The sequence below is a fragment of the Poecile atricapillus genome, chromosome 35, assembly GCF_030490865.1.
Source record: "Poecile atricapillus isolate bPoeAtr1 chromosome 35, bPoeAtr1.hap1, whole genome shotgun sequence".
Taxonomy (NCBI): domain Eukaryota; kingdom Metazoa; phylum Chordata; class Aves; order Passeriformes; family Paridae; genus Poecile; species Poecile atricapillus.
This window is the reverse complement of record NC_081283.1, coordinates 2,932,724-2,998,387: the sequence shown is the minus strand read 5'-3', so window position 1 is coordinate 2,998,387 and position 65,664 is coordinate 2,932,724. Positions and strand designations below refer to the sequence as shown.

The window sequence follows — 65,664 nt, the reverse complement described above, 5'->3', positions numbered from 1 at the left end:
TCTGTCCCTGTGTCCCCGTGTCCCTCTGTCCCTGTGTCCCTGTGTCCCTCTGTCCCCATGTCCCTGTGTCCCTCTGTCCTGTGTCCCCGTGTCCCTGTGTCCCCGTGTCCCCGTGTCCCTGTGTCCCTGTGTCCCTCTGTCCCCGTGTCCCTGTGTCCCTCTGTCCCCGTGTCCCTCTGTCCCTGTGTCCCTGTGTCCTCTGTCCCTGTGTCACCCTGTCCCCGTGTCCCTGTGTCCCTCTGTCCCCGTGTCCCCATGTCCCTGTGTCCCTGTGTCCTCTGTCCCCGTGTCCCTCTGTCCCTGTGTCCCTGTGTCCTCTGTCCCCGTGTCCCTCTGTCCCTGTGTCCCTGTGTCCCTCTGTCCCTGTGTCACCCTGTCCCCGTGTCCCTGTGTCCCCATGTCCCTGTGTCCCTCTGTCCCTGTGTCCCTGTGTCACCCTGTCCCCGTGTCCCTGTGTCCCCATGTCCCTGTGTCCCTCTGTCCCTGTGTCCCTGTGTCACCCTGTCCCCGTGTCCCTGTGTCCCTGTGTCCCTGTGTCCCTCTGTCCTGTGTCCCCATGTTCCCGTGTCCCCGTGTCCCTGTGTCCCCATGTCCCTGTGTCCCTCTGTCCCCGTGTCCTGTGTCCCTCTGTCCTCCTGTCCTCCTGTCCTCCTGTCCCCGTGTCCCCGTGTCCCTGTGTCACCCTGTCCCCGTGTCCCCGTGTCCCTCTGTCCCCGTGTCCCTCTGTCCCTCTGTCCCTGTGTCCCTGTGTCCCTCTGTCCCTCTGTCTCCGTGTCCTCCTGTCCCCGTGTCCCCGTGTCCCTCTGTCCCTGTGTCCCTGTGTCCTCCTGTCCCCGTGTCCCCGTGTCCCTCTGTCCCTCTGTCCTGTGTCCCCATGTTCCCGTGTCCCCGTGTCCCTGTGTTCCCCTGTCCTCCTGTCCTGTCCCGTGTCTCTGTGTCCCCGTGTCCCTGTGTCCCCCTGTCCTCCTGTCCCTCTGTCCTCCTGTCTTGTGTCCCCCTCTCCTGTGTCCCCGTGTCCCCGTGTCCCCCTGTCCTGTGTCCTCCTGTCCCTGTGTCCCCGTGTCCCTGTGTCCCTCTGTCCTGTGTCCCCATGTCCCCATGTCCCCGTGTCCCTGTGTCCCCCTGTCCTCCTGTCCCTCTGTCCTCCTGTCCTGTGTCCCACTCTCCTGTGTCCCCGTGTCCCCTGTCCCGTGTCCCAGCTGTTGTCACTGTCCCATCCTCGCAGCAGGGGGACACCGGCGCTGTCACCGAGGGAGGTGGCACTGCGGACACTCAGCGTTGTCCCCAGCTGTGCCCCTGTGTCCCCAAGCTCCCCGAATCCTCCATTTCCCCACTTTTAATCACCCCCAAGCCGTGTCCCCAATGTCCCCGATGTCCCCTCGGTGTCCCCAGGCCACAACAACAACCTGCACTGCCTGGCCAAGGCCATCGTGCAGGTGTCGGCCGCGCTCTTCACCCTCCACAACAAAAACATCGAGACGCACCTGAAGGAGTTCCTGCTGGTGAGCCTGTCCCTGTCCCCTCCCCGGGACTGTCCCCTCCCCGGGACTGTCCCCTCCCCGGGACTGGCCCTGTCCCCTCCCTGGCCCTGTCCCCTCCCCGGGACTGTCCCTGTCCCCTCCCTGGCCCTGTCCCCTCCCTGGGACTGTCCCTGTCCCCTCCCTGTCCCTGTCCCCTCCCTGGCCCTGTCCCCTCCCCGGGACTGGCCCTGTCCCCTCCCTGTCCCTGTCCCCTCCCCGGGACTGTCCCTGTCCCCTCCCTGTCCCTGTCCCCTCCCCGGGACTGGCCCTGTCACCTCCCTGGCCCTGTCCCCACCCTGTCCCCGTCTGTCCCTGTCCCCATCCCTGTCCCCGTCTGTCCTTGTCCCCATCCCTGTCCCCGTGTGTCCCCATCGCTGTCCCGTGTGTCCCCATCGCTGTCCCCATGTGTCGCTGTCCCCGTGTGTCCCCATTGTGTCCCCGTCTGTCCCTGTCCCCATCGCTGTCCCCGTGTGTCCCCATCGCTGTCCCCGTGTGTCCCTGTCCCCATCGCTGTCCCCGTGTGTCCCCATCCCTGTCCCGTGTGTCGCTGTCCCCATCGCTGTCCCTGACTGTCCCCATCCCTGTCCCTGTCCTGTGTGTCGCTGTCCCCATCGCTGTCCCCATCGCTGTCCCCGTGTGTCCCTGTCCCTGTCCCGTGTGTCGCTGTCCCCGTGTGTCCCCATCGCTGTCCCCGTGTGTCCCCATCGTGTCCCCGTGTGTCGCTGTCCCCATGTGTCCCTGTCCCCATCCCTGTCCCGTGTGTCGCTGTCCCCAGCTGGCCTCGGGCAGTCTCCTGCAGCTGGCGCAGGAGCCGGACCGGGCTCGTGTTCGGAACCAGGACTCGCTGCTGCTGCTGCTGCAGCTGGTGAGGGCACCTGGGGGGGTCTGGGGGGGCCACAGCCCCCGAGGGGTCCCCGTGGGTGGCCCTGGGGTGAGCCCACCCTTGGGAGGCTCTGGGGTGTCCCCTGGGCGGGTCCTGATGTCCCCAGGGCGGGTCCTGATGTCCCCTGGGCGGGTCCTGATGTCCCCGGGCAGTTTCTGATGTCCCCGGGGCAGTTCCCGATGTCCCCGGGTGGTTCCCGATGTCCCCAGGAGGTTCCTGATGTCCCTGGGTGGTTCCTGATGTCCCCAGGGCAGTTCCCGATGTCCCCCAGTGGTTCCCGATGTCCCTGGGGCAGTTCCCGATGTCCCCTGGGCGGGTCCTGATGTCCCCCAGTGGTTCCCGATGTCCCCAGGGTGGTTCCCGATGTCCCTGGGGCAGTTCCCGATGTCCCCGGGTGGTTCCCGATGTCCCCAGGGTGGTTCCTGATGTCCCTGGGGCAGTTCCCGATGTCCCCGGGGCAGTTCCTGATGTCCCCAGGGTGGTTCCTGATGTCCCCAGGGCAGTTCCCGATGTCCCCTGGGCGGTTCCTGATGTCCCCCAGTGGTTCCCGATGTCCCCAGGAGGTTCCCGATGTCCCCAGGGTGGGCTCCAGCCCCCCCGCCCCATCCCAGCGGCTCCAGCTGTGTCCGGGGGGGGTCTCACCCATCCCTGACCCCTCTGGAAGCGTCTGGAATGCCGGGGGGGGGGTCTCACCCATCCCTGACCCCTCTGGAAGTGTCTGGAATGCCGGGGGGGGGTCTCACCCATCCCTGACCCCTCTGGAAGTGTCTGAAATGCCGGGGGAGGGGGGGTCGCACCTCTGATCCCCCCCAGCCCCGGGATTGTCATTCCAGGAGCGCCCGGCCCTGCTGGAAGCAATTTAAATGCAAATATTTCAATTTGGAGCCGGGGAGCCGCGGTGGGGGGTGTGTGGGGGGGGGGTCGGGAGGAGGGGAGGGGGCTCTGATGGGAGCCCCCCGCCCCCCAGATCGTGTCCGAATCGTCCTTCCTGACTCTGGACATGCTGGAGAGCTGCTTCCCCTACGTGCTGCTGCGCAACGCCTTCCGCCAGCTGTGCCGGGACCCCCCCGGCCGCGCCCCCCAGGCCTGACCGCACCCCCAGACCCCTGCCCGGACCCCCCGGCACTGACCGGACCCCCCGGACCCCCCGGAACCCCGGCCGCGCCCCCCAGACCTGATCGGACCCCCGGACCCCATCCCGGACCCCCCGGAGCTGGCCGGACCCCCAGGACCCCCGACCGGACCCCCCGGCACTGACCGGACCCCCAGACCCCATCCCGGACCCCCCGGAGCTGATCGGACCCCCCGGACCCCTGCCCGGACCCCCCGGCACTGATCGGACCCCCAGACCCCCGACCGGACCCCCCGGAACCCCGGCCGCGCCCCCCAGACCTGACCGGACCCCCAGACCCCTGCCCGGACCCCCCGGCACTGATCGGACCCCCCAGACCCCCGACCGGACCCCCCGGAACCCCGGCCGCGCCCCCCAGACCTGACCGCACCCCCGGACCCCATCCCGGACCCCCCGGAGCTGACCAGACCCCCGGACCCCGCCTGGACCCCCCGGACCCCCGACCGGACCCCCCAGAACTGACCGCACCCCCGGACCCCATCCCGGACCCCCCGGAGCTGACCAGACCCCCGGACCCCATCCCGGACCCCCCGGACCCCGCCCGGACCCCCCAGAACTGACCGGACCCCCGGCCGCGCCCCCCAGACCTGACCGGACCCCCGGACCCCATCCCGGACCCCCCTTCACCCCGTCTGGACACCCCGGACCCCCGCCCAGAACCCCCGGACCCCCACCCGGACCCCCCCGGCACTGACTGGACCCCCCCTCACCCCGCCCGGACCCCCCAGAAGTGACCGCACCCCCCAGACCCCCTCCCGGACCCCCCAGAACCCCGCCCGGACCCCCCGGACCTGACCGGACCCCCCGCACCCCATCCCGGACCCTCCGGCACTGACCGCACCCCCGGACCCCCACCCCAAGCTCTCCGGGACCCCCGTGTTCCACCCCCGAGACCCCCGCCGCGACCCCCGTGCCCCTCCCCAAATCCCCCAACCCCATCCCGCAGGAGCCCCGCGCCCCCCGCCCCTAAATCCCCCTCCCTGTCCCCCCCAGGACCCCCAAATCCCCCTCCCTGTCCCCCCAGAACCCCCAAATCCCCCTCCCTGTCCCCCCCCGACCCCCAAATCCCCCTCCCTGTCCCCCAGAACCCCCAAATTCCCCTCCCTGTCCCCCCCAGGACCCCCAAATCCCCCTCCCTGTCCCCCCAGAACCCCCAAATCCCCCTCCCTGTCCCCCCAGAACCCCCAAATCCCCCTCCCTGCCCCCCCCAGGACCCCCAAATTCCCCCACCCGCCCCTCCGGGACCCCCCGCTGCCCCCTCACCTCGGGGGTGCCACCACCGTGTCCCCAAGTGTCCCCCCCGCTGTCACCGCTGTCACTAAAATCGCCTCTTTTCTCCCCAAACTCTCGGACTCATCTTGGGACCACCCCCAGAGACCTTCCCGGGGGGTCCGGAGGGTCCGGGGGTGTCCGGTGGCGTCTGGGGGTGTCCGGTGGTGTCCAGAGATGTCCGGGGGCGGTCTGGGGGTGTCCAGGGGTGTCCGGAGATGTCCGGTGAAGGTCTGGGGGTGTCCGGGGAGGTTCTGGGGTGACCAGGGGTGTCCGGGGGTGTCCAGGGGGTGTCCAGAGATGTCCGGGGGCGGTCTGGGGGTGTCCGGGGGTGTCCGGGGGTGTCCGGGGGTGTCCGGTGAAGGTCTGGGGGTGTCCGGGGAGGTTCTGGGGGTGTCTGGGGGTGTCCGGGGGTGTCCAGAGATGTCCAGAGAGGGTCCGGAGGTGTCCAGGGGGTGTCCAGGGGGTGTCCGGAGGTGTCTGGAGGTGTCCAGAGATGTCCGGGGGTGTCCGGGGGTGTCCGGAGGTGTCCAGGGGGTGTCCAGGGGGTGTCCAGGGCTGTCCAGGGGTGTCCGGAGAAGGTCTGGGGGTGTCCAGAGGTGTCCAGGGGGTGTCCAGAGATGTCCGGAGGTGTCCAGGGGGTGTCCAGAGATGTCCGGAGGTGTCTGGAGGTGTCCGGAGGTGTCTGGAGGTGTCCAGAGGTGTCCAGGGGGTGTCCAGGGGGTGTCCGGAGGTGTCCAGAGATGTCCGGGGGTGTCCGGGGCTGTCCGGGGGTGTCCGGGGGTGTCCGGGGGTGTCCCAGCGAGATCCCCCCCCCCCCCCCCCCCATTCCCCATCCTCTCCACCCCGCTGGGGCCGTGCCTCAGTTTCCCTTCACCCTCTTTCCCCCGGGGCCTCTTCCAGTCACGTTCCCCCTCTCCCCCCGCCCCAATAAAACCCCCCCACGCCCCCTCCCCTCCCCGGGTTTGGTTTTTTTTCCCCATCTCCGCGTGTTTTTATTTCCCTCTCGTGCGGAATCTTGGGGGAAGATGAACGGGGCGGCCGCGGCCGTTGCGATTCCGAGCACGGCGGCTGCTCCGGGATGAGTCACCGGCAGCGGCGACAGCGCCCGCCGAGCCCTCGGTACCCCCCCGGTAACCGAGACCCCCCCCCCCAGGACCGGCCTCGGGGGGGGACCCCCAAAAATCCCCATCAAAATTAAAAAAAAAAATGAAAAAAATTGAGGAAAAAATGAGAAAAAATTGAGGAAAAAATGAGAAAAAATTGAGGAAAAAATGAGAAAAAAAATGAGAAAAAAATTGAGAAAAATTGAGAAAAATTGGAAAAAATTGGAAATATTTAACCGAAGCTCGGGAGGTGCGGAACGACCCCCCCCAACCTCCCCCCGCCGCCCCCGCCGCGCTCCCGGGGGGCTCGGCCGCCCCCTCCCCGCTCCCGGCACGGATTTATTTCGGAGCTCGTCAATCACGAGCCCGAATCGTTCCCCCCCTCCCCTCCCCTCCCTCCCCTCCCCTCCCCTTCCCGCTTTTGTCTCGCGCGCGCCCACCCGGCCCTGCCCACGGACCCCCCCCCCCAACCCCCACCCCTGCCCCTCCCCCCCCTCCGCGCCCCCCGAAAGTTTCAGGACCCAAAACTGAGGTTTTTTGGGTTTTTTTCCTTTTTTTTTCCCGTTTTTTTGGGGGTTTTTTTGGTTTTTTTTGAACCCCGAAATCGCTCCGAGGAGCCTCAAAATGAGCGGGTTGAAAATTCCCCCCCCCCGGAGATTTTTGAGGAGCCCCAAATTGGGGTGAACCAGCCCAAAATGAGCCGTGCGAGGGTCCCAAAAGCACTTTGGGGGCCCTAAAATTGCTCTGAGTGCCCCCAAAAATGAGCTTGAGACCCCCAAAAATGAGCTTGAGATCCCCAAAATGACCTTGAGGCCCCCAAAAAGGAGCTTGAGGCCCCCAAAATTGAGCTTGAGACCCCCAAAAATCAAATCGAGGATCCCCAAATCAGCTTGAAAAACCCAAAAATGAGTTCGAGGACCCCCCAAAAATCACTTTGAGGACCCCCGAAGTTTGTTTGAAGACCCCAAAAGGAGTCGGAGGAGCCCAAATTCGGGGTTTTAGGCCCCCCAAAATCTCCCCGGTGACCTCCGGGACCCCCAAGCCGTGTCCGGACAGGGACCCCTCCCCAAAATCACCCTCGGGGGAGCGGCCGGAGGTGACGGGGGGGGACCCTCGGGGGGATTGGGGGGGGTCTCACCTGTCCCCCCCCCCCCCCCGGCGGTGCCGAGGTGGGCGCTGCTCCCACCCACGGCGTTACGTAAAGGCTGATTAATTAATTAATTCATTAATATTCCTCGGGGGGGGGGCGCGCTCGGCGCGTGCCGGGGAGGCTGCGGGGGAGGCGGGGGGGTCCCCCAAAATCCCACCCCCCCCTCCCCCCAATCCCGGACCAGCCCTGGGACCCCCCGCCCCACTCCCGAGGGGCTCCAAGGGGTCGCGGTGGGGCTGGGGAGGGGTCGCAGGGCAGGGGGGGGGGTCGGGGGGGGGTCGGGGGGTGTGGGAGGGGTCCCGGGGGGGTTCGGGGGGTGTGGGAGGGGTCCCCTCAAGCTCCGGCCGCTCCCCCCAGCCCAGGGGAGGGGTTTGGGTGGGTGCTACAATAATTGGGGAGGGGGCTGCTGACCCCCCCCCGGGGGAGGGGGCACTCGGAGGGGTCGGGGGATGGGGGGGGCAGGGGTCGGTGACCTGGGGGGGGGTGGGGAAGGGTCGCGGTGCCCCCCACCCCACGCGGGGCAGAGCTCCGGTGTGGCGGGGCTGGAGGGGTCCCTGGGGGTCACCGGGGGGGGCTCTGACCCCTCCCGGGGCTGCCAAACCCCGGGACCCCCCCCCACAACTCCCCGGGGGTCCTCCCGCCCCCTCTGCCCCCGGGGATCCCGGGGGTCCTGACCCCCCCCACCCCGGAGCTTCGGGAGGTCCCGGGGTGCCCCCAGTTGGGACCCCCAGAGGGGTCCTGGGCTCCCCCCGGGGGGTCCTGAGGGTCCCTCCCCTCCCCCAGCCCCTCGGGGGGTCCCGGGGCACCCCCCCCCCCCCCCTCCCCGCCCCGCGTTCCCTTGGGGGTCCCGGCGCCGCGCGGGGCTGGGCGGACCCCCCGATCCCGGCCCCCGCCCCCGGCTCCCCCCGCCCCGCCCCGCCCGCCGGTGCCGGTGCCGGTGCCGGTGCCGGCTCGGGGAAAGTTGCGGCGAGCCCCGGTCGGCGGAGGCAGAGCCGGGAGCGGCGGGGGACCGGGGCTCGGCGACACCGGCGACACCGGGGCTCGGCGACACCGGCGACACCGGCGGCAGCGGCCGAGCATCCCCCGGTAGGAGCGCGCAGCATCCCCGGTCCCCCCCGGCCGCCGGCGCTGCCCATCCCCGCTCCTCCGCTCCCTCCTCTCCCCAGCCCGGTGCTTCCTCCCCGCTCCCCACCGGCAGCCCCGGCGCTCCCGCTTTGCCCATTCCCGGTTCTCCCATTCCCGGTTCTCCCATTCCCGGTTCTCCCATCCCCGGTTCTCCATCCCCGGTTCTCCCGTTCCCGGTTCTCCCATTCCCAGTTCTCCATCCCCGGCTCTCCCGTTCCCGGTTCTCCCATCCCCGCTTCTCCCGTTCCCGGCTCTCCGTTCCCGGCCCTCCCTTCCCGGCTCTCCCCGGTTCTCCCCTGCCGGTGCTCCCACCCCCGGTGCCCGGATCCATCTTGGCTCCGGTGCTGCCTGCGCAGCCGCCGGCTACCGGGAGGCGGGGGGAGGCCGGGCCGGGGGCGCCGCCGGGGCTGCGGCCGGTACCGGGGGGCCGCAGGAGGCACCGGGGGAGCCGCGGGGGCTCCGGGAGCCGCCGGGAACCGGGGCCGCGGGAGGGACCGGCGGCGGCTGCGGGAGGCACGGGGGGGGCTCCGGGAGGGACCGGGGGGGCTACCGGCGGGACCGGGGGGGCTACCGGAGGGACCGGGGGGGCGCTCCGGGAGGCAGCGGCGGCGGGGCCGGGCCCGGGAGGGCTGAGCAGCGTTGCCGGTGCCCAGGGGCGATGGAGCCGCCGCGGAGCCTCCCGGGGCTGGAGCGGGAGCGGGACGCGGCCGGAGGGTGCCCGTCCCCGCTGGACACCAAGGCCGTGCCCGGCAGGAAGGTCTGGGTCAAGCTGCGGGCGCTGTGAGTGACCCCCCCCGGCCGCGGGACCCCCCGACACAACCCTGACCCCCCCAAGAGGGACCCCCAAAGAGAGAGACCCCCCCCAAGCCCAAAGCGGGACGCCCAAAGTGGGACCCGTCAGTCCCGAACTGGGACCCCCGAACCCCAAAATGGGACCCGTCAGTCCCGAACTGGGCCCTCGAACCCCAAAATGGGACCCGTCAGTCCCAAACTGGGACCCCCGAACCCCAAAATGGGACCCGTCAGTCCCGAACTGGGACCCCCGAACCCCAAAATGGGACCCGTCAGTCCCGAACTGGGACCCCCGAACCCCAAAATGGGACCCGTCAGTCCCAAACTGGGACCCCGCGAACCCCAAAATGGGACCCGTCAGTCCCAAACTGGGACCCCGCGAACCCCAGACCAGAACCGAGAAACCGGGACCCCTGAGACCCGAACTGGGACCCCCAAACCAGGACCCCTCAGTCCCAAACCGGGACCCCCGCACCCCAAACTGGAACCCCCAAACTGGGACCCCAAAACCCCAAACAGGGACCCCCAAACCGGGACCCCTCAGCCCTAAACCGGGACCCCCAAACCGGCACCCTGAAACCCCAAACTGGGACCCCCAAACCCCAAACTGGAACCCCCAAACCCCAAACTGAACCCCCAAACCCCAAATTGGGACCCCCAAACCAGGACCCCTGACCCCAGCTGAGGATCCCACCCCAACAAACCCCTCCCACCCCATTTTGGGGACCCCCATCCTCCTCCAAGAGCCCCCCCGCACCCCCACCCTAAGAAAGACCCCGGGACCTTCCAGGTGTCCCCTCCAGGTGTCCCCTCCAGGTGTCCCCAAGCTCCATTTGGGACCCCCTTGCCCCCCTGGCTCCCCCCCTTTACCCCCCTTGGGGTGGGGACACTTGGGGGGGGGGGGGGGGGGGGGTCCCCCTGCCCCCCGCGGGGTGTCCCCCTCCCCCTGGGTGTCCCCGTGGGGTGACAGAGGGCCCCGGGGTGTCCCCAACTCTTGTCGCCGGGGGGGCTCCCGGGGGGTGCCACCCCCTCACCTGTGTCGTGGGGAGCTCACGTGTCCCCGCGCCCACCTGCGGCACGTGAGGAGCGTGGGGGGGGGGTCCCGGGGGGGCGGGGGCGGCCGAGGGGGGCGACACGTGCGTGGGGACACGCGTGGGGACACGTGTGGGACCCGGGGGACACGTGTGGGTCACGCGTGTGACACACCTGGGCCGCGCGTGACACACCTGAGTGGGGGGGGGGGTCACACGCGTGTGCAAATTGGGGAGGGGGGGGTGACACTCTGGGGGTGTCACACGCGTGTGCAAATTGGGGAGGGGGGGGTGACACTCTGGGGGTGTCACACGCGTGTCCCCGCACGTGTGGCTCCCACAGGTGGGTGGTCGCGTGTCCCCAAAGTGGGGGCGCTCCCCCCACCCCGGTGTCCCCCCACCCCCCCCATTCCGGGGGGGTTGGTGGCAGCTCCGAGGGGCAGCAGCGGCCGCGGGTGACAATGACAATCCCGGGGGGTCCCTGAGACCCCCCCCTGTCACCCCCGGGTGGCCCTGGGGTCGCTTCCCCGCGGCGGGGGACTTGGGGGGCGTGGCGGTGCCACCAGGGGGTGACACCCGGCGCGACCCCCGGCCTTTGTCCCCACGGGTGTCACCGCGGCCGCGCCACCAAGGCCGGGGGTGGCTGTCCCCAGGGCGGGGGTCCCTGAGGGTCCCCACGGGGGGTGGCCGGGCGCGGGAAGGTGACAATCGCCTTCTCCAAGGTCACAGCAGCGCTGGTGACGTCTGTGCCACCCCCCCCCCCCCCCCCGCTCCCCCCGGCCCCCCTCGCTGTCACCGTCACTGTCGCCGTGACCGGGGGACGTGGTGGCCCCTCCCCAGCGCGTGGCTCCGGTGACCGCGGGCGGCCACACGAGTGTCCTTGTCACCCGCCGGGTGGCAGCGGCCCGTGTCCCCACGCTGTCACCGGCCCGGGTGGCAGCCCCTCGCTGTCACCCCAGGGCCACCCAGGGCCACCCAGGGCCACCTGTGCCATCCTTTGTCGCCAGTGCCACCTGTGCCACCCCACGTCACGGTGCCACCGGTGCCACCTGTGCCACCCCTGCGGGAGCGGCGCTGCCCAGATGGGAACCCCCCCCTCCTTGTCCCCTGCCTGTGACCCCCTGTCCCCAACCCGGGGGGTCAGTGCCACCCTGTCCCCAACCTGGGGGGGCTGTGACCTCCTGTCCCCAACCCGGGGGGTCAGTGCCACCCTGTCCCCAACCCGGGGGGTCAGTGCCACCCTGTCCCCAATCTGGGGCTGTCCCCGTTATCCGGGGGGGGGTCGGTGCCACCCTGTCCCCAATCTGGGGGCTGTCCCGGGGGTCCCCGAGGATCTCTAAGCCCCCCGAGGGTCCCCGCGGGTCTGTAACTCCCTGTCCCCCCCCGGGGGTCTGTCCCGGGGGTCCCCGCGGGTCTCTAACCCCTCCGGGGGTCCCCGAGGGTCCCTAACCCCCCCCCGTGCTCCCCCGGGGGTCTGTCCTGGGGGTCCCCGAGGGTCTCTAACCCCCCCCGTGCCCCCCCGGGGGTCTGTCCTGGGGGTCCCCGCGGGTCTCTAACCCCCCCGGGGGTCCCCGAGGGTCCCTAACCCCCCCCGTGCCCCCCCGGGGATCCCCGAGGGTCTCTAACCCCTCCGGGGGTCCCCGAGGGTCTCTAACCCCCCCGTGCCCCCCGGGGGTCTGTCCTGGGGGTCCCCGAGGGTCTCTAACCCCCCCCGTGTCCCCCGGGGGTCTGTCCTGGGGGTCCCCGAGGGTCTCTAACCCCCCCGTGCCCCCCGGGGGTCTGTCCTGGGGGTCCCCGAGGGTCCCTAACCCCCCCCGTGCCCCTCCGGGGGTCCCCGAGGGTCCCTAACCCCCCCGTGCCCCCCCGGGGGTCCCCGAGGGTCTCTAACCCCCCCGTGCCCCTCCGGGGGTCCCCGAGGGTCCCTAACCCCCCGTGCCCCCCCGGGGGTCCCCCGCGCCCCCCGCCCCAGGCTGCGGTTCCTGCTGAAGCAGCTGGACTCGGGCGAGCTGAACGTGGAGGAGCTGAAGAGAAATTTGGAATACGCGGCCTCGCTGCTCGAGGCTGTGTGCATCGATGAGACCAGGTGGGGAGGGGACAGGGAGGGGACAGGGTGGGGACAGAGAGGGGACAGGGTGGGGACAGAGAGGGGACAGGGTGGGGAGAACAGGGGGACAGAGAGGGGACAGCGGGGGGTCATTTAGGGGGCCCCTGAGTAGGGGGCCCCTGAGTGTCATTAATGGGTCCCTCAGCATGGAGGGGGTCCCTGAGTGTCATTAAGGGGTCCCCAAGTGCCATTAAGGGGTCTCTGAGTGTCATTTAAGGGTCCCTAAGTGTCATTTTGGGGTCCCCAAGTGTCATTAATGGGTCCCTCAGCATGGAGGGGGTCCCTAAGTGTCATTAAGGGGTCCCTGAGTGTCATTAAGGGGTCCCTAAGTGCCATTAAGGGGTCCCTAAGTGCCATTAAGGGGTCCCTAAGTGCCATTAAGGGGTCCCCAAGTGCCATTAAGGGGTCCCTGAGTGCCATTAAGGGGTCCCCAAGTGTCATTAAGGGGTCCCCAAGTGTCATTTTGGGGTCCCCAAGTGTCATTAATGGGTTCCCAAGTGTCATTAAGGGGTCCCCCGAGCATTTTTCGAGACCCCTCCGGACAGCCCCTGACCCCTTTGTGGGGCGGGGGGCGCCCTGAGCACGTTCAGGGCTCCCGGGGCATTTCGGGGAGGGGTCCCTGGGCGGTCCGGGGGGGTCCTGAGCGCGGCCGTGCCCCTCAGGCAGGTGCTGGACACGGAGGACGAGCTGCGGGACATGGGCTCGGACGCGGCCGTGCCCTCCGAGGTGCGGGACTGGCTGGCGGCCACCTTCACCCAGCAGGCGCGGGCCAAGGGCCGCCGGGCCGAGGAGAAACCCAAATTCCGCAGCATCGTGCACGCCGTGCAGGCCGGGATCTTCGTGGAGAGGTGACAGGGACACGGGGACAGCGACAGGGACACGGGGACAGCGACAGGGGACAGGGGACAGGGGACAGGGACGGGGACAGGGATGGGGGGGACAGGGACAGGGACAGGGACACGGGGACAGGGATGGGGGGACAGGGACAGGGACACGGGGACAGGGATGGGGGGACAGGGACAGGGACAGGGACACGGGGACAGGGATGGGGGGACAGGGACAGGGACACGGGACAGGGACAGGGGACATGGGACAGGGACACGGGGACAGGGATGGGGGGACGGGGACAGGGACAGGGGACAGGGATGGGGGGACAGGGACAGGGGACAGGGACAGGGATGGGGACAGGGGACCCCCCCAAGGACAGGGGACAGCCACGGTGGGGACAGAGCTCGGGGCGGGGGGACATGAGAGTGACCTGAGCATGGCTGGGTCCCCAAAACCCAGGTGGGTCCCCAGAACCGACACCCAGGGGACTGTCCCCAGCTCTCAGGGGTGTCCCCAGAATTCAGGGGTGTCCCCAGCCCCCAGGAGGGTCCCCAGGGGTGTCCCCAGTCCCCAGAACGGTTCTCAAGGAGGGTCCCCAGTCCCCCAGGGGTGTCCCCAGGAGGGTCCCCAGGGGTGTCCCCATCCCCCAGGGGGTGTCCCCATCCCCCAGGGGTGTCCCCAGCCCCCTGGAGGGTCTCCAGGGGTGTCCCCAGTCCCCAATGGGGTCCCCAAGGGTGTCCCCATCCCCCAGGGGTGTCCTCAGGGGTGTTCCCAGTCCCCAGTGGGGTCCCCAGGGGTGTCCCCAGCCCCCAGGGGTGTCCCCAGGGCTGTCCCCAGCCCCCTGGAGGGTCCCCAGGGGTGTCCCCATCCCCCAGGGGTGTCCCCAGGGCTGTCCCCAGCCCCCTGGAGGGTCCCCAGGGGTGTCCCCATCCCCCAGGGCTGTCCCCATCCCCCGGGGGTGTCCCCAGAGGTGTCCCCAGGGCTGTCCCCAGCCCCCCCAGCCCTGCCTCCCCCCCAGGATGTTCCGCCGGATGTACACGGCCGTGGGGCCGAGCTACTCCTCCTCCGTCCTCAACTGCCTGAAGGTACCGGGGCACCCCAAAAACCCCGGGGGGCTGCTGGGGGGGTCACTGGGAGTCACTGGGAACGGCTGGGAGTCACTGGGAATGGCTGGAATTGTCCCTGCTTGGGCACCCCTGGGAATCTCTGGGTCCCCCTGGACACTCTGGGCTTCACTGGACATCACTGGGCACGGCTGGACATTCCCGGGAACCCCTGGAAATCCCTGGAAACCCCTGGAAATCCCTGGAAATCCCTGGAAATCCCTGGATGGAACCCCCGGGAGTCACCGGGCACCCCTGGCTTCACTTCTGGGGTTTTACTGGACTTCACTGGGAATCGCTGGAATTCCCGGCTGTCCCTGGAATTCCCGGCCGTTCCTGGAATTCCCGGCCGTTCCTGGAATTCCCGGCCGTCCCTGGAATTCCCGGCTTTTCCTGGAATTCCCGGGCCGTCCCTGGAATTCCCGGCTGTCCCTGGAATTCCCGGCTGTCCCTGGAATTCCTGGCTGTTCCTGGAATTCCCGGCCGTTCCTGGAATTCCCGGCTGTTCCTGGAATTCCTGGCTGTTCCTGGAATTCCCGGCTGTCCCTGGAATTCCCGGCTGTTCCTGGAATTCCCGGCTGTCCCTGGAATGTCCCCGCAGGGGGCTGGACCAGTGGTGCTTCGATGTTTTCTCGCTGCACCGCGCGGCCGAGGAGCACTCGCTGCGCACCGTGGTCTTCGAGCTCTTCACCCGCCACAACCTCAACAGCCGCTTCAAGGTGTGACTGAGACCCCAAAATCACCCCAAATCACCCCAAAATCCATCCAAAATCCCCCCAAAATCATCCCAAATCACCCCAAAATCCATCCAAAATCCCCCCAAAATCACCCAAATCCCACCCCAGAACCCTCAACAGCCGCTTCAAGGTGTGACTGAGACCCCAAAATCATCCCAAATCACCCCAAAATCCCCCAAAATCACCCCAAAATCCATCCAAAATCCCCCCAAATCCCACCCCAGAACCCTCAACAGCCGCTTCAAGGTGTGACCGAGACCCCAAAATCACCCAAAATCCCCCAAAATCCCCCAAATCCCACCCCAGAACCCTCAACAGCCGCTTCAAGGTGTGACCGAGACCCCCAAAATCACCCAAAATCCCCCAAAATCCCCCAAATCCCACCCCAGAACCCTCAACAGCCGCTTCAAGGTGTGACCGAGACCCCAAAATCACCCCAAATCACCCCAAAATCCCCCAAATCCCACCCCAGAACCCTCAACAAGGTGTGACTGAGACCTCAAAATCATCCCAAATCACCCCAAAATCCCCCAAAATCACCCCAAAATCCCCCAAATCCCACCCCAGAACCCTCAACAAGGTGTGACTGAGACCTCAAAATCATCCCAAATCACCCCAAAATCCATCCAAAATCACCCCAAAATCACCTAAATCCCACCCCAGAACCCTCAACAGCCGATTCAAGGTGCGACTGAGACCTCAAAATCATCCCAAATCACCCCAAATCCCCCCAAATCACCCCAAAATCCCCCAAATCCCAACCCAGAACCCTCAACAGCCACTTCAAGGTGTGACTGAGACCCCAAAATCACCCAAATCACCCCAAAATCCCCCAAAATCACCCCAAAATCCATCCAAAATCCCCCCAAATCCCACCCCAGAACCCTCAACAGCCGCTTCAAGGTGTGACCGAGACCCCAAAATCACCCAAATCACCCTAAAATCCCCCAAAATCCCCCCAAAATCATCCCAAATCACCCCAAAATCCCCTAAATCCCACCCCAGAACCCTCAACAGCCGCTTCAAGATGTGACCAACATCCAGAATCCTCCAGAACACCCCCAAAAAACCCCCCAAAATCCCCAAACACCCCCCAAACTCCACCCCAGGCACCCCGAGCCCCTTCAAAACCCCCAAACTCCACCCCAGGAGCCCCGAGACCCCCTCAGGACCCCCCCAAAACCCCCCAGGACCCCCCAAACTCCCCTTCAGGAGCATTCCCAGCCCCCCCCCGGCCCCCCTCGGGGTCTGTCACCCCCTCCCCTCCCCCTTGTCCCATTCCCAGATTCCCGGCGCGTTCCTGACGTCGCTGCTGGAGGCGCTGGAATCCGGCTACGGAAAGTTCCGGAACCCGTACCACAACCAGGTGCACGCGGCCGATGTCACACAGACTGTGCACTGCTTCCTGCTGCGCACCGGCATGCTGGTACGGGGACACGGGGACAGACAGGGGACATGGGGACACGGGGACAGACAGGGGACATGGGGACACGGGGACAGACAGAGGGACACGGGGACAGACAGAGGGACACGGGGACAGACAGGGGACACGGGGACACGGGGACAGACAGGGGACACGGGGACAGACAGGGGACATGGGGACAGACAGGGGACACGGGGACAGACAGAGGGACACGGGGACACGGGGACAGACAGGGGACACGGGGACAGACAGAGGGACATGGGGACATGGGGACAGACAGAGGGACACGGGGACAGACACAGGGACAGGGGGACAGACAGGGGACATGAGGACAGATAGGGGACATGGGGACAGACAGAGGGACACAGGGACAGGGGGACAGACAGGGGACATGAGGACAGATAGGGGACATGGGGACAGACAGAGGGACACAGGGACAGGGGGACAGCTGGCCCCGATGGTGGCACCTGCTGCACGTGCTGCCCGCTGTCCCCACGTGGCTGTCACGGCACACCCGGTGCGTGTCCCTGTCCTTGTCCCCGTCCCTGTCCCTGTCCCCATCCCTGTCCCTGTCCCTGTCCCTGTCCCTGTCCCTGTCCTGTCCCTGTCCCCATCCCTGTCCTGTCCCTGTCCCATCCCTGTCCCCATCCCTGTCCCCATCCCTGTCCTTGTCCCCGTCCCTGTCCCTGTCCCTGTCCCATCCCTGTCCCCATCCCTGTCCCTGTCCCATCCCTGTCCCTGTCCCATCCCTGTCCCTGTCCCTGTCCCTGTCCCTCTCCCTGTCCCCATCCCTGTCCCTGTCCCTGTCCCTGTCCCTGTCCCTGTCCCTGTCCCTGTCCCCATCCCTGTCCCCAGCATTGCCTGTCCGAGATCGAGCTCCTGGCCATCGTCTTCGCCGCCGCCATCCACGACTTCGAGCACACGGGGACAACCAACAGCTTCCACATCCAGACCAAGTGAGGGCGCGGGGACACGGGGACACGTGTGGGGACACGGGGACACGGCACGGGTGGCACGGGTGGCACAGCGTGTCCCACGCAGGGCTGCAAACCTCTCCTGGTGACACCGCGGGTCACCCCGCCCACACCTGGGGTCACCTGCCCAGCCCGGCCATGCCCGTGGCGACCTCTTGGGGACACCCAGCGCCACCAGCACAGCCGGGACCGGGCCGTGCCACCCCCCGGGGCCACCCCCGGCGCGCCCAGCGTCCCCCGTGTCACCGTGTCCCCAGGTCGGACACCGCCATCCTGTACAACGACCGCTCGGTGCTGGAGAACCACCACATCAGCGCCGTGTTCCGCCTGATGCAGGACGAGGAGCTCAACATCTTCGTCAACCTCACCAAGGACGAGTTCGCGTAAGCTCTGTCCCCGCGGTGTCCCCGCGGTGTCCCCGTGCTGTCCCCGCGGTGTCCCCGCGGTGTCCCCGTGCTGTCCCCGCGGTGTCCCCGCGGTGTCCCCGTGCTGTCCCCGCGGTGTCCTCTCGCTGTCCCCGCGGTGTCCTCTCGCTGTCCCCGCGGTGTCCCCGCCGTGTCCCCTCGCTGTCCCCACGCTATCCCCTCACTTTCCCCGCACTGTCCCCTCGCTGTCCCCTCTCTGTCCCCCTGCTGTCCCCTCTCTGTCCCCTCTCTGTCCCCCCGCTGTCCCCTCGTTATCCCCGCCCTGTCTCCGCCCTGTCCCCTCACTCTCCCCTCACTTTCCCCGCACTCTCCCCTCACTGTCCCCTCACTGTCCCCTCTCTGTCCCCCTGCTGTCCCCTCTCTGTCCCCTCTCTGTCCCCCCGCTGTCCCCTCGTTATCCCCCGCCCTGTCTCCGCCCTGTCCCCTCACTCTCCCCTCACTTTCCCCGCACTCTCCCCTCACTGTCCCCTCGCTGTCTCCTCTCTGTCCCCTCGCTGTCCCCGCACTGTCCCCCCGCTGTCCCCGCGCTGTCCCCACCCTGTCGCTGACGCCGTGTCCCCACCCCTCAGGGAGCTGCGGGCTCTGGTCATCGACATGGTCCTGGCCACGGACATGTCCTGCCACTTCCAGCAGGTCAAGTCCATGAAGACGGCGCTGCAGCAGCTGGAGAGGTGGGCGGGGGTCGCGGTGGGGAGGAGTCAGGAGGGGACGGATGGACGCGTCGTGGGTGGCTTTGGGGACAATCCGTGTTTGTCCCCCAGGCTGGACAAGTCCAAGGTGCTGTCGCTGCTGCTGCACGCGGCCGACATCAGCCACCCCACCAAGCAGTGGGCGGTTCACAGCCGCTGGACCAAGGCGCTCATGGAGGAGTTCTTCCGGCAGGTAGGGCCGGGCCGGGCCGGGGGGGCTCGGGGGACACCCCTTGGGGACACCACGCCTGTCCCTTGCCTTGCCAGGGGGACAAGGAGGCCGAGCTGGGGCTGCCCTTCTCGCCCCTCTGCGACCGCACCTCCACGCTGGTGGCCCAGTCGCAGATCGGTGAGTGCGGGGGGAGGTCCCCGTCCCCTGTGGCGCGTCCCCGCCGTGTCCCCGCCGTGTCGCCAGCCTCGCCGTGTCCCCTCCCGTCCCCAGGGTTCATCGACTTCATCGTGGAGCCCACGTTCTCGGTGCTCACCGACGTGGCCGAGAAGTTGGTGACGCCCCTGGCCGAGGACGGCTCCAAGGCCAAGGGCAACCCCGCGACCCCCCAGCAGCCCAGGTGGGGGGTCCCTGTCCCCGCGCTCCGAGCCCCGCGGTGGCCGCGGTGGCCCTGGCCCGCTGCCAGCTGTCGCCGCTGTCCCCCAGCTCGCAGTGGCGGCAGCCGTCCCTGGATGAGCACCTGGAGCTGGGGGACATCAAAGCCGACCTGGCCGGGTTCCGCTCCACCTGGACCAAGCACATCCAGGAGAACAAGCAGAAGTGGAAGGAGAGGGCGGCCAGCGGTAGGACAGGGCCACCGCGGCCACCGCGGCCACCGAGGAGGGGCTGGGGACCACCCGGACCCGCTCGGGGCCGGCTCTGTCGCGGCGTCCCCAAGCGGGGGAGGTGGCAGGAGCTCAAGGGGGAGGGTGGCCTCAGGTTTTGGGGTGTCGCCGGTGACCCCCGTCCCGTGTCCCCGGCAGGCATCACCAACCAGGCGTCCATCGATGAGCTGTCGCCGTGCGAGGAGCCCGCGGCCCCCGGCGCGCACAGGGAGAACGGGGACGTGGAATAGCAGCGGGAGGAGCGAGGTGGGCGCGGGAGGGGTGGGGACACCGGGAAGGGAGGAGGGGACGCGGATGTCACCGTCCCCTCCCTCCCCGCAGGTCCGGCAGAGTGACAGCGTCTCGTCCAAAGTCTTCGATGCCATCGAGTTCAGCACCATCCGCAGGGCTGGAGCCCCCCGGGGCCGGGCTGGGATCGGTGCCACCCCCTCCCCGTGCCAGGATCGGTGTCACCTCTGTGCCAGGAGCCCCCCCGGGATGTCCCCGCTGTCGCCGGTCCCTCACTGCCACCCCCGGCCCCCCCGCCGGGCTCCGTCCTTCGGGATTTTTATAAAACGCTTTTCCAGCCCCGCTCGGGAGGGGCCGGGCCGGGGCTGGTGGCGCTGGGGACAGCCCGGAGGGACCCGCGGTCACCGCCAGGGCCACCGCCAACCCCTCTGCGCCCGCCGAGCCTGGCTGGTGACACCGGGAGGGTGACCCTGGGACCTGTCCCCAACCCGGGACAGCGACAGGGAGGGGACAGGGAGGGGACAGAGACAGGGAGGGGACAGAGACAGGGAGGGGACAGGGACAGGGACAGGGACAGGGATGGGACAAGGACAGGGAGGGGACAAGGACAGGGACAGGGATGGGACAGGGACAGGGACAGGGACAGGGACAGGGACAGGGACAGGGACAGGGATGTCCCTCCGGGGTCCCTGGAATGTCCCCGCATTCCTGCGACATCCCGGGAATGTTCGGGAATGCTCGGGAATGCTCCAACATCCCGGCTCCAGGGAGCCTCGGGAATCCCGGGATGTTTGGAGAACCCTCGGGAATCCCGGAATGTTTGGGGACCCTCGGGAATCCCGGGATGTTTGGGAACCCTCGGGAATCCCGGGATGTTTGGGGCACCCTCGGGAATCCCGGGATGTTTGGGAACCCTCGGGAATCCCGGGATGTTTGGGCACCCTCGGGAATCCCGGGATGTTTGGGCACCCTCGGGAATCCCGGGATGTTTGGGGCACCCTCGGGAATCCCGGGATGTTTGGGGGACCCTCGGGAATCCCGGAATGTTTGGGGACCCTCGGGAATCCCGGAATGTTTGGGGACCCTCGGGAATCCCGGAATGTTTGGGGACCCTCGGGAATCCCGGAATGTTTGGGGCACCCTCCGGCCCCCGCGTGCCTTGGGGACCCCCCCGCGCTGATCCCGGAGCATCCCGGATCCCTCCAGCCTCGGGAATCCCGCAGGATCCCAACCCCGGGGGTGTTCCGGGAATCCTCCGGGAGCTTCCCACGGCATCCCGGATCCCTCCAGCCTCGGGAATCCGCCAGGATCCGGCGAGCCTTGGACACCCTCCAGAGCCCCGGATCCGGCCTCGGGAATATCCCGGGATCCCGGATCCGGCCTCGGGAATATCCCGGGATCCCGGATCCGGCCTCGGGAATATCCCGGGATCCCGGATCCATCCTCGGGAATATCCCGGGATCCCGGATCCAGTTTGGGGAATTTCCCGGGATCCCAGATCCAGCCTCGGGAATTTCCCGGGATCCCGGATCCAGCTTTGGGAATATCCTGGGATCCCGGATCCAGCCTTGGGAATATCCCGGATCCAGTTTGGGGAATTTCCCGGATCCAGTTTTGGGAATATCCCGGATCCAGTTTGGGGAATTTCCCGGGATCCAGTTTGGGGAATTTCCCGGGATCCCGGATCCATCCTCGGGAATTTCCCGGGATCCCGGATCCGCCGTTCCCGGAGCTTCCCGACATCCTGGATCCCTCGCGCCTCGGGGATCCTCCGGGATCTTGGATCCTCCAGCATCCTCCGGCATCCCGGGAATGCCCCGGACCCCAGGAATGTTCGGGAATGCTCAGGAATGTTCGGGAATGCCCCGGACCCCCCTTCCCGCTCCGGCCCCTCCGGCTCCAGCCCCGGCTCCGTGACCCCCCCCAGCCCCCCGTGTCCCCCCCGTGTCCCCCCCGTGTCCCCTCCGTGTCCCCCCCGTGTCCCCTCCGTGTCCCCCCCGTGTCCCCTCCGTGTCCCCTCCGTGTCCCCCCCGTGTCCCCTCCGTGTCCCCCCCCTCGGTCACCGCTGGCAGAGCTCCTCCCCCTCCCCCCGCATGTGTCCCCCCCTCGCCGCCGCTAACGAGCAATTAATTAATTAATGAGTTAATTAATAAACGCCGCCGCCACCACGGCCACGCTCCGGGCACTGGGGGGGAGGGGGGAGGGACCCAAAGGGGTCTAAACCTGGGCATGGGGGCGACCCCCGGCACCCAAAGGGGGTCCTGGAGCCCCCCCCCGGTACCCAAAAGGGGTCCTGGAGCCCCCCGCGGCACCCAGAGGGGGTCCTGGAGCCCCCCCCCGGTACCCAAAGGGGGTCCTGGAGCCCCCCCCGGTACCCAAAGGGGGTCCTGGAGCCCCCCCCGGCACCCAAAGGGGGGTCCTGGAGCCCCCCCCGGCACCCAAAGGGGGTCCTGGAGCCCCCCCCCGGTACCCAAAGGGGGTCCTGGAGCCCCCCCAGACCCCCAAAGAGGGGACCCCACCCCCCTCCCCACCCCGGCGCGGCCCAAGGAGGAGGCGGGGGGGGAAAGGATCCCTTTAATTCCGGCTGAGGGGGGGTCCCCACGCCCCCCCCCCCGTGTCCGTGTGCACACGCGTGTCCCTGTCCCCTCCCCGTGTCCCCTCCCCGTGTCCCCTCCCCGTGTCCGCGTGTCCAGGTGACCCGAGGGTGGCAGTGAGGATTTTGGGGGGGGGGGTCTGCTCCGTGTCCCCAGTGTCACCTGCCCTGAGGTCCCCAGGGGGAGGGGACAGCCCTGGCGTTGTCCCCAGACCCCCCCCCGGGTGGGGACCTGCCCGTGGCAGTAAAAAAACAAAAAAAAAAACAAAACCAAAACCCCAAAATAATTCTGGGCAGCCCCAAAATCTTAGAAAATGGAATAAAAAAATCTCCGCTGGCGTCCGGGTCCCGCGGCCACACCTGGGGACAAGGGGACAGCGCTGGGGACAGCGGGGAGGGGACAGCCCCCGGCCCAGAGAGGCCACCCTGCCCCTGGCATTGTCCAGTGGCCTGGGGACATCCTGGGGACATCCTGGGGACATCGCTGGGACATCCCGGGGACATCACGGGGACATCCCGGGGACATCTCATGTCCCAGTCCAGTGTCCCAGTGCCACCCGGGTGTCCCAGCCTGCTGTCCCCAATGTCCCCCCCAGTGTCCCCAGTGTCCCCAATGTCTCCAGTGTCCCCCCAGTGTCCCCAGTGTCCCCAATGTCTGCAGTGTCCCCTCAGTGTCCCCAGTGTCCCCAATGTCTCCCCAGTGTCCCCCCAGAGTCCCCAGTGTCCCCAGTGTCCCCCAAGAGTCCCCAGTGTCCCCAGTGTCCCCCCAGTGTCCCCCCAGTGTCCCCAGTGTCCCCAGTGTCCCCCCAGTGTCCCCAATGTCTCCCCAGTGTCCCCCAGAGTCCCCAGTGTCCCCAGTGTCCCCCCAGTGTCCCCCCAGTGTCCCCAGTGTCCCCAGTGTCTCCCCAGTGTCCCAATGTCCCCCCAGTGTCCCCAGTGTCCCCCCAGTGTCCCCCCCAGTGTCCCCAATGTCTCCCCAATGTCCCCCCAGTGTCCCCAGTGTCCCCAGTGTCCCCCCAGTGTCCCCCCAGTGTCCCCAGTGTCCTCCCCCAGTGTCCCAGAGTCCCCAATGTCTCCCCAATGTCTCCCCAGTGTCCCCAATGTCTCCCCAGTGTCCCCCCAGAGTCCCCAGTGTCCCCCAGTGTCCCCCCAGAGTCCCCAGTGTCCCCAGTGTCCCCCCAGTGTCCCCCCCAGTGTCCCCCAGTGTCCCCAGTGTCCCCCCAGTGTCCCCAATGTCTCCCCAGTGTCCCCCCAGAGTCCCCAGTGTCCCCAGTGTCCCCCCAGTGTCCCCCCAGTGTCCCCAGTGTCCCCAGTGTCTCCCCAGTGTCCCCAATGTCCCCCCCAGTGTCCCCAGTGTCCCCCCAGTGTCCCCCCAGTGTCCCCAATGTCTCCCCAATGTCCCCCCAGTGTCCCCAGTGTCCCCAGTGTCCCCCCAGTGTCCCCCCAGTGTCCCCCAGTGTCCCCAGTGTCCCCAGAGTCCCCAATGTCTCCCCAATGTCTCCCCAGAGTCCCCAATGTCTCCCCAATGTCCCCCCAGTGTCCCCAGTGTCCCCAGTGTCCCCAGTGTCCCCAATGTCCCCCCAATGTTCCCCCAGTCCCCCCAGTGTCCCCCCAGTGTCCCCAGTGTCCCCAGTGTCCCCAGTGTCCCCAGGCCATACCTACTGGCCCTCGCTGTCCCCAGGCTCTATATGGGGTCCCGTCCTCGTCCCGGCTGCGCCCGCGCGGCCCCGGGGGTCCCGTCTCGGGGGGGTCCCGGCCCCGGGGGTCCCGTCTCGGGGGGTCCCGGCCCCGGGGGTCCGTCTCGGGGGTCCCGGTCCCGGGGGTCCCGTCTCGGGGGGGTCCCGGTCCCGGGGGGTCCCGTCTCGGGGTGTCCCGGCCCCGGGGGTCCCGGCTCGGGGGGTCCCGGCCTGAGGGGGTCCCATCCCCGGGGGTCCCTGCGGGTGTCACAGCACGGGGGGGTGACCTCAGGTCCCTGTCACCCCCTGTCCCCCCCCCACCCCCGGTCGTCCCCCCGGGGACTCACGGTGGCCGCCCTGGGCCAGCGGGCAGGAGCCGCCGGGGCTGTGGCGGTGCTCGGTGTCACCGCGTGGCAGCGGGCGGTGGCCGCCACCACCTCGTCGTCGTTGTCGCCTCCCCCTGCGCCTGCTTGCACAGGTGATGCTCCACCATCATCTGCAGCTCTGCCGGGCAGCGAGCGCCGCTGGCGACCCTGGCGACCCTGGGGACCCTGGGGACCGTCCCCACGCTCCCGGCGACACCGCGGCCTCGGGTGGCCCCGAGGTGGCGATTGCCAGGCCGGGGATGGGGACAAGGGGGGGGGTGGTGGGCCTCCGGACCGCGGTGCTGGGAGGGGGTGTCCCCTCTTTGTGTCCCCCTCCTTGTGTCCCCTCAGTGTCCCCCCGTGTCCCCAGTGTCCCCTCAGTGTCCTTTTCATGTCCCCCAGTGTCGCCTCAGTGTCCCCCAGTGTCCCTCCCCGTGTCCCTCAGTGTTCCCCCGTGTTCCCCAGTGTCCCCCCCATGTCCCTCCGTGTCCCCCCAGTGTCCTTTCATGTCCCCCAGTGTCCCCTCAGTGTCCCCTCATGTCCCCCCCGTCTCCCCAGTGTCCCCCAGTGTCCCCTCCCTGTGTCCCCCCGTGTTTCCCCGTGTCCCCCAGTGGTCCCCTCAGTGTCCCCCGGTGTCCCCTGCCCGTGTCCCTCAGTGTCCCCCTGTATCCCCAGTGTCCCCCCAGGTCCCCTCCCTGTGTCCCCCCCTGTTTCCCCGTGTCCCCCAGTGTCCCCTCAGTGTCCCCCGGTGTCCCCTGCCCGTGTCCCCTCAGTGTCCCCCTGTATCCCCAGTGTCCCCCCAGTGTCCCCTCCCTGTGTCCCCCCCTGTTTCCCCGTGTCCCCCAGTGTCCCCTCAGTGTCCCCGGTGTCCCCTCATGTCCTCCCATGTCCGTTCATTGCCCCCTCATGCCCCCCAGTGTCCCCTCCCCGTGTCCCCCCGTGTCCCCTCATGTCCCCCCCGTGTCCCCAGTGTCCCCTCAGTGTCCCCCAGTGTCCCTCAGTGTCCCCTCATGTCCCCTGAGTGTCCCCAGTGTCCCCCCATGTCCCCCCCAAGTACCTTTCATGGTGGGGGTGCTGCGGGGGAACCTTCTTCCTCTGCCGGGGGGACATGGCCAGGCCGGACTGTGGGGACAGCGCGGGTCAGGGCGGGGCGGGGGGGGTCTCCCGGTCTGGGGGGGGGTCCCCGATGTCCCCCCGGGGGGTCCCCGATGTCCCCCCGGGGGTCCCCCGCAGCCCCCCCCGGAGCACAAACCTTCAGCAGGGGGTTGGGGCAGCCGGTCCTCGTCGATCTCTGGGGGGACAGAGAGGGGACAGGAGGTCAGCAGGGGGGGTGGCAGTGGGGTGGGGGGGCTCGTCCTGCGCCCCCCGAGGTCAATCCGGGCCCTCCGGGGGGGTCTCTGTCCCCTGGGGGTGTCATGGGGACAGTGCCACCACTCTCCCCCCCTCATCGTCACGGGGATTGGGGTCCCACCCCCCCGTGCGTGGGGGTCCTGAGCATGGGGGGGGTCCCTGAGGGTCATTTAGGGGGTCCCTGAGTGTCATTTAGGGGTCTCTGAGTGTCATTTAGGGGTCCCTGAGTGTCATTTAGGGGGTCCCTGAGCATCGGGGAGGGGGTTCCCGAGCATGTGGGAGGGTCCTTGAGCATTTTTAGGGGGTCTTTAAGCACGTGGGGGGTCCCTGAGTGTCATTAAGGGGTCCCTGAGTGTCATTTAGGGGGTCCCTGAGCATGGGGGGGTCCCTGAGTGTCATTAGGGGGTCTCTGAGTGTCATTAGGGGGTCCCTGAGTGTCATGTGGGGGTCCCTGAGTGTCATTAAGGGGTCCCCGAGCATGGGGTGAGACCCCTCCGGACAATGGGGGGGGTCCCTGGCCCCGTTGGGGGGAGGGGGGGGTATCCTTATCAAGTGTGGGGTCCCCCGGGAATTTTGGGGAGGGGTCCCCGGTGCCCCCGGGGTGACGCGGGGACCCCCCCGCACCCACCCTGGGGACGATTGGGTCGCTGCTCAGGACGAGGGTTGGCGGGGGTCGGCCGACGCCTCCGATCTGGGGTGGGGAGGGGGGGGGGGGACAAACACACGGCAGAGATTTGGGGACCCCCCCGGGCCGTGTCCCGACCCCCCCCCGAGCCCCCCCTGGCACCGAGCCCGCGGTGTCGCCGTGCCCGGGGTGGCCGTGACCGGACGCGCGTGGCCTTCCCGTTATAGGCGGCGGCGGGAAACGCTTGGGGACAGCGACAACGGGGACAGCGACACGGGGACAGCGACACGGGGACAGCGACACGGGGACACCGGCGGGGCCCTGCCCTTCCTCTGTCCTTGCCCAAGGTCACCTCCAGCTGCTCCGGCCCCGGTTTTTTTTTTGGGGGGGGGATCTGTGGGGGCCGAGTGGCCGCGGTGGGGCCGGCGGTGGCGGTGGCGACAGAGGAGGTGGCGGTGGCGACAGAGGAGGTGGCGGTGGCGACAGCGGGTGACCCCGCGCCCCCTTTCCCCGCTGACCCAGTAACTGAGCGCCTCCGAAAAAAAAAACCCCCGAATTCCCAGCGAGGGATTCCCTAATGAGGCGGGCTGCCTAATGAGATGCTGATGAGATGCTAATCAGGCGGGAGAGCGGCCGGGAGCGCCCCCGCCCCCTCCCCCGCCGCCCCCCCGCCCCTCCGCACCTCCCCCGGCCCCCTGCCCACCCCCCCGAGCCCCCGGCGCATCCTCCCGTGCCGGCCCCGTTGCCATGGAAACGCGATCTGGATTTTAAACGGAGATTAGGGGGGGAACCGGGAATCGCCGGGAATCGCCCCGACCCCGACGAGGACCCCACGGACGAGCCCCCACACCCCCACACCCCCCCAAACTTTGGGCTGGGGGTCCACCGCCCCCCACCCTCTCCCCGGTCCCCCCGGGATGGATTTGGGGTCCCCCCCCCGGGCCCGGTCCGGCCCCGCAGCCCCCGGGGGGACCCCAGGAAGCCGCAGCCCCCCCCCGGGACGCTCCAGCCCCTCCGGGTGGGGGGGGAGCGAGGCCGAGCCCACTCCCCACCCCCCCGGCGCGACCCCCGGGGCGGGGGATGGGGAGGCGACACCGCTGCCACCTGTTTCAAGGTCACCCAGGTGGAGCCGAACCCCCCCCGAACCCCCCTCCCCAATTCCCGCTCCGGACCGGGGGGGCGCGCCGGGCGGGCGGGGGGATCCCGGTGATGCTCCGGGGAGGGGATGCGCTGGTCCTTCCCCCCCCCGGCTCCTTCCCTCCCTCCTCCCTCCCTCCCCCATCCCTCCATCCCTCCCTCCCTGCCTCCCTCCCGCTCGGCCGCGCTCTGCTCCCGCCGCTAGTTTTAGATCAATCTCCAGCATCGATTAAGGGAGAGCGGCGCGATCCGGGACCGGGCCGGGACCGGGCCGGGATCGGGGCCGGGAGCTCCGAGCGGGCCGGGGGCTCCGGGGGGAGCGGGAGGGGTCCGGTTCGGTTCGGTACCACGGAGCCGAACCGCCCCCCCCGCCCCGGGATGGTCCCCGAGGCCTCGGGGACGCGCTCGGGGGGACTTGGGGACACCGGGAAGAGGCGCAGGACAAAGCCCTGGGCCAGGCCTGGCACTCACGGGGGGCACCCGGGGTGGGTGGGGGGCAAACGGGGGGGGCTCAGCAGAGATGGGGGGTTCAGGGAGCTGCAGGACCTGCGGGGGACACGGGGGGGACGGTGGGGACAAAGTCCTTGAGGAGGGTGGGGCTGGAGAGATTCGGGGACCCCCCTGCAGGACACGGGGACACCGCGGTGCCACCCGCAGAGGGGGTGACACGGCCGAGCCCCCCAGGGCTGAGAGGGGAGCGCAGCCAGGGACCCCCCAAAAAGAGGAGCGGGGAGGGGACATCGGCAGTGTCACCGGTGTCACCCCCAGCTCAGGGCCTTGAGAGGCGCTGGGTGAGACCCTCCGGGAGGGGAAACTGAGGCAGGGCAGGGGAGCAGGGCAGTGCCCGAGCCCCCCGGGCCCGGCTGTGATGGGGACTGGGCCGTGCCCTTTGCTGGCTGCTGGGGGGCTCCTGCAGCCCCCCCCGTTCTCCCTCTCCCTCCTGGGGACCCCCCAACTCTCCCTCTCCCTCCTGGGGACCCCCAACTCTCCCTCTCCCTCCCGGGGACCCCCAACTCTCCCTCTCCCTCCCGGGGACCCCGCGCTGCCCCCACCGAGCCGGGTGGTGGCCCCAGGTGGCCACGTTCAGTGACAGCGCCACACTCGCCCCCGCCCCGCTGGCACCGGGGGGGTCCTGACCCCCCACCCCCAGGACCCCCAGCTGGGGGGACACGGAGGGACCCCCCGCTTCCTCCTCCTCATCCTCCTGAAGCCCCCGCGGGTCCGTGGTGGGGCCGAGGGGTCCCCCCAGACCCCCCGTGTCCCCTGCAGCCCCCAGGGCTGGGGGCGCGGAGGTGGCCGGAGGGGCTCGGGGTGCCCGGGGGTCCCCGGCCGTGTCCCCGCGCGGGGTCACCCCGTGCCCGGGGCTGTTCTGGGACCGGCTCCGAGGGGAGCAGGGGCTGGAGGGGCCGGGGGGTCCCGGGGTGGCCCCGGTGGCGTCGCGCAGAGCCGGCACATGGCCCTGGCAGTGTCACCCTCCGCCCCGCGGGGCTCCGGGGACAGCGGGGGCCGCTCCGCGCGGGGGTCTCCGGGACCTGGGGGCTGCTCCCCGCTGTCCCCGCTGTCCCCCGGCCTCACCCCCGGCCCCAGCGCTCGGTGCCCCCCGCCCGGGCCGTGCCCGCAGCCCCCCGGAGCCCCCCCCGGCTCGCTCCTCCGCGCATCCCCGCGGCCCCCCCGGTGTCCCCGCGGTGTCCCCGCGGTGTCCCCGCGGTGTCCCCGCACCTGCTCGGCCGCCTCCGGGTCCAGGTGCGGCTCCAGCAGCGGGACCGTGAACTGGATCTTGCGGGGGCTGTTGGGCTCCATCGCGGGCGCGGCGGCTCCGGCGGCTCCGGCGGCTCCGAGCGGCCACGCCCCGGCCACGCCCCGGCCACGCCCCGCGCTGGCCACGCCCACAAACCCCGCCCCGCCCACGGAGCCGCGCGAGGAGGGGACGGCGGGACACGGGGGACAGACACACGGACACGGGGGACAGACACACGGACACGGGGACAGGGCTTGGGACACCGGGGAGGGACACACGGACACGGGGATGGGACACACGGACACCGGGGAGGGACACACGGACACGGGGAGGGACACACGGACACGGGGGACGGACACACAGACACCGGGGATGGACACACGGACACGGGGAGGGACACACGGACACCGGGGGTGGGACACACAGACACCGGGGATGGGACACATGGACACGGGGATGGGACACACGGACACCGGGGATGGACACACGGACACGGGGATGGGACACACGGACACGGGGAGGGACACACGGACACGGGGATGGGACACACGGACACGGGGACAGGGCTTGGGACACCGGGGAGGGACACACGGACACGGGGATGGACCCTGGGACACGGGGACAGGGCTTGGGACACCCGGGATGGACACACGGACACGGGGAGGGACACACGGACACGGGGATGGGACACACGGACACCAGGGAGGGACACACGGACACAGGGAGGGACACACGGACAGAGTCGTGAGGGTGGGACAGAGCCCGGGACAGACAGAGGGACACAGAGATGGACTCACTGAGCTGGGACATGAGGACAGACACGGGGACACGGGGACGGACACGGGGACAGACACGCGGATGGACCCTGGGACACGGGGACAGACAAACAGACACAAGGATGGACTGCAGGCCCCAGGGACAGACGTGTGGACAGAGCCAGGATGCGGGGACAGAGGGACAGGGACAGACACGGGGACAGGGACAGGGACAAGGACAGGGACAGGGACAGGGACAGGGACAGGGACAGGGACAGGGACAGGGACAGGGACAGGGACAGGGACAGGGACAGGACCCCCCCAGCCTCGGGGACAAGGGGACCCCGCCAGCCCTTGGGGACTGTCCCAGCAGCGCCTGGACCCCCCAAAACCCCCTAAAAATGGAATATTGATCTTGGGGGGTGGGGCTGTCCCCAACCTCTGGCTGTGCTGTGTCCCCCACACCCCCCACGGCCCCCCGAAGTGACATAAGTGACATCCTCGGGGATTTGGGGGGGGTCGCAGGTCCGGGGGGGGTTTGCTGGAATGAGGAGGGGGTCTCAGGGCCGGCGGTGGTCTCAGGGCCGGGGGTGGGGGTCGCAGGGCCGGGGGAGGGGGTCTCAGGGCCGGGGGAGGGGGTCGCAGGCCCGGGTGTCCCCCCCCCGCCGCAGCCACGAGTGCGTGTCCCATCACTTATTCATGGAGCCGGGATCTGCCGGCAGGAATCCGCTAAGTAGGTCAGGCCTTGGGGGGGGGGCCTGGGGGGGCCTCCCGAGCCCCGCCGAGCCCCCGCTGCGCCCCCCGCCACCTCCGGGGGTCCCGGGAGGGGGGTCCCGGTGTCCCGGTGCTGGGAGGGGGGGGTCGGGCATCCCGAAAGTGCCGGGATAAAAGTGCTGGGGGGCTCTGGGGGAGGAGTGGTCCTCATCTCTGAGAGGGGGGGTGGGGAAAGCAGCTGGACCCCCCCCAAAATCCACGGGGGACTGAGACCCCCAGCCGTGCCCCCCTCCCCGAGGCTCCCCCCGCAGCCCCCCCGCGCTTCCCGAGGGAATGGTGGGGTGGGAATGGGATTGAGGGGGGAGCTGGGAGCCCCCCCGGCGGCCCGCAGGGAATTTCAATATCCAGGGCCCGGTGGCGTTGCGAGTCCCTCGGCCAGGGGACATCCCTGGGGACATCTCTGGGGACATCCTTGGGGACATCCTTGGGGACATCCTTGGGGACATTCTTGGGGACAGCCGTGTGCGGGATGTGACCCCGCAGCGCGGCCAGAGAGGGGCGAGGCCGGAGGGATCTGTCCAGGGACGTGTCCATCCCTTCCCGGGGACGTGTCCATCCCTCCCAAGGGATCTGTCCATCTTCCCGGGGATATTCCCGTCCTTCCCGGGGCTTTTTCCGTCCTTCCCGGAGGTTTTCCCGTCCTTCCCGGGGGATATTCCCGTCCTTCCCGGGGATATTCCCGTCCTTCCCGGGGATATTCCCGTTCTTCCCGGAGGTTTTCCTGTCCTTCCCGGGGGATATTCCCGTTCTTCCCGGGGGTGTTCCCGTCCTTCCCGGGTGTTTTCCCGTCCTTCCCGGGGATATTCCCGTTCTTCCCGGAGGTTTTCCCGTCCTTCCCGGGGATATTCCCATTCTTCCCGGGGTTTTTCCCGTTCTTCCCGGGGTTTTTCGCGTCCTTCCCGGTTCCCGGCCCCCCCGCCCGGGCCTGGCTGAGGGAACGCTTAATTCGGGGCTTTATCCACAAACACTCCCGGGCTAAAAATATCCCGGCGGAGCGGGCGCGGCGCTCCCGGCCCGGAGCTTCCTTGCCTTTTTTGACGGGATCCCGGCGGGGGCAGCGCCCGGAGCTCCCGGTCACTGTCACTTCTGGGACCTGGCCCTGGGGACACAAACCCTGGGGGATCCCAGATCCTGGGGGATCCAGATCCTGGGGATCCAGATCCTGGGGGATCCAGATCCTGGGGATCCAGATTCTGGAGATCCAGATTCTGGGGGATCCAGATTCTGGGGATCCAGATCCTGGGGGATCCCAGCTCCTGGAGATCCCAGATCCTGGAGATCCAGATCCTGGGGTGTCCCACTCCTGGAGATCCCAGATCCTGGGGATCCAGCTCCTGGAGATTCCAGCTCCTGGAGATCCCAGATTCTGGGGGATCCAGCTCCTGGGGATCCCAGATCCTGGGGTGTCCCACTCCTGGAGATCCCAGATCCTGGGGATCCAGCTCCTGGGGATCCCAGATCCTGGAGGATCAGGATTCTGAAGATCCCAGATCCTGGAGGATCCAGCTCCTGGGAATTCCAGCTCCTTGGGGACCCGTCAGAATGGATGTGGGGCCAGGGGTGGCACCTCGGTGGCCGTGAGGTGAGTGCTGTCCCCTGTCACCCTGCGCTGATGCCACTCCCGAGATGTCCCCATGTGTCCTGCTGCCAGTGTCCCCTCCCCACGTAGAGGGACCGGCTCCTGAGCCCTGGGGACAGCGCGGCCTCCGGTGTCCCCTGCAGTGTCCCCTCGTGTCCCCTCATGTCCCCTTCAGTGTCCCCTGCAGTGTCCCCTGCAGTGTCCCTTCATGTCCCCTCCGATGTCCCCTTATGTCCCCTCCAGTGTCCCCTCCAACTCCAGGCAGTGGCTCGATGTCCCCCCGGTGTCCCATCGATGTCCCTTCAGTGTCCCCTCGATGTCCCCCCGGTGTCCCTTCGATGTCCCCCCGATGTCCCCCCGATGTCCCCTCGACGTCCCTTCGATATCCCCCCGGTGTCCCCTCGATGTCCCCTCGACGTCCCTTCGATGTCCCCCCGGTGTCCCCTCGATGTCCCCCCGATGTCCCCCCGATGTCCCCTCGACGTCCCTTCGATATCCCCCCGGTGTCCCCTCGATGTCCCCTCGACGTCCCTTCGATGTCCCCCCGGTGTCCCCCCGGTGTCCCCCGGTGTCCCCGCGGGGCTGAGGCGGTGTCTGTCCCCTCCCGCAGCCTGTCCGTGTGTCTGTCCCGGTTCCAGCCGGACCCCGAGGAGATCCTGCACAGCCTCGGCTTCGTGGGGAGCGACCCGGGGGTCGCGTCCCGGGTCCCCCCCCGCTTCTTCTCGGCCCCGTCCCGGGCCAGCGGCATCGACCTGGGGCTGTTCCTGCGGGCGCAGCTGCGGCGCCGGGAGATGGAGGAGCCCGGCCTGGCGCTGGCCAGTGCGTGTCACCCCTGTCCCCTCTGTCCCCACTGTCCCCGGCCCCCCCGGAGGGACGGGAAACACCCCCGTGCCTCAGTTTCCCCAGGAGGGAATTGGGGGATTGCCCAGATGGGGGGGGGGGGAGGCACCTGCTGCTCATGTTGGAGGGTGGGAAATAGCTCCCGTGCCTCAGTTTCCCCTGGCGGGAGCTGGGGGTTCCCCCCCCTGAGCCCCCTCCTCCCCCCGTGACCCCCCCGTGTCACCCCCAGGTCGCTTCCAGCAGCTCCGGGCCCTTCCTGCCACGGCCGACGCCTCCTCCCGCCTCTGCTCCCGCCTGTCGGGGACCCCCCCGCAGCGCACGGGGCCCCCCCGGCCCTATCGCGACATCCCCGACAGCCCCCGGGGAGCGCCTGGAGCGCGCGGTGTCCTCGCTGTGACACCACGGGGGGGGGAAAGGGGACATCCCTCGGGGGGCCCGGGGGGCGACCCTCGGTCCGGGGGGGGCTCGGGAAGGACTCGGGGGGCTCAGGAAGGACCTGGGGGGCTCAGGAATGACCTGGGGGGCTCGGGAATGACCCCGGGGGTTCGGGAAGGACTCGGGGGGCTCGGGAATGACCTGGGGGGCTCGGGAATAACCTGGGGGGGCTCAGGAAGGGCCTGGGGGGGCTCGAGAATGACCTGGGGGGCTCGGGAAGGACTCGGGAGGCTCAGGAAGGATTCGGGGGTGCTCAGGAAGGATTCGGGGGGGCTCAGGAAGGACCCGGGGGGCTCAGGAAGGGCCTGGGGGGCTCAGGAATGACCTGGGGGGCTCGGGAATGACCCCGGGGGTTCGGGAAGGACTCGGGGGGCTCGGGAATGACCTGGGGGGGCTCAGGAATGACCGGGGGGCTCAGGAAGGACCCGGGGGGGCTCAGGAAGGACCTGGGGGGCTCAGGAAGGACTCGGGGGGCTCGGGAATGACCCCGGGGGTTCGGGAAGGACTCGGGGGGCTCAGGAAGGATTCGGGGGGGCTCAGGAAGGACCCGGGGGGCTCAGGAAGGACTCGGGGGGCTCGGGAATGACCTGGGGGGCTCAGGAAGGATTCGGGAGGGCTCGGGAATGACCCGGGGGGCTCGGGAATGACCTGGGGGGCTCGGGAATGACCTGGGGGGCTCAGGAAGGATTCGGAGGGGCTCAGGAATGACCGGGGGGCTCAGGAAGGACTCGGGGGGGCTCAGGAAGGACCCGGGGGGGCTCAGGTGGACACGAGGGACCCCCGGCCGGACCCCGGGGGGCGATGTCACCGTGCCCAGGGTGGGGGGCACCCCCCCGAGAGGGTCCCCTCGCCCCCCGAGGAGCGGCGGAGTCCTTGGAGCTGAAGGAGGAGGAGGAGGAGGAGGAGGAGGTGAGGAGGAGGAGGAGGAGGAGGATGATGATGATGAAGGCTCCCCCCGGCTGGCTCGGGGAAGGAGCTGGAGCGGGAAATGTCCCCGGAGCTTCCCAGGCTTTTAAGGTTTAAATGATTCAGAGCCTCGGGCGGAGCCGGGCCCGGGGGGAGCCGGGTCACATCCAGCCCCCCCCTCCCCCTCCAGACACGCACAGACCGGGCCGGGTCACGCGTGGGGACACGAGGGACACGCGGGGGAGGTGACACGGCTTGGTCACCGCACCGGGACACGCTCAGCCCCGCACCCACCCCCCCACCCCCGGCAGGCGCTGAGCGAGGAGGAGGATGATGATGAAGATGATGATGATGATGCCCCAGAGGAAGCCGCCCGCTCCCCCCATCCTTCCTTCCAGGTCCTTCCAGGTCCTTCCAGGTCCTTCCAGGACCCCAAGGAGTGAATTTGGGGGCTCCTGGGGGGGGGCAGGGGCTGCCCGGTGCGTCCCCTCCGTGTCCCCCCCTGCGGGCTCCGCGTCCCTCGGGCTCCTCCGGGGAGGATCCGCTCCCACCCCCGGGACCCCCGGGACCCCCGAGACCCCCGGGACCCCCGGCCCGGCCCCTCCGCCCCCCGCGGGTGACCTGAGGCCGCCTCAGGAGGACGTGGAGCCTCGGCCGGGTGTCCCCACGGACGTTTGGGACACGCGTGTGACACGTGTGTGTGTTCGGCACAGGAAAACCTCCACACTCAGGATTTTGCCCCATTTTTGGCTCGTCCCACCCAGCCCCGTGGCTCGGGACCTGCAGCGGGGACGTGTCCCCAGCCCTCGGGGGTGGCACTCGCACTTTGGCCACGTCGGTCACACTGAGGGGGGGGTGGGGACACAATAAAGTCCCCAAAGGGATGACGGTGGCTGTGTCCGTGCCTGGAGCTGCTGGGAGGGGTCCCAGGACCCCGGGAAGGAGCCCAAAGACCCCGGGAAGGAGCCCAAAGACCCCGGGAAGGAGCTCCAGAACCCCGGGAAGGAGCCCCAGAGCCCCGGGAAGGAGCTCCAGAACCCTGTAAGGAGCCCCAAAACCCAGGAAGGATCTCCAGGCCCCGGGAAGGAGCCCCAAGACCCCGGGAAGGAGCCCCAAGACCCCGGGAAGGAGAGACCACGGTCCCTTTGTCCCCGGGCTGTCGCTGTCCCCATCCTGGCCGCTCACCGGGACCCCCCGGTGGCACCGGCCCAGGGCGCTGCAATTCCTGGGAAAGGGAAGTCCCGGTGGATCAACAGCCCCGGGGCTTCCCCGTGGAGAGCAGCCAGGGCGGGATGATCCGGGATTATCCCCGCGGCCCCTCCGGCACCGGGGGCTGCATCCCAAAACCCGGGGGTGGGAGAGGACGGTCCCATCCCGGGATGGATCCGGCTCCTCCAGGATTCCCCCCTGAACCTGGGGGTGTGTGGGACCCCAAACCTGGCGGGGACCCCCCGGTGCCATCCCCATCCCGGTTCCCCGTTCCCATCCCAGAAATAAAGCCGGGATTTGCTGTGGGCACCCCTGGGTGGGGCAGAGCCGGGCTCAGCACATTCCACGGACACCTCGGAGCTCGCGGTGCTTCCCGGGAGGGATTTTGGGGGGATTTTGGGACCATTTGGGATGAATTCATCGGGTGGGATGGGGAAGAAAATAGCACAAAGAGGTTCCTCTTGTGTTCCTCCCTCCCCGAGAGGCCGTTTGGGGATTAACTCCCTGATCCAGGATTCCAATTCCCTCCTGGGGGACTCTGGCTCTGCCTCCCGGATCTGGCTGCCCCAAATCCCTGCCCGGGGCACGGCTGGGCTCTCCTCACCCTCCTTTTCCCACCGGGAATGAACGGGACGCTCGGAAGCACCAGGAACAGGCAGGAGGGTGGCACAAATCCTCCCTCGGGCGCTGGGATGATGGAAAACACCCAGGATTCATCCCTCGGCTCGGCAGCCGAAGGGAAGGAAGCGGCCAAGCCGTGGGAGCCGCTTCCCACGGGGAGCGGGAGCTGCTGGGGGGGCAGGGAAGGAGTGGGGGGAGCCGCCGGCCCCGTGTCCTACATTTGGGACTGTGGGGTGTCCTTCATCCCCGCTGGCATCGCATCCAGCCCCAAATCCAGCCCCAAATCCAGCCCAAATCCAGCCCCAAATCCAGCCCCAAATCCAGCCCCAAATCCAGCCCCAAATCCAGCCCCGAATCCAGCCCCGAATCCCCGAATCCAGCCCCGAATCCAGCCCCGAATCCAGCCCCGAATCCAGCCCTGAATCCATCCCGAATGCAGCCCCAAATCCAGCCCCAACCCAGCCCCAAATCCAGCCCCGAATCCAGCCCCGAATCCATCCCAAATCCAGCCCCGAATCCATCCCAAATCCAGCCCCAAATCCAGCCCCGAATCCAGTCCCGAATCCATCCCAAATCCAGCCCCGAATCCAGCCCTGAATCCATCCCGAATGCAGCCCCAAATCCAGCCCCAAATCCAGCCCCAAATCCAGCCCCAAATCCAGCCCCAAATCCAGCCCCAAATCCAGCCCCAAATCCATCCCGAATGCAGACCCAAATCCAGCCCCAAATCCAGCCCCAAATCCAGCCCAAATCCAGCCCCAAATCCAGCCCCAAATCCAGCCCCGAATCCTTCCCCAAACCCAGCCCCAAATCCATCCCCAATCCAGCCCCAAATCCATCCCAAATCCAGCCCCAAATCCAGCCCCGAATTCATCCCAAATCCAGCCCCAATCCCGTCCCCAAATCCAGCCCCAAATCCAGCCCCAATCCCATCCCCAGCCCCATCCATCCCAAATCCCTCTCCAACCCCATTCCCACCCCATTCCTCACCCCAATTCCCACCCCCCATCCACCCCCGCAGGACCCGGAGCCTCTCCCGGGTCACATCCCCGAATCCCGAGCCCTCGGAGCCGCTGCCAATCAATCATTCCCTAAAATTCCCTAAAATTCCCCCAAAACCCTTTTTCCCAAGCGCATCCTGATCGCTGTCAGCTCCGGCCACGCTCGGCTGCCCCTGGAGAGGACGGGAATTGTTTCCCAAGCAGCTCCCGGGAATGATTCATCCCGATTTTCCCTGGTCACTCCCTGGCCTTGGCCTTGGAGCTCCGGGCTGGGACCAGCTCAGCCCTGGGGAGGTTCCGAGCTCGATCTCATCCCAAAAACGGGACTGGGATGTTCTGCTCCATCCCAAAACGGGACTGGGATGTTCTGCCCTGTCCCAAAAGGGGACTGGGATGTTCTGCTCCATCCCAAAACGGGACTGGGATGTTCTGCCCTGTCCCAAAAGGGGACTGGGATGTTCTGCCCTGTCCCAAAAGGGGACTGGGATGCTCTGGGGTGCACCAGGGGACACTGGGGTGCCCTAGGATGCTCTGGGGTGCCCTGGGATGCTCGGGGTGGGATCCAGGGAGTTCTGGGGGGATTCTGTGGATTCAGGAATTGCTCTGGGGTGCACTGGGATGCTCTGGGATGCTCGGGGTGGGATCCAGGGAGTTCTGGGGGGACTCCGTGGATTCAGGAATTGCCCCGGGGTGGGGCTGGGCTGTCCCGGGGGGGCTGCGGGGCTAATCCGGGCTAATCCTGCCCTGGCACGGGCACCTCCCCACACCTGGAACATTCCCGAGCCCTGCCCCAGTCCCTTCATAAGGGGCAGGGCCCGGTCCCGGCTCATCCCCGCCGTGTCCCGGTGCTGCTCCGTGTCCCGGCGCTGCTCCGTGTCCCGGCGCTGCTCCGTGTCCCGGTGCTGCTCCGTGTCCCGGTGCTGACCCGTGTCCCGTGTCCCGGTGCCGCTCCGTGTCCCGAATCCGTCGCGATGATGAAGATCTGGACCGCGCTGCTGCTGGCCGGGCTGGCCGGCAGCCTGGCCACAGCCCGTGAGCCGGGGACACCGGGGGACAGCGGGGGGACACCGGGGGACAGCGCGGGGACAGCGGGGGACAGCGGGGGACAGCGGGGGAACACCAGGGGAACACTGGGATTGCACCGGGGGGACACTGGGGTGGCACTGGGATGGCACCGGGATGGCACCGGGGGGACACTGGGGGGACACTGGGGTGGCACCGGGGGGTCCCGCTGGGGGTGGGAGTGGGGTCAGCGTTCCTGGGTGTCCCCAGACTGGCCGCAGGTTGCGGGGAGGGGTCCTGGGGGTCCTGAGGGTCCTGGGGGTCCTGGGGGTCCTGGGGGTCCTGGGGGTCCTGGGGGTCCTGGGGGTCCTGAGGGTCCTGGGGGTCCTGGGGGTCCTGGGGGTCCCGATGCCACCTCTGCTCTTCCTCTCGCAGGGCCCGTGCAGGAGGGGAGTGAAGAGGGGCTCCTGGCGGAGCTCGGAAACCTCCTGGACCCCAAAATGGAACCCCTGGGGCTGCTGGGGCTGCTGGGGCTGCTGGACCCCAAAGAGGAACCCTTGGGGCCGCTGGACCCCAAAGAGGAACCCTTCGGGCCGATGGACCCCAAAGAGGAACCCTTCGGGCCGATGGACCCCAAAGAGGAACCCTTCGGGCCAATGGACCCCAAAGAGGAACCCATCGGGCTGATGGACCCCAAAGAGGAACCCTTCGGGCCGATGGACCCCAAAGAGGAACCCTTCGGGCCGATGGACCCCAAAGAGGAACCCTTCGGGCTGATGGACCCCAAAGAGGAACCCTTCGGGCCAATGGACCCCAAAGAGGAACCCATCGGGCTGATGGACCCCAAAGAGGAACCCTTCGGGCTGATGGACCCCAAAGAGGAGCCCTTCGGGCTGATGGACCCCAAAGAGGAGCCCTTCGGGCTGATGGACCCCAAAGAGGAACCCTTCGGGCTGATGGACCCCAAAGAGGAACCCTTCGGGCTGATGGACCCCAAAATGGAACCCTTCGGGCTGATGGACCCCAAAGAGGAGCCCTTCGGGCTGATGGACCCCAAAGAGGAACCCTTTGGGCCGCTGGACCCCAAAGAGGAACCCTTCGGGCTGATGGACCCCAAAGAGAGCCCTGAAGAGTCCGAGGAGTCTGAAGAGAGTCCTGAAGAGTCTGAGGATCCCAAAGAGAGCCCCGAGGAGTCCGAGGATCACGAAGAGAGTCCCGAGGAGTCTGAGGATCATGAAGAGAGCTCTGAGGAGTCTGAAGAGAGCCCTGAAGAGCCCGAGGATCATGAAGAGAGCTCTGAGGAGTCTGAGGATTTTCAAGAGAGTCCCGAGGAGTCTGAGGATCCCAAAGAGAGCCCTGAAGAGTCCGAGGATCACGAGGAGAGCCCCGAGGAGTCTGAAGAGAGCCCTGAGGAGTCCGAGGAGTCTGAAGAGAGCCCCGAGGAGTCCGAGGATCACGAGGAGAGCCCTGAAGAGTCTGAGGATCACGAAGAGAGCTCTGAGGAGTCTGAAGAGAGCCCTGAAGAGTCCGAGGAGTCTGAAGAGAGCCCCGAGGAGTCCGAGGATCACGAGGAGAGCTCTGAAGAGTCTGAGGATCCCAAAGAGAGCCCTGAAGAGTCCGAGGATCACGAAGAGAGTCCCGAGGAGTCTGAAGAGAGCCCTGAAGAGTCCGAGGAGTCTGAGGAGAGCTCTGAGGAGTCTGAGGATTCTGAAGAAAGCTCTGAGGATTCTGAAGAAAGCTCTGAAGAGTCTGAGGATCCCGAAGCGAGCCCTGAGGAATCCGAGGTTCCCGACGAGAGCTCTGAGGAGTCGGAGGAGCTCAGCGTGGATCCGACCCTCCTCGGGGAGCTGGCAACCAAACTAAAAGGTTTGAGACCCCCCCAAAACTCCCCGGGCTCCCCAGGGAGGGGCAGATCTGGTTTGGGACCCCCCAAAACTCCCCGAGCCCCCCAGGGAGGGGCAGAGCTCTGGGTTTTGCCTCGGTGCCGCCGGGTGAGGGTTCCCGAGGGTGGGGGAGGATCCCACAGCCCCGGCCCGGTGGCGACTGACGGGGGCCAGGACGAGCCAGGGCACCATCGCCACCGCTCTGGGCGGCTGCGGGGACCCCTCAGAGGGGGTGAGGAGCCCCTCGGGGTGCTGGAGACCCCCGGCTTTGCCCCCGCAGAGGTCGAGGAAGCCGAGAAGAACGAGGGGGTCCTGGCTCTGCTCGTGGACGTGCTGGACCGGCTGCTGAACGCTCTGGCCACCAACATCATCGGGTGCGCACCGGGGGCTCGGGCGAGGTCAGCGCCCCAAATCCGGTCCCGGCCCCTCCTCGCGCCTGGGTGGGGGGGTTCAGGGGGCAGCTGGGGGGTCCCAGGGTGGGATTGGGGGGGGCTGAACCGGGGCTCCGCTCTGCTGCGTTTTCTTTCTTCCAGGTGAGTGAGGAGCACCGAGGGCGCTTCCACCGGGGCTGGAGCACGGACCCCCCCCGAGCCGGACCCCCCGAGCCGGACCCCCCGAGCACGGAGCCCCCGAGCACGGACCCCCGAGCACGGACCCCGATCCCCCCGAGCCGGACCCCCCGAGCACGGAGCCCCCGAGCACGGACCCCCCGAGCACGGACCCCCCGAGCACAGACCCCGATCCCCCCGGGCACGGACCCCGCTTCTCCCGGGGCTGGAGCACGGACCCCCCGAGCACGGACCCCACTCCCCGCTCCAGGCCCGGCTCATCCCAAATAAAGCCGATCCCAAACGCAGCCCGCCGTGTCCTGCCGGCTCTTCCTGGGCTGGGGAAATGGGGCTGGGGGCTGTTCTGGGCTCCAGCAGTGAAGGGAGGACCCCCCCACCCCATCCCAGTGCCCGTGGGGGGCTCGGTGCCCGTTTTGGGGTCCCAGCCGTGGGTTCAATCCTCATCCCGCATCCCCCCGGGGATGGGGGAGCCCCCAGCGGTGCCTCCTGATCCCCCGAGCTCACCCCACAACCCTCCCCCGTCCCCAAATTCTCTGCCCCACTCAGAGTCGGGCCCCGTCCCTCGTTTGGGGAGGGGTCGCTGCGTCCCGAGACCCTTCCAGGATGGGCAGGGACAGCTCGGGGGTCCCCACGGGGGTGTCCCGGAGCTCTGGATGGGACCCCAGCGTGGTCGGGGGGGTGGTCGGGGACAGCTGTGCCACACCCATCTCCTGTCCTTGTCCCTTCCCCCGCGGGGGTCACCGGCCTTGGGTGGGTGGGGGGTCCTTGGGGACCCTGGGGACCACCCTGGTGCCACGGCCGGTCCCATCCCCCCCCCCCGGGTGTCCTGTGGGGGCCGAGCTGTTGGATTGGCAGCTCTGACACCCCCCAGCCCCCTCCCCAATCCAAGGGGGGGGGGATGCGGTTTCCATGGAGACGGCGATGAGGTGGCAGCTCCGTGGGAAGCGGGAGATCTTCCCGGGGACGGGGGAGGGAAGGATCGGAGGGGATGGAGCCAGGGGGAAAAACATCCCCGAGCCTTTTCGGGGCCGCCGGACGCTCCCGAGGGGCTCCGGGATCAGCCCAACCCCGGTTCCGTGAAGTTCTGGGGTTGTTCCCACCCCCCCAAAATAAATAAACAACCCCCACATGGTCCCAGCGCACGCGGCTGAACTGGTGCGCACTGGTTTCCAGTTTGGGAACCTCGCGGCTCCGTTTCCGCTCTCTGGTCACCCCCTCCCAACTCAACTCTCCCCGAAATTTCTGATTTTCCCCTCAAAAAATTCCCTCTAGGAGCAAACCCAGCCCCTCCCGGCGCAGGGAAATGTCTCATCCCGGTGTGAAGAGCTGCCTCATCATCCTCCTCCTCCTCCTCTCTGGCTGACATCTCACCGCGCCTCCTCCCACCGCTGCCTGGCAGCTTTTTTTCCCCAAAAAGCGGCGTTTTTTGGGTCGTTTTTCCCCAGGGAAAGGCGCGTGGAGCCAGCTCCGGGAGCTCTGGGATGCAGAGCCCCGCTGGGAGCCGGCCCAGGGATGAGGAGGGGGCGGAAAAATGAATTCGGTGCGAATTCGCAGGTGAGAGAATTCACAGCTTGACAAAAAATCAGCTTTTCCGGCTGTGGTTTTTTGGTGTTTTTTGGTTGCCGGTGAGCAGAGCCGGGCTGGGGTGAGTGGGATGTCCCCAAGGAGGTGGCACAAGTCGTTCCCGACAGCTCCTGCCGCTGTCATTGTCCCCCCCCGAGCGATGGATTTGGGGCTGGGATCACTGAAAATGTCCCCAAATCGAGGGAATTGGCCTCAAAATAAAAGGTGGAGAAGAAAAAAGGGAGCGGGGACGTTCAGGGACCCTCCCCTCCCCTCCCCTCCCCTCCCCCCCCGAGGTTTGGGATCAGCGGCTCCTGGGTGGGGACATCCAGCTGGACCTGCCGGTGACGTCATCGGGACGGGGTGGTGACGTGTGGGTGACGTCATCGGCTCCCAGGTGGTGCCACCCATCCAGGTGAGCTCCTGCTGGGGAGAGGTGGCGCCAAAAGGCGGTGAGGACCCCAGTGGGGGAACTGGGAGAACTGGGGGACACTGGGGACACTGGGGGACACTGGGGGAACTGGGGGAACTGGGGACACTGGGGGACACTGGGAGCACTGGGGGAACTGGGAGCACTGGGGGAACTGGGGACACTGGGGGAACTGGGGACACTGGGAGCACTGGGGGACACTGGGGGACACTGGGGACACTGGGAGCACTGGGAACACTGGGGGACACTGGGGGACACTGGGGGACACTGGGGGACACTGGGGACACTGGGAGCACTGGGGGACCCCGGGGGACAGTGGGGACACTGGGAGCACTGGGAGCACTGGGGGAACTGGGGACACTGGGGACACTGGGGGACACTGGGAACACTGGGGGACACTGGGGGACACTGGGAGCACTGGGGGACACTGGGGTCCAGCCTCCACCCCACACCTCCGAGGCCAGGGAAGGTTTTTCCCGGCTCTGGAGGCCGCGGTGAGGAAGAGGATGAGGAAGATGAGGATGAGGAGGATGAAGATGAGGATGGGGATGGGGATGAGGAGGATGAGGATGAGGATGAAGATGAAGATGAGGATGAGGATGGGGATGAGGATGAGGATGAGGATGAGGATGAGGATGAGGATGAGGAGGATGAGGAGGATGAGGAGGATGAGGAGGATGAGGATGATGAGGATGAGGATGAGGATGAGGAAGGGGCGGATGGAGGCGGGGGCGGCTCTGGGGGGCCGGGACCCTCCACCCCCCGGGACCCTCCATCCCCGGCCCGCTCGGGGTGCGGATCCAGCTGGAAGCTCAGCCCGGATCCTCCGCTCAGCCGCCGCCCTCGGAGGAACCGATCCTAATTAATTTCGGTTCATCGAGTAATTAATGATTTGCCTGGGAAAACCCGGGAAATCCGCGGAGCCGCGAGGGGAGCCGGGGCTTCCCTGCGATTTCCCGACCCTGTAAAACCCCCCCAAAAAACCCGAGGAGGGGGTCTCTCATCCCAAGGGATTTTTCCCTGGAGCTGGCGCGGATCCCCCGCTCCCTGCGGGCCCCGGGCGCGGCTCCACGCCTGGGTCGGGGCCAGGCTGGCCCAGGTGCGGCCGCGGGCCCCGGGGGGATCCGGGGCCGTTCCGGGGGGGGTTCGGCAGCCCCGGCTGCGGAGCCTCGGGACAGGGGCGGCAGCTGGGCGAGGACGCTGCCAAACGGGCAAAGCCGTGCCCGCAGCTCAACATCTGGGGCCCGCGGTGGCTGTCCAGGCAGCAGTGTCCCCTCCTGTGCCAACTCCTCCTCCTCCTCCTCCTCCTCCTCTTCTTCCATGCCCTGGGAATGTCGGGACAGGCGCCGGGAGCCCCCGCGCCTGAAGGAACCGGTGCCAAAAAGGGGGGACCCTCCCTCGCCGGGATCCCCCGGGGTCCTCGCTGTGACCCCAGGAAGCAGCGGGGGGACCCTGGGGTGGCACCCAGGGGTGCGGGGTGTGCGTGAACCGGGGTCCTGAGAGCCCAGGGATGTGCTGGGACCCCTGTGCTGGGACCCCAAATCCTCCCCAGCCCCCCCGGGCTGTGCCCGACCCCAAATCCTGACTCTCCAAACCCCCCCGGGCACTTCCCAACCCCAAATCCTGACTCTCCAAACCCCTCCGGGCACATCCCAACCCCAAATCCTGACTCTCCAAACCCCTCCGGGCACTTCCCAACCCCAAATCCTGACTCTCCAAACCCCCCCGGGCACTTCCCAACCCCAAATCCTGACTCTCCACATCCTTCAGCCTCCCCGGGCACTTCCCAACCCCAAATCCTGACTCTCCAAACCCCCCCGGGCACATCCCAACCCCAAATCCTGACTCTCCACATCCCCCAGGCCCCCCCCGGGCAGTCCCGAGCCCCCACCCCACACCCAGAGGCCGCCCAGACCCCCTCGAGCCCTCCCAGACCCCCTCGAGCCCTCCCGCCCGGCGATCCCAGCCTGGCCAAGTCCCGGCTCCCCCCAAATCCCGCCGGGATGGGGGTCCTGGGGACCCCGGTGGGGACAGGGGGACACCCCCAGGGGGACAGGGGGACAGGGGGACACTGCCGGGGGGGACAGGGGGACACCCCCACGGGGGGCTCGGCTGCTGAGGGCTCCGGCCAGCAGAGGTCAGCTCCGGCCCGGGGATGCGGGAGCCGCTCCCGTGCGGCTCCGTGTGCGATTCCCGGTCTGATTCCATGGGATTCCCTGTGAGATTCCCGGCCTGATTCCATGGGATTCCCTGTCTGATTCCATGTGAGATTCCCGGTCTGATTCCATGGGATTCCCTGTGAGATTCCCAGTGAGATCCCCGTGAGATTCCCGGTCCAATTCCATGGGATTCCATGTGTGATTCCATGTGTGATTCCCTGTCTGATTCCATGGGATTCTCCGTGAGATTCCATGTGAGATTCCCGGTCTGAATTCCCTATGTGATTCCCTGTGATTCCCTGTGAGATTCCATGTGAGATTCCCGGTCTGATTCCCTGTGTTATTCCATGTGTGATTCCCTGTCTGATTCCATGGGATTCTCCATGAGATTCCATGTGCAATTCCCGGTCTGAATTCCATGTGCGATTCCCTGTGATTCCCTGTTTGATTCCATGGGATTCCCTGTGAGATTCCCCGTGTGATTCCCGGTCTGATTCCCTGGGATTCCATGTGAGATTCCCTGGGATTCCCTGTGTTATTCCATGTGCGATTCCATGTGTGATTCCCGGTCTGATTCCCTGGGATTCCCCGTGTTATTCCATGTGCGATTCCATGTGTGATTCCCGGTCTGATTCCCTGGGATTCCGTGTGAGATTCCCGGTCTGATTCCCTGGGATTCCCTGTGTTATTCCATGTACGATTCCATGTATGATTCCCTGTGTTTGATTCCCTGGGATTCCCTGTGTTATTCCATGTGCAATTCCACGTGCGCTGCCACCTCCCTTCAGGGGGGTGACACGAGGGACCCCTCCACGAGCCGCATTCCCAGCAGGAAAAATTCCCTCCGAGGATTCCTGGTGGTGTTTCCAGCAGGAAAAATTCCTTCTGAGGGGTTCCTGGTGGTGTTTCCAGCAGGAAAAATTCCTTCTGAGGGGTTCCTGGGGGTTCCCAACAGGAAAAATTCCCTCCGAGGGATTCCTGGTGGTGTTTCCAGCAGGAAAAATTCCTTCTGAGGGGTTCCTGGGGGTTCCCAGCAGGAAAAATTCCTTCTGAGGGGTTCCTGGTGGTGTTTCCAGCAGGAAAAATTCCTTCCGAGGGGTTCCTGGTGGTTCCCAGCAGGAAAAATTCCTTCTGAGGGGTTCCTGGTGGTGTTTCCAGCAGGAAAAATTCCTTCTGAGGGGTTCCTGGGGGTTCCCAGCAGGAAAAATTCCCTCCGAGGGATTCCTGGTGGTGTTTCCAGCAGGAAAAATTCCTTCTGAGGGGTTCCTGGTGGTGTTTCCAGCAGGAAAAATTCCTTCTGAGGGGTTCCTGGGGGTTCCCAACAGGAAAAATTCCCTCCGAGGGGTTCCTGGTGGTGTTCCCAGCAGGAAAAAATTCCTTCTGAGGGGTTCCTGGGGGTTCCCAACAGGAAAAGCCCCTCTCGAGGGGGTTCTGCTCCACAAAGTCCTTTTTTCCCTGTCCCCCCCGCTCCCTTCCCAGCTCCGGGAAACCGGAGCAGGAAAAGGGGGAAGGGGAAACTGAGGAAGGGGTAGATAGGGAAAAGGGAAACTGAGGCAGGAGCCCCCACTCTGTCACCCACACCCCCCCCGAGTGTCCCCAACCCCTGACGTGTCCCTTCCCCATCACCAGCGGCCATCGGGGTGGGAAAATCCCCCCGGGAACCCAAACTTGGATCAGCCGGGGGGGTTTGGAGACCCCAAAACTGAGCCCAGAGGGACCCCCGGGGACCCCCGGCCCCTCGTCCCCACCCCCGCGTCCCCTGTCGCCGGTGCCACCATCGCTCAAAGTGACAAACACGGGTCAGCGAGCGCTGGCCGCAGCCCCCCGCGCCCCCCCGGGGACCCCCAGCCCCTAATTACATTCCCCAGTGTTATGCAAATGAGGCGCAGCTGCCGGGATTAAATTAGACCCCGTTAATACGCGCTAATTGCGCTTCCGCACGGGCCCAGGAATTCCAGCCGGGCTTTTCCCGATATTTACTCTGGAAATTTCCCTTCCCGCTCTGGGGGCAGGGCTGGGATGAGCCTTCCTCCTCCTCCTCATCACCCCAAACTCGGCCCAATTTGGGGAGGGGGCTTTGGGGGGGTGACCCCACCCCCATTTCCAGGTTGGGGTGGAGCATCCCTGGGCCAGGGGGAGAATCCCAAATCTCGGGATTCGTTCGGGCGCTGATGGAAACTTCTGGAAGATTCCGCGTGAATCCTGGAGCTGCCCTGGTACCCCGCGGCTGAGGAGGAAGAGAAGGATGAGGATGAGGATGAGGATGAGGATGATGATGAGGATGAGGAGGATGAGGAGGATAATATGACGATGATGATGATGATGGTGATGATGATAATGATGATGATAACGATGATGATAAGATGATGATGAAGAGAATGATGACGGTGATGATGAAGATGATGATGATGATGATATGATGGTGATGATGATGATGAGGATGATGATGGTGATAAGATGATGATGAGGATGAAGAGGAGGATGAGAGGATGATGATGATGATATGATGATGGTGATGATGATAATGATGATGATAAGATGATGACGAGGATGATGATGATGATGAGGATGATGATGATGGTGACGATGATGACATGATGATGATAATGATAATATGATGATGATTATATGATGATGACGAGGATGATGATGATAATATGATGATGATGATGACGATGATGATGATGCTGATTTCGGGGGGAAAATAATGAAAAAAGGAAAAGGAAATAAAGGAAGAGGAGGGGAAGGGAATAAGGGGAGGAAAGAGGAAGGGAACAGGAAAAGGGAATAAGGGAAGGGAAAGGAAAAGAAGGGGAGGAAAGGGAAGGGGAAAGGGGAAGGAAAAAGAAAAGGGGAAGGAATTAGGGAAGGGAAAATGGAAGAGAAAAGGGAATAAGGGAAGGGAAAATTGATGGAAAAGGGAATAAAGGAAAAGAAGGGGAGGAAAGGGAAGGGGAAAGGGGAAGGAGAAAGGAATCAGGGAAAGGAAGAGAAGGCGATAAAGGAAGGGATGAAGGGAAATCTTTGCCGCGGCCGCCGTAACCCCAACAGTCGCGGGGCCCCCTCACAATGGGATCAGGCGGCGCAGACAAAGCCCCGCAGCCCCCCGGGGGTCCCGCGGCCCCAGGGGGAGCCCGGGCCGTGTCCCCCCTTCCCCGGGGCGCCCACCGGCCCCTTTGTGCGGGTGCCGGGACCTGTTGGAGCCATCTGTCAGGGGGGGCCCGCAACAGGCAGATTTATCGGCCGCAATCTGTTCCTGCCGCCCGGCCGGGGAGCCGCGGAGCCGACTTAATGAATTAATTAGTATTCGCCGTAATCCCGGCCTGCCGGGGCCGCGCTGCCGAGCGCTCCGGGGCAACGGGGAAAGGTCCCGAGGGGATTTGGGGAGCAGGGGGTGGACGATGAGGGGTGGGGAGGGGTCACGGGGCTGATTTTTTGGGGTTTCATCGCTGTCCCCACACATCGCTGCTGCCCCGAGGTGGGGGAACCCCAGGTTTGAGGGGCCCCCCAGTAAAATGACCCTGGACAGCCGGAATTTTGGGGAGGGGGTTTTTTTCTGTCCCCCGGGGGCTGCCGAGCCCCCTTCCCCTGGCTGTCCCCAGCTCGGCCGGGCCCCTTCTGGCTCTGCCGAGCGCTAATTGCTCCCCTTCGCTCTCTCATTACAGCCCGGAGGGGGTCGCAGCCCCCGCGCCCACCCCCCAGCACCCGCCTGGGAGCCGGTGTCACCCTCGGTGTCACCAGGGCAGTGCTGGCACTGTCACATCGCGTCCTGGGGCTGGGCAAACTGGGAGGGGGCTCATCCAGAGGGATCCATCCAAGGGATTCCCGGGGGTCGGGGGTGTTCCCGAGCCCCCATCCGGGGGTTCCCAAAAACCGGGGGTGTCCCCGAGCCCCCATCCAGGGATTCCCGCGGGCCGGGGGTGTCCCCGAGCCCCCATCCAGGGATTCCCAAAATCCGGGGGTGTCCCCGAGCCCCCATCCAGGGATTCCCAAAAGCCGGGGGTGTCCCCGAGCCCCCATCCAGGGATTCCCGAGGGTCGGAGGTGTCCCCGAGCCCCCATCCAGGGATTCCCGGGGGTCGGGGGTGTCCCCGAGCCCCCATCCGGGGGTTCCCAAAAACCGGGGATGTCCCCGAGCCCCCATCCAGGGATCCCCGCACCCGGGGGTGTCCCCGAGCCCCCACCCAGGGATCCCCGCACCCGGGGGTGTCCCCGAGCCCCCACCCAGGGATTCCCGAGGGTCGGAGGTGTCCCCGAGCTCCCATCCAGGGATTCCCGAGGGTCGGAGGTGCCCCCGAGCCCCCATCCAGGGATCCCCGCTGGCCGGGGGTGTCGCCCCCCGCCAGTCCCCAAGCCCGGGACACTCGGGCGCTGCCGTGGGGGTCCCGGTGGGGCCGCGGGAGGAGCCGGTCCCGGTCACTCCCCCCCGTGGGAGGAGCCACGCGGGACCCGCGCCCGGGCAGGAGCCGCGGGCAGCGCGGAGCTCTCAAAACCGCCCGAGCGCGGAGCCGCCGGTGCCCGGTGCGCTCCCGGTGCCGCTCCCGGTGCGCTCCCGGTGCCGCTCCCGGTGCCGCTCCCGGTGCGTTCCCGGTGAGCTCCCGGTGCGTTCCCGGTGCGCTCCCGGTGCACTCCCGGTGCGCTCCCGGTGAGCTCCCTGTGCCGCTCCCGGTGCCGCTCCCGGTGCGTTCCCGGTGCCGCTCCCGGTGCCGCTCCCGGTGCCGCTCCCGGTGCGCTCCCGGTGCGTTCCCGGTGCGCTCCCGGTGCCGCTCCCGGTGCGCTCCCGGTGCGCTCCCGGTGCGCTCCCGGTGCATTCCCGGTGCGCTCCCGGTGCCGCTCCCGGTACCGCTCCCGGTGCGTTCCCGGTGCCGCTCCCGGTGCCGCTCCCGGTGCGTTCTCGGTGAACTCCCGGTGCACTCCCGGTGCGCTCCCGGTGCGTTCCCGGTGCGCTCCCGGTGCCGCTCGGCGGGAGCTGCCCCCGCCCCCGGCGCTGACCCCGCCATGTCCCCGGGCGAGTGACACAAGTGACAGCGGGGACTCGCTGCGGTGCCCAGGTAAGGCCGGACCGGGACCCCCGGGGGGGCTCTCGGTGCTCCCGGTTCTCCCGGGATGGCGGAACGGCGGGACCCCGGCCCCGGACGGGGGGTTTGAGCCCCCGGGGGTGCGGGACGGAGCCGCGGGGCCGGGAGGGGACACAGGGACGTGTGGCGACCCCCGGGAGCGGCTGGGCGGGGGTCTCGGTGTGGATGGTGGGGAAGGAAGCGACTTCCTCAGGCAATTCTCTCCCTGTGTAATTTCTTCCCCTTTTTCCCTTTTTAAAATTTTTTTAAAAAATTTTTCAATTTTTTTTCAATTTTTTAAAATCAGTATTCTGCAGAGGGAAAGGAAAATCCCCTTAAAAATCCCCATTAAAACTTCCAAAGAGAGAACTTTCCCCTGGAAATGCCGGGCAGGGCAGGGCCGCGGGGCTCCCCTCCCGAAGGGACCCCAAAAACCGGGAATTTCCTCCCGGGATGGATCCCGGTCCCCGGGAGCAGCGAGGAGAGGGAGGATCCCCGAGCCTGGGGGGGAAAGAGACCCCCGGCTGCAGCTTGGGGGGGGGTTTTGGGGCAGATCTGCAGCTTTTTGGGGCCGATCTCGACGGGGCCATCCCCTCATCCCACCAGAGGGATCAGCCGGACCCATCCCCTCACCCCAAAACCTTCCCCGCCCTCACCCGCCCGATTTCCCGGCCTCTGGTGCTCCGCCAGGAGTTAATTGGGGATACGACAGCAATTAACACCCTAATCCCGCCCGGGAGCCCCATCACGCATATTAAAAGCGGGATTTTCCGCCTGGGATGGTCGGGAAAGGGGAGCAGCGGCTCGGGCAGCACTTCCAGCAAAGCCGCTTAGGGGCTAAAGCTTTATGGAATGAGTCAGGGACGGCGCTGGGATTTGGGGGGGCTGATTAACGGGGAGCCGGGGCCGCTCCCGGTGCTGCCGCCGAGGGCAGCGGAGGCTCGGGGAAGGAAAAGCTCAGGCCGGGAATTGCCAGCGGGAATTGTCAGCGGTGATGCGGCGGTCGGGGTGGAGGGAGCGGCGGGAGGGGTTGGGGAGTGGGAATAACCCCGAAATGGGGTGGTTGGAAGCTCTGGGAAAGTCGCTGGAGCTCAGGGAGAGGCGTCAGCGGCTCCCAAATGAAATCCGCGGGGAATTGAGAGGGAAAAAGGTGGGAAAAAGGGATCCGGAGGTGCCGGGAGCTGGGCTGATGTGTCCAGCGGGGAGGATTTTCCCGAAGTGCTGAGGATTCTCCCTCTGGAATCCATTCCCACGTCCCTGTCCCTGCCTTGCAGAGCTCGGGGATGCCCCAGACCTGCTCCAAGCCCTCGGACATGGCCGAGCTCGTCAGCAGCCAGGGCTGGATGGACGAAATGCCGGGAGCCAAGGAGGGGAACAGCAGGAGCGGCCCCTTCGGGCTGCTGCCGGCCCTGACCGAGGAGCACGACAGCGCCGAGGAGGAGGAGGAGGAGGAAGAGGAGGGCGAGAAGCCGAAGAGGAGGGGCCCGAAGAAGAAGAAGATGACCAAGGCCAGGCTGGAGCGGTTCCGGGCGCGGCGGGTCAAGGCCAACGCCCGGGAGCGCACACGGATGCACGGCCTGAACGATGCCCTGGACAACCTGCGCAGGGTCATGCCCTGCTACTCCAAAACGCAGAAACTCTCCAAGATCGAGACCCTGCGGCTGGCCAGGAACTACATCTGGGCCCTGTCCGAGGTGCTGGAGACCGGGCAGACCCCCGAGGGGAAGAACTTCGTGGAGATGTTGTGCAAGGGGCTGTCACAGCCCACCAGCAACCTGGTGGCCGGCTGCCTTCAGCTGGGCCCGCAGCCGCTTTTCCTGGAGAAGCACGAGGAGAAGCCCCCGGCTTGTGAGTCCGCCCTGGCCGGGCACTCTTTTGGCTACCAGGGGCTGCCCAGCCCCCCGTACGGCTCCGTGGAGTCCCACCTGCTGCACCTGAAGCCGCCGGCCTTCAAGAGCCTGGTGGAGGCTTCTTTTGGGAGCCACCCCTCTGACTGCTCCACGCCGCCCTACGAGGGGCCCCTGACGCCTCCCCTGAGCATCAGCGGGAATTTCTCCCTGAAGCAGGAGGGATCCCCGGAGCTGGAGAAATCCTATCCCTTCGTGGCTCACTACCCCTCGCTCAGCCTGGCCGGAGCGCACGGACACGGCTCCCACTTCCAGAGCTCCGTGGGTCGCTACGAGATCCCGCTGGACGTGAGCTACGAGTCCTTCGCGCCCCACGGGGCCGGGCCCCAGCTCGGTGCCATCTTCAACGAGTAGAGGGGTTGGGGTGGGGGGAAATGGGGCGTGGAGATGTTCCCAGGATGGGCTGAGGGACCCCGAGCATCTCTGCAGGACCGCTGGAGGTGGCCGGTGGCACCGCGCTGATGTCCCCAAGAGCCACGGGAGCCGCTCTGAGCTCCCAGAGGTCACTGCTGTGTCCCACAGAGATGCTCCTGAAGGTTCTTCCTCCTCTGGGATGTCCCTCCTGGCACCTGATCCAGCCCCATCCGGCCCTTGGATGGTCCGTGGGACATCCCTGACAGCCCCTGGGGGTGACCGGTGTCCCCTCCCCTCGCTCTGCTGGGGTCTCGGATGTCCCGGTCCAGCAGTGGCCGGGTGGGAACGAGCCGGACACTTGTGGGAAATTCCTCACCTTGGAAACTTTTCCTTCTCCCATCAGGGATGGAGGGAAAACATCCAGGGATGGAGGGACAGTGTCCAGGGATGGAGGGACAGTGTCCAGGATGGAGGGACAGTGTCCAGGGGTGGAGGGACAGTGTCCAGGATGGAGGGACAGTGTCCAGGGGTGGAGGGACAGTGTCCAGGACGGAGGGGCAGTGCCCAGGGATGGAGGGACAGCACCGAGGGATGGAGGGACAGTGTCCAGGATGGTGGGACAGTGTCCAGGGGTGGAGGGAAAACATCCAGGGGTGGAGGGACAGTGTTCAGGGGTGGAGGGACAGTGTCCAGGATGGAGGGACAGTGTCCAGGGATGGAGGGACAGTGTCCAGGGATGGAGGGACAGTGTCCAGGACAGAGGGACAGTGTCCAGGGGTGGAGGGGCAGTGTCCAGGGATGGAGGGACAGTGTCCAGGACAGAGGGACAGTGTCCAGGGGTGGAGGGGCAGTGTCCAGGGATGCAGGGACAGTGTCCAGGGGTGGAGGGACAGTGTCCAGGATGGAGGGACAGTGTCCAGGATGGAGGAACAGTGTCCAGGGGTGGAGGGACAGTGTCCAGGGATGGAGGGACAATGTCCAGGACGGAGGGACAGTGTCCAGGGGTGGAGGGACAGTGTCCAGGGATGGAGGGACAGTGTCCAGGACGGAGGGACAGTGTCCAGGGATGGAGGGACAGTGTCCAGGACGGAGGGACAGTGTCCAGGGATGGAAGGACAGTGTCCAGGGGTGGAGGGACAGTGTCCAGGGGTGGAGGGACAGTGTCCAGGACAGAGGGACAGTGTCCAGGGGTGGAGGGACAGTGTCCAGGGGTGGAGGGACAGTGTCCAGGACAGAAGGACAGTGTCCAGGGATGGAGGGACAGTGTCCAGGGTGGAGGGACAGTGTCCAGGGGTGGAGGGACAGTGTCCAGGATGGAGGGACAGTGTCCAGGGATGGAGGGGCAGTGTCCAGGGATGGAGGGACAGTGTCCAGGGATGGAGGGACAGTGTCCAGGGATGCAGGGACAGTGTCCAGGATGGAGGGACAGTGTCCAGGGATGGAGGGACAGTGTCCAGGGATGGAGGGACAGTGTCCAGGGATGGAGGGACAGTGTCCAGGGTGGAGGGGCAGTGTCCAGGGATGGAGGGACAGTGTCCAGGGATGGAGGGACAGTGTCCAGGGATGGAGGGACAGTGTCCAGGGATGGAGGGACAGTGTCCAGGATGGATGAACAGCATCCAGGAGCAGTTGTCCATCCCCCAGAGGCACTGGTCCACTGCCCAAGGATGGTGTCCCGTCATCCCTGGACATCCCAGTCCCTTCTCCGGGGTCACCCCGTGGCCACCCCTGCTCCCCTCCCAACCCTCAGCCCTGGGAACCTCGGATGGGATCCCCCCAATCCTTCCCAGCTGGAAAAGGATCCACAGATCTTCCCTTCATCTCCTCTCGGTTCATCCCCTGCCCTGCCCCGAGCAGCCTGTCTTAATTCCCCGCTTTATTTATTAATTCCCGTGTGTGTGAGGGGGTTCCTAATTTATTTCCTCCCGTTTTCCTTGGAAACCCGGGATGTGCCGGGCGTTTTTCCCCTCCTGTCTTCCAGGCTCATGATGGGAATTCCCTTCTCGTTGTGTTATTTTTGCCGTGCTGGTGCTCCATGGTTATTTATTAACCATTATTTATTTAATTTATTTCCCTCACCACCTGATTATTTTGGTTTTTTTTTTTTTGGGATAAATCCCGGTATTCCCATATTTAATGCCAAATTCTGTATTTAAAGGCCATTCCAGGGATTTGGGAGGAGGATCCTGCCAACAGCTCCCAGCTCCTCTGTGAATTTCCAGCAATAATTTTAAATGCTATGCAACCGTTTCCATTTTATTTTTCATTTGTTTGGGTTTTTTGTTTCAAAGGAAATCCAGGCAATTATTTTTGATGTCCCGCTGGCCTCGTGAGCCCGGTTGGCCAAATCTCCCTGGTTTTGTATAAAATTGGGAATTTGGAGATGGTTTGAGGTCCCTGCCCAGCCCCCAGGTCCTGGGGCTTCTTCCCTTTTGTACTGAAAATGTTTTATCCTTTTGTAAAGAGAGCAGATTTGGGGTTTTTAGCTGGAATAAAGTCGTGGTCTCGTTTCAAGCAGCTTCACCCGGGGGCTGTTGTCTCCTTTTTGGGGGTGCCGGGGTGAGGGTGGGGGGCTCAGAGGATCCAGGTGGGATCCAGGTGGGATCCCCGAACTTTGGGGCTCCGTGGGGGATTTGGGGTGCCAGGAACGGGGGCTCAGCAGAGCCCTGGGGGGAATTGGGGTAGCAGAAAATGGGGTTCAGGACCGAGCCGGGGGTTCCGGGGGTGCAGAACATCCCTGGCGCTCCCGGAGAGCTTTGGGAAGCTGCGCTGTGTCCCGGCTGCTCCACGTCCTGACTTCACCCCATCCCCTCCCCCGGGTCCTCCTCCGTCCTTCTCCAGCTGCGCCCCGACCCCTCGGCAGCGTCTGGCGGCCGTGGGGGGCTCGGGGACCCCGCTCCACGTGTCCCGCTGTCCCCGCTGTCCCCGCTGTCCCCGCTGTCCCCGCTGTCCCCGTGCCGGCTGTGCCGGAGCCCGGGGGAGCCGCCGCCGCTCCCCGCAAGCTGCGCCCGGCTCGGGCTGAGGGCGGGGGGCTCTCCGGGGACCCCCGCAGCTGCAGCCGGGCCGGGGGGGGCCCTGCGGGGCCGCTCCGAGAGAGAAACGGGCAGGGAGGGGAGAGGGGGGACAGCGTGGGTCCCCAAAAAATGAGGGGAGAGGTGGGTTAGGGGTGGGGATGGGGATGAGCCGACCTGGGATGGATTTAACGGGGTGGATTTAAAGGGATGTATTTACCTGGGATGGATTTACCCGGGATGGATTTACCCGGGATGGATTTACCTGAGATGGATTTAACGGGGATGGATTTAACGGGGTGGATTTACCCGGGATGGATTTACCTGGGATGGATTTAAAGGGGTGGATTTACCTGGGATGGATTTAAAGGGATGGATTTACCTGGGATGGATTTAACGGGATGGATTTACCTGGGATGGATTTACCTGGGATGGATTTACCTGGGATGGATTTACCTGGGATGGATTTACCTGGGATGGATTTAACGGGATGGATTTACCCGGGATGGATTTACCCGGGATGGATTTAACGGGATGGATTTAAAGGGATAGATTTAACGGGATGGATTTACCTGGGATGGATTTACCTGGGATGGATTTACCTGGGATTTACCTGGGATGGATTTACCTGGGATGGATTTACCTGGGATTTACCCGGAATGGATTTAACGGGATGGATTTACCTGGGATCACCTGGGATCACCTGGGATCACCAGGTCTCTCCCTGCCCAGCTCCGGGGGCTGCCTGGGGATGTTGGGGGGACCATTCCCGGCACGGACAAGCGACACAAATGTGTCACCCACCCGCAGAGGGGACACCAACCCCGGGCTGTGACACCCACACGGGACTGTGACACCCACGCGGGGCTGTGACACCCACACTGTGACACCCCCACGGGGCTGTGACACCCCCACGGGGCTGTGACACCCACACGGGGCTGTGACACCCACACCGGGCTGTGACACCCACACCGGGGGCTGTGACACCCACACAGGACTGTGACACCCACACCGGGCTGTGACACCCACACGGGACTGTGACACCCACACCGGGGGCTGTGACACCCACACTGTGACACCCACACCGGGCTGTGACACCCACACGGGGCTGTGACACCCACACGGGGCTGTGACACCCACACGGGGCTGTGACACCCCCTGAGGTGCCCTGGGCTGAGCTCAGCGGCCGCTGCCGCCGGGGCCGAGGCTCCAGCTGTGCCCCCGGCCCCTCTCCCCCGGTGGCCACTGGCCAAGCCCCGCTCGGTGCCAGCTCCCCCGGGCTCGTGTGCGCCCTTCCAGCAGCCCCAGCCCGTGCCAGCAGGGCCGGAGCCGTGCCAGGCCGGCGCTCGGAGGGCACAGCTGGCCCCCGGCTGGCGCGGGGAGGGGACACGGAGCACCCGGGGGTGTCCCCCGCGTGTCCCCGCAGGACACGGGCACGGGGGGGGGGGGTCAGCACTGCCGCACTCACCGCACCCAGGGAGCCGTGGGGAGGGTCCCGCGTCCCTTTTGGGGGTCTCTGGACAGCCCCCAACTCCTCCCAGAGGTCCCAAAGGTGGGGGGACACCTGGCAGGAGGGCTCGGGGGGGCTGGGAAAGGCTCCCAGAGCTTCCCCACCCCTCCCACCTGGACAATTCCCGTGGGGGGCATTGGGGGGTCCAGCCCGAGGGGACCCCCTGTCCCACCTCCCCGCCTTTGGGAGCAGCCCCCGGCCCCGGGGGTCGCGGCTCGGGGTCGCCCTGGTTTTTCTGGGGGTGCCCAGGGCTGGATAATTGCTAAGTCCCCCTAAAGCCCGGCTTTCCGAGCTGTAATTCTGATATTTGTCTGTAATCTGATAACACCGCCGGCCTGGAGCTCCTAATGTGCCCGGCTCGGGAAACCACGCGGATTTTCCCACTAAGCCGGGATATCGGGCCCTGGGGTCTCGATTTAATCGTCTTTTCCCCGCTGGGGACGGCGGATTTTGGCCGGGAACTTTTCCTGCTGGTCGGAGGGGGGAGAGGAGCCGCCGCGGTCCCGGGAGGATGGAGGAGGTGACCCTGGGGACCGGGAGGTGGCAGGAGGGGAACCGGGGGTTCCGGAGGGTCGTGCAAGGCCGGGAACCCCAGGGGCAAAACCCCCGGAGCTGTCACCTTGTGACACCCACACCGGGCTGTGACACCCGCACCGGGCTGTGACACCCGCACCGGGCTGTGACACCCACACTGTGACATCCACACGGGGCTGTGACACCCACACTGTGACACCCACACCGAGCTGTGACACCCACACGGGGCTGTGACACCCACACTGTGACATCCACACGGGGCTGTGACACCCACACCGGGCTGTGACACCCACACGGGGCTGTGACACCCACGCGGGGCTGTGACACCCACACCGGGCTGTGACACCCACACCGGGGCTGTGACACCCACACGGGGCTGTGACACCCACGCGGGGCTGTGACACCCACACCGGGCTGTGACACCCACACCGGGGCTGTGACACCCACACGGGGCTGTGACACCCACACCGGGGCTGTGACATCCACACCGAGCTGTGACACCCACACGGGGCTGTGACACCCGCACCGAGCTGTGACACCCACACCGGGGCTGTGACACCCACACCGGGGCTGTGACACCCACACTGTGACACCCACACTGTGACACCCACACCGAGCTGTGACACCCACACTGTGACACCCACACTGTGACATCCACACCGAGCTGTGACACCCACACTGTGACACCCACACCGGGCTGTGACACCCACACGGGGCTGTGACACCCACACCGGGCTGTGACACCCACACCGAGCTGTGACACCCACACTGTGACACCCACACCGGGCTGTGACACCCACACTGTGACACCCACACCGGGCTGTGACACCCACACCGGGCTGGGACACCCACACTGGGCTGGGACACCCGAGCTGTGACACCCACACCGGGCTGTGACACCCACACCGAGCTGTGACACCCACACGGGGCTGTGACACCCGCACCGAGCTGTGACACCCACACGGGGCTGTGACACCCACACCGGGGCTGTGACACCCACACCGGGCTGTGACACCCACACGGGGCTGTGACACCCGCACCGAGCTGTGACACCCACACCGGGGCTGTGACACCCACACCGGGCTGTGACACCCACACGGGGCTGTGACACCCACACCGGGGCTGTGACACCCACACCGGGGCTGTGACACCCACACCGGGCTGTGACACCCACGCGGGGCTGTGACACCCACACCGGGGCTGTGACACCCACACTGTGACACTCACACCGGGCTGGGACACCCACACGGGGCTGTGACACCCACACCGGGGCTGTGACACCCACACCGGGCTGTGACACCCGAGCTGTGACACCCACACGGGGCTGTGACACCCACACGGGGCTGTGACACCCACACCGAGCTGTGACACCCACACGGGGCTGTGACACCCACACTGTGACACCCACACCGAGCTGTGACTGACCCGGGGCCGGGTTCTCCTCTCCATCAGCTCAAGGGGGTCGGTCCTGGATGTGAAAGTGGGAGGGGGTGTTCCATTCCTGTAGCATCATCCATCCATCCATCCATCCATCCATCCATCCATCCATCCATCCATCCATCCATCCATCCATCCATCCATCCATCCATCCATCCATCCATCCATCCATCCATCCCTCTGTCCCTCTGTCCCTCTGTCCATCCCTCCGTCCTCTCAGGCTGCGCTCCCCGGCCAGGACGGGAATTTTGTCACCGGGAGCTGTCCCCAAACCCTCCAGGGCAGGGATGGGATCGGGGCCGTTCTCTCCCATCCCATCCCAGCAGTCCAGGGAGATCCCCGCAGCCCTCCCGGCATCTTGGAGGCCCCGGGAATTCCATCCAGCCCCTTCCCTGCCAACGCAAACCCTCTCAAAACCTCGCGGTTCGGGTGTTTTATTTTCTGTTCTAATACAAGTTCGTCTTTAATCCGCACCAGATAAACCAACAGCGCAGAGATTTGGAGTTATTGACGAAGTCTCTGCTCGGGTGAGATTAGAGCTCGGCTTAACGATGTTGCGGGAGGGTTTGGGGACGGTTTAATCAGAATTTGTACAGGAATAATCCCATCTTTAAACTCGTCCCTGGGCCAATCCCTCCCAAGTTGTAATCAGGCGGGGGATGAAGAGGCCTCGGGGGTGTTTCCGGCCCCAAATGAGTCGGGGGGAGATTTCCGAGGGATGTTGGGGAGAAATTCCTCCCCTGGGAGTGTCCGAGGCCGGGCTGGACGAGGCTCGGAGCACCCAGGGATGGGGAGGGGGTGACCCTGCGACCCTTCCCCCGGCTCTGGCTGTTCTCTGAGCTCCCTCCCGCCCCAAACCATCCCAACATCCCTGGATCCTCTCCCCAATCCCCCACCGTTCCCACTCAACCCCCAAAACCCCACCCCGAGACCCGGCCCCGCCATTTCCCCCACCAGGAGCTCCTCCCGCCGCGTGCCTCAGTTTCCCCGCACCCCCACGAGCTCCTCCCGCCGCGTGCCTCAGTTTCCCCGCACCCCCCCCGCTCTCTCCCTCCCCGGAACCACCGAAGCCTCGCCCGTCTCCAGCGCCCGGCGGGGACGCGGCGGCTTTTGTGGCTCCGCGGCGCTTTTCAGGGAGCACAAAGGGGCCCCGGCGGCACAGATGGAGCCTTTCAGAGGGGAGCCGGGCTCCTTTCGCCGTCTGCCGCCGGGCGCTGCCTCCCGCCGCCGTCCCCCTTAATTGAATCCACACTTTCATAGCTCATTACCCCCCTGATGGATTGGATTAGCGGGGGCTGCGCCCGCCGGGGAACAGTTGTTGGCTGCTCCGCTCTGCTCCGCGTCCCCGCGGGCGGCGACACGAGGCTACCGGGGGGGGGCCCTGAGGGCCACCAGAGGGCGAGACCCCGGCTTGGGGTCCCCAGCGAGCCGGGCCAGCTGCGGGGAACCCCCTCGGCATCCCTGGATTCGCTTCCAGACCCTTTGGGGCCGGGCTATGGGGCGCCCCCCGCGCTCCCAGATGGGTGCTGGGGGTGTGGGACACCCCGGAGGATGCGCTGGGGGGTGTCGGAGGGCTTGAGGGGCAAAATTTGGGGTGCTGGATGCCCCGGAGGATGAAATTTGGGGTGTTAGGGTAAGGTTTGGGGTGTTAGGGTAAGGTTTGGGGTGCTGGATGCCCCGGAGGATGAAATTTGGGGTGTTGGGGTAAGGTTTAGGGTGCTGGATGCCCCGGAGGATGAAATTTGGGGTGTTGGGGTAAGGTTTGGGTGCTGGATGCCCCGGAGGATGAAATTTGGGGTGTTGGGGTAAGGTTTGGGGTGCTGGAAGCCCCCAGGGTGGGGTTTGGTGGTTGTTGGGAACAACCTCTGGAAAAAAGCAGGGATGGGGGAGCAGCTCCAGACTGGGGGGGGGGGATCAGAGCCCTCCCCCTGCCCCTCGGGGGGGGCTCGCGGAAGAAAGGGGGAGGGGATCCTCCTCCCCCCGCCCCAAAACGCGGGCAGGACCCCGGCACGAGCCGCCCCCTCCCCATCCCCGTGTCCATATGGGACCAACGGCCGCCGCTCCCTCATTAACCCCTGCTCCAGGGGGGGACCCCCGGCCCAGCTGCCAGCGATGCTCCGGGGGTCTCGGGGGGGCTCCTCTGCTCTCCCCCACCCCTTCCCTCCCCGCGGGAAATCCCTGGTAAAGGAGGATTTGCCATTCCCAAAAACCTGGCAGGGCCCGACCCTTCCCCGCCTGGGCTGGGGGATGCTCCGGGGGGTCCCCCCCAGCTCGCGGACCCCCCCGAGCTCATCAGGGTTGGGTGTTTTGGGGTCGTTTCTCCCCTAATTCGAGGTTGCTGAGACTCCTCGGGAAACTCAGGAATTCCCTCGGGTTTGTTTTTATTTTTGGGGGGGGTGGGATGGACCCAGCGGTGCCGCTCTGGATCCGGCTGGGGATGGAGCGAGGAGTTCCGGGGCCGTAAACGGTTTAGCAAATCCCCTTCCTCATCCTCATCCTCATCCTCTTAGGCCGAGGAGGAGCTCCGGGAGCAGATGTGGCCGGAGCCCCATCGGGGCAGTTACGGCCGGATCGGTTACGGGAGGGATTAGGGAAGCTCCGGCTCCCCAGGGCCGCTCGGATTAGGGTCTAAAACCTCGAGCTTTGCTTGGCGGGGGCTCAGCTGGAGCCGGAGCCTTCCTCATCCTCACTGGAGCTTCCCTTCCCGGTCTGTGCCGGGATAAATCGCGCCGGGATCTCTCCCGGAGCTGTTTCCAAGGCGGGATGAGCCGGGGCAGGGAGGGGAAGGGGACAAAGCGTTTTCTCCGCCTGGGAATCCGAATATTCCTCGTAATAAACATCGGGGGTCTCTGGGGCTTCTCTGGGGTCTCTCAGGGATCTCCCCTGGCCCTGGGCAGGGGGATGATGCCGGGATTCCATGGCCGGCAGCTCCTTCCTCCTCCTCACCCGGTTCCCTGTGCCCAGCAGAGAGAGGGAAAAAGGGGGAAAAAAACCTCAAAAAACCCACGGTGGAAACGGGGGAAAAAAACCAAAACCCACGGTGAAAAAAAACCCAAAACCCACTGTGAAAATAACCCCAAAACCCACGGTGAAAACGGTGGAAAAGGTCCCAAAACCCACTGTGAAAAAAAAACCAAAGCTCACGGTGAAAACGGGGGAAAAAAACCCCAAAACCCACTGTGAAAAAACCCCAAAACCCACTGTGAAAAAAACCCCCAAACCCACTGTGAAAAAACCCCAAAACCCACTGTGAAAAAAACCCCCAAACCCACTGTGAAAAAACCCCAAAACCCACTGTGAAAAAAACCCCAAAACCCACGGTGAAAACGGGGGAAAAAACCCCAAAACCCACTGTGAAAAAACCCCCAAACCCACTGTAAAAACGAGAAAAACCCCAAAACCCACGGCGAAAAGACCCCCCAAACCCACTGTGAAAAACGAGAAAAACCCCAAAACCCATCGTGCGCTTTGTGGGGCGCCCAGAGGGGACACCCCGATATCCCCCAGGCACAAACGGGGGGCAAAGTCCCCCCGAGTGTCCCGGCGAGCTCAGCTGTGCCAGAGCCACCTGGGGCAGCCCCGGAGCCTCTCGGAGGCAGCGGCCGCTCCCCCCTCGCCCCTCCCGGGGCTGCCTCAGGTGGGGACGCGCCGGGTCCCCCCCCCCCGAGGGGCAGCGCTGTCCCCGCCAGGCGCGGAGCTGGGGGGGCCCCGGAGGCCCCGAGCTGGCAACAGATGGCTGGAGGCAGCTTGGAGACACCTGCCCCTCCTCTCCTGCCCTGCCCTTTCCTCCTCCTCCTCAGCTCGTTTTTGTCTCATTTCCCCACACGGGGGGTCTCCCCCCACCCTGCGCTGCGCCCGAGGCCCGAGGAGGCAGCGGGACCCCCGGGGAGGGGAGATGTGAGGTCCTGGGGGGCTCCCGGGGGTCCTGGGGGGGGTGGAAGGAGGTTGAGGTGGTTCTGCCAGCGCCAGGTAGGGGTTTTGGGGGGGTTTGGGAGCCCCCAAAAGTGGGTTTTGCTGTTCTGCCCGGCCTTAGGGTGCCTCACACCCGGCTCGCTGCAGGAGTGGGGGCATCGGGACCTGGAGGAATTCCCAGCGTGGTGTCCCAGGGTTGGGGACAGCCTGAGGGGTCCCTGCTGGGTGCACGCAAAGGCAGAGCGGCTCCCCAGCACCCCCAAACCCCTTCCCCAGCGCCCAGCGCCGCTCCCACCCCCACGGCAGCCCCCCAGGACCCTCCCCAGCGAGATTTTGCCTCGGTTCCCCCCAGGATCCGGCGCTGGAAGAGCGATTTCCCACCTCCCCTTCCCCGAGGAGCCGCCCTGGGTGAACCTGGGGGCACCGGGGGCGCGTTTGGCACCGGCGGGGGTGAGGTTTGGCATCCGGGAGGCTGCCGGAGCTGCTGGCAGGGGTCCCAGGGAGGAGGAGGAGGAGGAAGCGGCTCCCGGGCAGGAGCCACCCGCTGCTGGGAGCCTGCAGCATCCTCATCATCCTCATCCTCATCCTCATCCCGCCGCTCTGCCCTGCCCAGCGCCCTCCCCAGCCCACCCTGCCCACGGTCCCAGCTCTGGACCCCTCAAACAACCCCAAAACCCCTCCCCGGCCGCGGGGACAGCGCGGGGACACCCCCCGCACCCAGCCCGGGTTCCCCCCCCCAAAAAAATCCGCCCCCTCCCCGATTTCTCAGCGCATTTCTATAAATCAAGCTCTGGCATCCCCCCCCTCCCCCGCGGCGAGGTTTGGGGGTCACCTGTGACCCCCGGCAGATGGTGAAGGGACTCCCAGCCCTGCCCGGGAACTGCTGCAGCCGGACCATCTGTCAGCAGCTCCCAGAGCCGCCCTGGGACCCCCAACCCCGCCAGCCCGGGGGTGCAGGAGGAGGGGATGGGGCAGTGGGGACCCCCAACCCCGCCAGCCCCGGGGTGCAGGAGGAGGGGATGGGAGCGGCTGGGGACCCCCAACCCCGCCAGCCCCGGGGTGCAGGAGGAGGGGATGGGGCAGTGGGGGACCCCCAACCCCGCCAGCCCCGGGGTGCAGGAGGAGGGGATGGGGCAGTGGGGGACCCCCAACCCCGCCAGCCCCGGGGTGCAGGAGGAGGGGATGGGGCAGTGGGGGACCCCCAACCCCGCCAGCCCCGGGGGTGCAGGAGGAGGGGATGGGGGCAGAGGGGGATCCCCAACCCCGCCAGCCCCGGGGTGCAGGAGGAGGGGATGGGGCCGCCCTGGGACCCCCAACCCCGCCAGCCCCGGGGTGCAGGAGGAGGGGATGGGGCCGCCCTGGGACCCCCAACCCCGCCAGCCCCGGGGTGCAGGAGGAGGGGATGGGGCATCAGGAGACCCCCAACCCCGCCAGCCCCGGGGTGCAGGAGGAGGGGATGGGGGCAGTGGGGGACCCCCAACCCCGCCAGCCCCGGGGTGCAGGAGGAGGGGATGGGGGCAAGAGGGGACCCCCAAACCCGCCAGACCCGGGGTGCAGGAGGAGGGGATGGGGCCGCCCTGGGACCCCCAACCCCGCCAGCCCCGGGGTGCAGGAGGAGGGGATGGGGGCAGTGGGGGACCCCCAACCCCGCCAGCCCTGGGGTGCAGGAGGAGGGGATGGGGCAGTGGGGACCCCCAACCCCGCCAGCCCGGGGGTGCAGGAGGAGGGGATGGGGCCGCCCTGGGACCCCCCAACCCCGCCAGCCCTGGGGTGCAGGAGGAGGGGATGGGGCCGCCCTGGGACCCCCCAACCCCACCAGCCCGGGGGTGCAGGAGGAGGGGATGGGGGCAACAGGGGACCCCCAACCCCGCCAGCCCCGGGGTGCAGGAGGAGGGGATGGGGCCGCCCTGGGACCCCCAACCCCGCCAGCCCTGGGGTGCAGGAGGAGGGGATGGGGCAGTGGGGACCCCCAACCCCGCCAGCCCCGGGGTGCAGGAGGAGGGGATGGGGGCAACAGGGGACCCCCAACCCCGCCAGCCCCGGGGGTGCAGGAGGAGGGGATGGGGACGCCCTGGGACCCCCAACCCCGCCAGCCCCGGGGTGCAGGAGGAGGGGATGGGGCAGTGGGGGACCCCCAACCGCGCCAGCCCCGGGGTGCAGGAGGAGCGGATGGGGGCAGCGGGGGGAGCTGGTGGCTGTCACCCCCCTCACACGCGCACCGGGACCCCCCAAATTCGGGGAGAAGCGGGGGGTGCGCTGGGATCCCGGTGCCTCGGGGCTTGTCCCGAGCGTGGGGCGTCACCTCCGCGGGGAAAGGAGTGGGGGGTCCGGGGGGTCCCGCTGCTCCCCGGGCTCTGCTCGGTCCCCCTGAGGGTGGTGCTGGAGCACCTGGAGCCCTGAGCAGCCCCAGCTCGGGGGGGAATTGGGGGTCTCTGGGGAGCCGCGGGCCTCGGTGGGAGCTCAGCTGGGCAGGGCTGGGGGAGGCACCCAGGGCAGAGCCGAATTCCCGGGGGGAGGCTCCAGGGGACAGAACTCCGGGGATTGGGGGTGTCCGGGGGGGGGGACAGAGCCTCGGGGGGCTCAGAGTGGAGGTGGGGGTACGGATAAAGGGGGATTTGCTGCTCCCACACCCAGAACCTTCCTCCAGCCAGGGCAGCGTTTTTATTCCGCTCAGGATCCTCTTTCCGTGCCAAATCCTTCCCTTCCCTCCGCTCTTCCGCCGAGCCCGGGCCCGCGACACACGGCGGGGTCTGGGGGTGTCCCCCTCGCCCCCTCCCCGCGGGGTTCGACCCCCGCCGCTCCTCCCGGGCCCCTCCGGGCCCCCGCCCCGGGCCCGCAGCGCGGCCACTCCCGGCCCCGAGGGGCGCGGGGGCCACCCCGGGGCGGGCGGTGCTCGCCCCCCCAGCCGTGCCCCCCTCAGGGTGACATCACGTAGGCGGTGGCGATGAACCTCCTGCCGCTGCTGGAGCTGGATTTGGTCCAGGGGTAGGTCTGGACGCTGAGGCGGTGCCCGCCCAGGCTCAGGTGACACCTGTGGGGACAGCGCCCGTCACTGGAGGGGTCTCGGTGTCCCCACAGCTGCAGCGCTCCAGCCCGGAGCCCCTCATCCTCATCCTCGTCCTCATCCTTGTCCTCATCCTCGTCCTCGTCCTCGTCCTCGTCCTCGTCCCCATCCTCATTCTCATCCTCATCTTCATCCCATCCTCATCTTCATCCTCATTCCCATCCTCATCCTCATTCTCATCCTCATTCTCATCCTCATCCTCATCCTCATCCTCATCCTCATCCTCATCCTCATCCTCATCCTCATCCTCATCCTCATCCTCATCCTCATCCTCTTCCCCTTCCCCTTCCTCTTCCTCTTCCTCATCCTCATCCTC

General features: G+C 66.9%; 7 protein-coding genes across 13 annotated transcripts in view; 5 read left to right on the top strand and 2 right to left on the bottom strand.

The window, feature by feature from the left end:
* The window catches only part of NCKAP1L (NCK associated protein 1 like), a 36,694-nt gene extending 33,149 nt beyond the window's left edge, over positions 1-3,545 (top strand). Inside the window, 3 exon segments of the mRNA XM_058861137.1 lie at positions 1,393-1,502; positions 2,296-2,385; positions 3,371-3,545. Of these exon segments, the coding sequence (XP_058717120.1) occupies positions 1,393-1,502; positions 2,296-2,385; positions 3,371-3,493 (323 nt within the window). The 3' untranslated portion in view covers positions 3,494-3,545.
* A 5,294-nt stretch (positions 3,546-8,839) lies between these two features.
* Positions 8,840-19,870, top strand: PDE1B (phosphodiesterase 1B). 4 transcript variants are annotated; one of them, XM_058861264.1, is made up of 14 exons: positions 8,840-8,965; positions 11,978-12,091; positions 12,775-12,960; positions 13,959-14,033; positions 14,645-14,762; positions 16,066-16,206; positions 17,059-17,159; positions 17,435-17,560; positions 18,172-18,273; positions 18,364-18,484; positions 18,559-18,640; positions 18,734-18,860; positions 18,947-19,083; positions 19,264-19,485. In XM_058861264.1, the coding sequence occupies exons 1-14, from the start codon at positions 8,844-8,846 to the stop codon at positions 19,353-19,355; spliced, it is 1,644 nt and encodes a 547-aa protein (XP_058717247.1). In that variant the 5' UTR covers positions 8,840-8,843; the 3' UTR covers positions 19,356-19,485. The 4 variants fall into 4 exon arrangements, with proteins under 4 accessions (XP_058717247.1, XP_058717245.1, XP_058717246.1 ...); XM_058861262.1 differs by lacking the exons at positions 8,840-8,965; positions 11,978-12,091; positions 12,775-12,960; positions 13,959-14,033 and having other exon boundaries at positions 14,594-14,762; positions 18,364-19,083; positions 19,264-19,870; XM_058861263.1 differs by lacking the exons at positions 8,840-8,965; positions 11,978-12,091; positions 12,775-12,960; positions 13,959-14,033 and having other exon boundaries at positions 14,594-14,762; positions 18,172-18,640; positions 18,734-19,083; positions 19,264-19,870.
* Positions 19,871-22,012: 2,142 nt separating this feature from the next.
* PPP1R1A (protein phosphatase 1 regulatory inhibitor subunit 1A) lies at positions 22,013-29,089 on the bottom strand. Of its 3 annotated transcripts, none has more exons than XM_058861356.1 (7): positions 28,819-29,089; positions 25,240-25,278; positions 25,045-25,109; positions 23,970-24,126; positions 23,815-23,880; positions 23,605-23,724; positions 22,013-22,306 (listed from the first exon to the last, which is right to left on the bottom strand). In XM_058861356.1, the coding sequence occupies exons 1-6, from the start codon at positions 28,897-28,899 to the stop codon at positions 23,605-23,607; spliced, it is 528 nt and encodes a 175-aa protein (XP_058717339.1). In that variant the 5' UTR covers positions 28,900-29,089; the 3' UTR covers positions 22,013-22,306. The 3 variants fall into 3 exon arrangements, with proteins under 3 accessions (XP_058717339.1, XP_058717337.1, XP_058717336.1); XM_058861354.1 differs by having other exon boundaries at positions 23,605-23,744; positions 23,805-23,880; positions 28,819-29,087; XM_058861353.1 differs by having other exon boundaries at positions 23,605-23,695; positions 23,755-23,880; positions 28,819-29,086.
* A 2,720-nt stretch (positions 29,090-31,809) lies between these two features.
* On the top strand, positions 31,810-33,544 carry TESPA1 (thymocyte expressed, positive selection associated 1). Its single transcript, XM_058861136.1, has 3 exons — positions 31,810-31,948; positions 32,584-32,764; positions 33,015-33,544. Exons 1-3 carry the CDS (start codon positions 31,913-31,915, stop codon positions 33,542-33,544), a joined length of 747 nt encoding a protein of 248 aa, XP_058717119.1. The 5' UTR covers positions 31,810-31,912.
* A 392-nt stretch (positions 33,545-33,936) lies between these two features.
* Positions 33,937-35,624, top strand: LOC131590883 (nucleoplasmin-like protein NO29). 2 transcript variants are annotated; one of them, XR_009280217.1, is made up of 2 exons: positions 33,937-34,129; positions 34,317-35,624. XR_009280217.1 is itself a non-coding variant. In XM_058861254.1 (2 exons), exons 1-2 carry the CDS (start codon positions 34,022-34,024, stop codon positions 34,567-34,569), a joined length of 240 nt encoding a protein of 79 aa, XP_058717237.1. In that variant the 5' UTR covers positions 33,937-34,021; the 3' UTR covers positions 34,570-35,624. The 2 variants fall into 2 exon arrangements, 1 of the variants encoding a protein (XP_058717237.1); XM_058861254.1 differs by having other exon boundaries at positions 34,438-35,624.
* Positions 35,625-50,902: 15,278 nt separating this feature from the next.
* Positions 50,903-51,880, top strand: NEUROD4 (neuronal differentiation 4). The gene has a single exon (XM_058861274.1). It carries the CDS (start codon positions 50,903-50,905, stop codon positions 51,878-51,880), a length of 978 nt encoding a protein of 325 aa, XP_058717257.1.
* A 13,056-nt stretch (positions 51,881-64,936) lies between these two features.
* Positions 64,937-65,664, bottom strand: part of ENDOU (endonuclease, poly(U) specific) — an 11,638-nt gene continuing 10,910 nt past the window's right edge. Inside the window, exon 10 of the mRNA XM_058861327.1 lies at positions 64,937-65,315. Coding sequence (XP_058717310.1) covers positions 65,201-65,315 — 115 coding nt within the window. The 3' untranslated portion in view covers positions 64,937-65,200. The remainder of the gene's footprint in view (positions 65,316-65,664) is intronic.

Coding starts and splice junctions, on each gene's coding strand:
- PDE1B (XM_058861261.1), top strand. CDS start 14,633: ATGTCCCCGCAGGGGGCTGGACCAGTGGTGCTTCGATGTTTTCTCGCT. Junction 14,763..16,065: donor ACCTCAACAGCCGCTTCAAG/GTGTGACTGAGA, acceptor TCCCATTCCCAG/ATTCCCGGCGCGTTCCTGAC. Junction 17,160..17,434: donor AGCTTCCACATCCAGACCAA/GTGAGGGCGCGG, acceptor CCGTGTCCCCAG/GTCGGACACCGCCATCCTGT.
- LOC131590883 (XM_058861254.1), top strand. CDS start 34,022: ATGTCACCGTGCCCAGGGTGGGGGGCACCCCCCCGAGAGGGTCCCCTC. Junction 34,130..34,437: donor AGGAGGAGGAGGAGGAGGAG/GTGAGGAGGAGG, acceptor CACCCCCGGCAG/GCGCTGAGCGAGGAGGAGGA.
- NEUROD4 (XM_058861274.1), top strand. CDS start 50,903: ATGCCCCAGACCTGCTCCAAGCCCTCGGACATGGCCGAGCTCGTCAGC.
- PPP1R1A (XM_058861353.1), bottom strand. CDS start 28,899: ATGGAGCCCAACAGCCCCCGCAAGATCCAGTTCACGGTCCCGCTGCTG. Junction 23,696..23,754: donor CGGGACCCCCGGGACCGGGA/CCCCCGAGACGG, acceptor CGGGGCCGGGAC/CCCCCCGAGACGGGACCCCC. Junction 22,307..23,604: donor GGGACAGCGAGGGCCAGTAG/GTATGGCCTGGG, acceptor CCTTGTCCCCAG/GTGTGGCCGCGGGACCCGGA.
- TESPA1 (XM_058861136.1), top strand. CDS start 31,913: ATGTGGGGCCAGGGGTGGCACCTCGGTGGCCGTGAG. Junction 31,949..32,583: donor GGCACCTCGGTGGCCGTGAG/GTGAGTGCTGTC, acceptor TCCCGGTTCCAG/CCGGACCCCGAGGAGATCCT. Junction 32,765..33,014: donor GCCCGGCCTGGCGCTGGCCA/GTGCGTGTCACC, acceptor TGTCACCCCCAG/GTCGCTTCCAGCAGCTCCGG.